Source organism: Arvicanthis niloticus, chromosome 1 (genome assembly GCF_011762505.2).
Source record: "Arvicanthis niloticus isolate mArvNil1 chromosome 1, mArvNil1.pat.X, whole genome shotgun sequence".
NCBI lineage: Eukaryota > Metazoa > Chordata > Mammalia > Rodentia > Muridae > Arvicanthis > Arvicanthis niloticus.
The window spans coordinates 120,026,086-120,098,174 of NC_047658.1; the positions used below are offsets into that span (position 1 = coordinate 120,026,086).

The window sequence follows — 72,089 nt, forward strand, 5'->3', positions numbered from 1 at the left end:
TTCTCTGGTGGAAGTTTCAGGGTCTCTTATGTATACTATCATATCATCTACAAATAGTGAAATTTTGACTTCTTCCTTTCCTATTTGTATCCCTTTGCCTTCCTTTTGTTGTCTAATTGCTCTGGCTAGGACTTCCAGTACTATATTGAATAGGTAGGGTGAGAGTAGGCAGCCTTGTCTTGTGCCTGATTTTAGTTGAATTGTTTCAAGTTTCTCTCCATTTAGTTTGATGTTGATACTGGCTTGCTGTATATTGCTTTCATGGAGTCCCACAAGTTTTGGTATGATGTGTCCTCATTTTCATTAAATTCTAAAAAGCTTCTTTAATTTCTTTCTTCATTTTTTCCTTGACCAAGTCATCATTGAGTAGAGTGTTGTTCACTTTCCACATGTATGTGGGCTTTCCATGGTTTCTGACATTATTTAATACCAGCCTTAGACCATGGTGACCTGATAGGGTGCAAGGGATTATTTCAATCTTTTTTGTTATCTGTTGAGTCCTGCTTTGTGACCAATTATATGGTCTATTTTAGAGAAGGTACCCTGAGGTGCTAAGAAAAAAGTTTATTCTTTTGTTTTAGCATGCAATGTTCTATAGATATCAGTTAAATCCTTTGGCTTATAACTTCTGTGCAACACGCTACCTCGCCGATAAGGAGCACGTCACATTCAAGATTCTTCTGACAGCGTCTTTTATTGTTACAGCTCTTTTAGTTAGAAGGATGCAAGATGGAGAACAAAGGAAGGACCCCAAGCCCCAGAATGTACTGACTTATATACTATCAAAGAGACATGATCTGTCCTCATTGGCTTACAGACCGGGGTCTCATTTACATACCCACTGATAGTACTATCAGAGGGAAAATTCGTACCTACGCTTGCGCACAGCTGCAGACACCAAGGCCAAGAAGAACCAGGAACAGGAAGCCAGCGCCATCTTCTAATGGCGAGCGTATAGCTACTTCAGCAAACGCAGCATGGCTCCTAACACTTCTGTTAGTTTGTTTGTGTCTCGGTTTAGTTTCTGTTTCCATGATCTGTCCATTGCTGAGAGTGGGATATTGAAATTCCCCACTATTATTGTGTGAGATGCAATGTATGCTTTGAGCTTTAGTAAAGTTTCTTTAATGTATGTGGGTGCCCTTGCATTTGGGGCATAGATGTTCAGAATTGAGAATTCATTTTGGTAGATTTTTTTTTGACTAGTTATGAAGTGTCCTTCCTTATCTTTTTTGATTACTTTTGGCTGAAAGTCAATTTTATTTGATATTAGAATTGCTACTCCAGCTTGTTTCTTCGGACCATTTGCTTGGAAGATTGTTTTCCATCCTTGTACTCTGAGGTGGTGTCTGTCTTTTTTGCAGAGGTGGGTTTCCTGTATGCATCAAAATTCTGGGTCCTGTTTATGTATCCAGTCTGATAGTCTACATGTTTTTATTGGAGAATTGAGTTTATTGATACTAAGAGATATTAAGGAAAAATGATTGCTGCTTCCTGTTATTTTTGTTGTTATTAGAGGTGGAATTATGTTTGTGTAACTATCTTCTTTTGGGGATTGTTGGAAGATTACATCCTTGCTTTTTCTAGTTTGTAGTTTCTCTCCTTGTGTGGGAGTTTTCCACAAATTATCCTTTGAAGTGCTGGATTAGTAGGAAGGTATTGTGTAAATTTGGTTTTGTCATGGAATATCTTGGTTTCTCCATCAAGTGTGATTGAGAGTTTTGCTGGGTATAGTAGTCTGGGCTGGCAAATTTGTTCTGTATGATGTCAGTCCAGGATCTTCTGGCTTTTATGGTCTCTGGTGAGAAGTCTGGTGTAATTCTTATAGGTCTGTCTTTATATGTTACTTTACCTTTTCCCCTTACTGCTTTTTAATATTTTTCTTTGTTTTGTACATTTGGTGTTTTGATTATTATGTGATGGGAAGTATTTCTTTTCTGGTCTTGTCTATTTGGAGTTCTGTAGGCTTCCTGTATATTCATGGATATCACTTTCTTTAGGTTAGGGAAGTTTTCCTCTATAATTTTGTTGAAGATATTTACTGGCCCTTTAAGTTGGAAATCTTCACCCTCATCTATATCTATATTATCCTTAGGTTTGGTCTTCTCATTGTGTCCTGGATTTCCTGGATGTTTCAGGTTAGGAGCTTTTTGCATCTTGCATTTTCTTTGACAGTTTTGTCGATGTGTTCCATGGTATCTTCTGCACATGAGATTCTCTCTTGTATCTCTTGTATTCTGTTGGTGATGCTTGTGTCTGTGACTCCTGATCTCTTTCCTAAGTTTTCTATCTCCAGGGTAGTCTCCCTTTGAGATTTCTTTTTTGTTTCTATTTCCATTTTTAGATTCTGAATGGTTTTGTTTAATTCTTTCACCTGTTTGTTTGTGTTTTCTAGCAATTCTTTAAGAGAATTTTATGTTTCCTCTTTAAGGGCTTCTACCTGTTTACCTGAGTTCTCCTGTACTTCTTTAAGGGAGCTATTTATGTCCTCCTCCTTACCCTCCCATTCTCCTACACTGGCGCAATGAGCCTTTACAAGACCAAGAGCCTCTTGTCCTATTGAGGATGCTCAACAAGGCCATCCTCTGCTACATACACAGCTGGAGCCATGAGTCCCTCCATGTGTACTCCTTGGTTGGTAGTTTAGTCCCTGGGACCTATAGGAGGTCTGGTTGGTTGATATTATTGTTTTTCCTATGGGATTCCAAACCCCTTCAGCTCCTTCAGTCCTTTCTCTAACTCCTCCATTGGGGATCCATCCCATTGGGGACTCCAGCTAAGTACAATGGTTGGCTGGAAGCATCTGCCTCTGTCTGTAAGGTTCTGGCAGACCTCTAAGGAGGCTCCTGTGAGCATGCATTTCTTGGCATCCATAAGAGTGTCTGTGTATGGTGACTGAATATGGGATTGATCCCCAAGTGGGGCAGTCTTTGGATGCCCTTTTCTTTAGTCACTGCTCCACACTTTGTCTCCGTATTTGCTCCCATGAGTATTTGTTCCCCTTTGTAAGAAGAACCAAAGCACGCAAACTTCTTGAGCTTCATGTATGTGAATTGTATCTTGGGTATTTCGAGCTTTTGGGCTAATATCTACTTATCACTGAGTGTATACCATGTGTGTTCTTTTGAGATTTGGTTACCTCACTAAGGATGATATTTTCTAGTTCCATCCATTTGCCTAAGAATTTCTCAAAATCAGGCTGGATGGATGGCTCAGCAGTTAAGAGCATTGACTGCTCTTCCAGAGGTCCTGAGTTCAAGTCCCAGAAACCACATGGTGGATCACAAACATCTGTAATGAAATTCAATGCCCTCTTCTGGTGTGTCTGAAGACAGCAACAGTGTACTCATGTACATAAAATAAATTTTTAAAAGTATTTCTAAATTCATTGTTTTTAATAGCTGAGTAGTAATCCATTGTGTACATATACCACATTTTCTGTATCCATTCCTCTGTTGAAGGACATCTGGATTCTTTCCAGCTTCTGGCTATTATAAATAAGACTGCTGTGAACATAGTAGAGCATGTGTCTTTGTTATATGTTGGAGCACCTCCTGGGTATATACCCAGGCGTGGTATAACTGGGTCCTCAGGTAATACTATGTCCAATTTTTTGAGGACCCACCAAACTGATTTCCAGAGTGGTTATACCAGCTTCCAATGCAGAGGCATGTTTCTTAAGTGGTATAGCCATTGCTAAGTTTCCCATGGTTTAGTAAATGACTACACCCACATTCCTACAGGTAATATTAACTAAATTTAATACCATACATACATACACACACACACACACACACACACACACACACACACACACAGTGAACATAGGAAGTCAAATTCAATGGGAATAAGGAGTTTGAAGAGAGTGGAGGAATGAAAGAGGGTAATGTGACTGGATATGATCAAAATTGACTATAGGCGTGTATAAAATCATTAAAGAACAACATTTTTAAATGTTTTCAGGGTCTGAGGAGACAGCTTAGTGGTTAAAAGCATTTTTTGCTCTTTCAATGTTCAGCACACACATGGTAGCTCACAATATAACTCCAGTTGCAGTGCCTCCAGAACTTGGTGAAGCATGTACATGGGATGCAGATGTTTGTGCAAACAAAACACCCATACACATTAAATAAATGTTAAGTAGTACATCAGCAACTCACTTGTCTAAATCTTTCCCTGAATACCTTTTTTCTATATTTAATAAACTTCAACCTTGCATCAAAGAGAGGGGGGAGGAAGAACTATTTTACACTTAATGTATTTCTTTATCCTCACAATTGATTCAGAGTTTAAATATTTGGAGAGTTTTCACTCCAGAGATGACTAACCTGAGTCTAAGGAAAGAAAACTGGCCTTTAAATCAAAATTAACAGTACAAAACATCTTTAAAACAATAGCAAATTGAAGACATATCAAGCCCCACTTTCTCATATTGCATATATTCAATTCATGATTTCTGCCCAAGATATTATAGAAAATTATTTAGTGTGTTTCTTTTGTTTGGATCAAAACAAATTTCATTATCACTCTCCTCAAAGCATCCTTGAGTTCTCGGTTCCTCATGCTGTAGATCAAAGGATTCAGCATAGGAGTGATGAAGGTATAAACCACAGATACTACCTGGCCCCGCTCAGGAGAGTAGCTGGAGCTGGGACACAAGTAGATGAGACTTGTGCATCCATACTGCAGGAGGACAACCGTTAGGTGAGAAGAACAGGTAGAGAAGGCTTTGTGCCTCCCCTCAGCTGAGCGGATCTTCAGGATGGCATCCACAATGAAGACATAGGAGAGGGTGATGAGGAGGAAAGGGATGGTGAGGATGATGACACTGACCACAAACATAGAGGCCTCATGGACATGGGTGTCTGCACATGCCAGTCTCATGACAGGGAGGACATCACAATAGAACAAACTGATTTCCTTACTGCTACAGAAAGGCAGTCGAAAGATGAGCACAGTCAACTGCATGGCCAAGATGAAACCCAGCAACAGGGACCCCAGGGCCAACTGGACACACAAGCGCCAGCTCATGATGAAGGTGTAGCGCAGAGGGTGACAGATGGCCACAAACCGGTCATAGGCCATGACAGCCAGCAGAATACAGTCAGCACTGCCCAGGAAGATGAAGAAGAACATCTGGGCACCACAGCCTGCCAGGGAGACCACAGTCCTCTCTGTGGACAGGGTACTGGCCAGAGTCAGGGGGGCTATGGTAGAAGAATAGAAGATCTCCAGGCTAGCCAGGTTGGCCAGGAAGAAGTACATAGGGGTGTGGAGACACCGATTGATCCAGATGATGAGGACGATGGACATGTTTCCTCCGATGCTGACCAGGTACATCATGAGGAAAAGCACAAAGATTAGCATCTGCACCTCAGGGAGTTTGGAGAAGGGTCGGAAGTGGAAGAGGACCATCCGAGTCTGATTTCCTTCCTCCATGTACTTAATTCTTTGGGTCTGCCACTGGCTCAGGCGATGCCCCTGAGGATAGACAGCTGTTAGGACGTGATACTACTGCTGAATGATGTGCTGGACTCCTACCCTCAACCACCCTTGTCAGATCAAATACAACTGTTTTTACACCCAGACTACATTCAGAAGCCCAATTCTGTGACTCTTCTAGTCAAAGAATAACAGTTAACTACTGATTTTGTTGGAATGAAACATTAACTACACTCTCATTTTATAACTGTACTTCTATCCATCATGTCATTTTCCCAAAAGTCTAGCTAATTATACAATAACTCTCCATTATCCTCTACAGAGTCCTAGTAACTCTTGATTTTCATTTTGTCTCTGTGAATTTGCCTGTTCATGTACCTCAAAGCACATGAAATTATTCTGTTTATTAAACATAGTCCTTCAAGGGATATCCACATCAAAATACATTTTTTAAAAAGTTTGAACTAAAGTACCTTTTGGGGGTGGTGCTCCCTGAAGTCACAGGCTTTTAAATGAAAATCCCGGTACCAGGGGAAGGATATCTCCCTATGAGTTGTTGGTTCAGGAGGATTCAGTGGTTCTCAAAACAGTACAGGTTCTTTGTTGCCTACCAGAAAGAGATAGTGGTGAGACCCTATTGCTGAAAACACACCACATTCTTTGCTTGCAAGACACAGAGAAATTAAGCTGGAACTTTATTGGAAGCTTCTTCCCTTCTGGATAGATTTCACAATTCCAGAAAGGCAAAAACCTGCAATTGAGATACCCAAAGACTCTTTAGGCAGGGTGTGGGGGCAGGGGGATGATTTACTACTGCTGTTTCAATAAATGGGCATGTAGTAAACCTGTCTTATCAATATTTATAGTTCTATCCGTAGACAAGTTCTATTCTCAGACTTGCTCAAAGAAACATCTTTTGCAGTGGACAGTAGCTATACAGAGACTCATAGCTAGTCATGGCACTAAGACTAAATGACTGTTGAGTGCTGAGCCAACATCTATATGACTACTTTCAAGGTCCAAAGGACATTGCAGAAAAGTAGGTGTAAAGATCTGAAAAGCTAGAGAACAGGAAGGAGTGCTAGGAAATGTCTTCTGGATGTAACATAGCAGATGTACCAAAGCCTTACAGCAGCTCTGGCTGCCTACACAAGATAAAGCCATTTACCAATCCATCATAAATGAGGAGGAGCTTGTGGTGCACACCCCTCCTTTAGAAGCTATAGGCAAGTTGCCAGGGGAGCTGGAGTCATTTTCTTCAGTGGTATGCCCACCAGTAATTTTCCCATGCTACTGTAAATAGTCCTCAGCCATCATGTTCATAAATGTAACCCTAGAGCTGGGCATGATTGTGGATGCCTTTAATCCCAGCACTCAGAAAGCAGAGGCAGGCTGTCTTTGAGATAAGGTGAGTTTGGTCTACAGAGCAAGTTCAGGATAGCCAAGACTATACAAAGAAATCTTGTATAAAAACAAAAGAAGCAAACAAAGAAACCTAATTAAACTCATTGCATAAAAATAAAAAGATAAAGAAATGAAAGTAGGAGCTATATATTACATTGTTTTTTTTTTTTTATCCACTCATCAGTTCATCAGGAATGCATAATTTCTCCCTTTCTCGGCCATTGAAAGTTATGTTGGAAAGTTCAGCAGACCAGTGCCTTTTCAAGTCAGCACTGAAATCTTAAGCCAGAGAATACCAGAAGTCTGTCTACATCTTTAATCCTTTTTCTCGTAGTCAAAAGGATAGTCTCTGAAGTTGGATTGTATAGGTTATGGTGTTAGGATACACAAACCAACAATGTGACCTTAGGCATCTTATGGATGCCTTCTGCTTTATTTTCTTCATCCAGGAAAAGAACAGTAGGACTCTACTCTTAGAAACATTAAGAGGATAAATCTGTCTGTGACCTAATAAAATCTCCATGAACATTAATAATAATCATTGAAAACTGTTGTTCTTCTTGGGGCTGGAACCATGGTTCACCTGTCAAGAATACTGATTGCTCTTCCAGAGAACCTGTGGTGGGAAGCAATGTGGTAGCTAATAAGTCTCTGTAACTCCAGTCCAGGAGATCAACATCCTTTGCTGGTCTCAGTGGGCACAGTACAAATGTTGTACACACACACACACACACACACACACACACACACATATATATATATATATATATATATATATATGTATATATTAACAAAAAATGAACCTAAAAATATTTTTTCTATCTCTGGTTTGCTTCTATCTCTTCAAGACTGCCTTGATACCTCCAGCTTCCCCCAAAGCCTCCTTTGGGTTCCCTCCTGATCCCATCCAATCAAGACATCAGACACATCTCTTCTTAGTCTTCTGCCAATCCACACCCATTCTAAGCTCCTAGGATGCTTCTGTAACCTTGCTACCTTTTGTGATGTCCACCATCTCTAATACAGACTAGACATGACAAGATCGCAACACTCTATGACTGGGGACACCAGAGGTTGAGTGGTATTATCAATTCCAACAATTCCTGGTCTACTGAGTCAACTCCCTTATTTTGTCAGAGAGGCAACGAGTCAGAGAAAACAGACAGACAGACACACACACACATACACATATGGGGTGGGGGAGAGAACTAATTGAAAATGGTGAAAACTTTTGAGATCTAAAACCTACGCCCCATGACACACCTCCTCCAACAAAGCCATACCCGATGCTGCCCAAACAGATCTACCAAATGGGGTCAAGTATTCAAACATTTGAGCATATGGGTCTGTTCTCATTCAAGCCACCATAACTGATGATCCCGCCTCCAATGTCATAAAAAGTGTCCTGGAGGACACTTAACATCATTCACATCAACTTTAGACATAACATTCTCTGCTTACCTTTGAGGACATCACACCGTATTATATGTCTCAGTATATGGATTCTTTACAGCCAAACTAGTTTCTCAGACCTTCCTGCTTCCTCTGAGTTTTTTCTCCTTGAAGTATATGCTCAATCCAGTATCTACACCATTGGTCCCCATTCTAAAGCATCTTTATCTCCTGTAATATAAAGCAGTTGCCATCAGTGTTCTCCTTTAAGATGTTTTGCCAGATATGGTAGAACTGTTTATAATCTCACTACTCAGAAAGCAGAGGAAGGAAGAGTAGGAATTCAAGGTCATTCCTAGTTACATAGTAGGCCTGAGGTCAACCTGGGCTATATCAGATCATGAGATCATGTCTACAAAGTGAAAGAAGAAAGGAAGGAGGAAAGACAAGAAGAGGTGGTGCTCTTCTTTGTCTCTTTTCTATACCAGCCATTATCTACCTATTCTTTATTACAAGCAGATGATGTGTGGTTATATTTAATCCCTCTACTTCTTGAGACCATGTTAATGAAGGTAAACAATTCAATTCCTGAATCAAATAGGTGGTTTTGAATTCATCTATGTTGCATCTACATCCATTGGCTACTCCCCTTTCCTGTAAATTTCTGATTTCTTGTCTCAGTGATACCAGTCTATCTTCCCATTTCTCTGGACACTCCCTTTTCAGTACATGGAAAGACTGCATTTCCTTACAAGAGCTCACCCAAGAAAGGTTTTACTGGATATTCAGATGGTTGCCCCCAGATCTACTTTCCATCCTTTCATGTCCTGTAGAAGGCTGGTCTCTAAGAACTGCATTAGCTGGGCCCATCACCATCTGGATTCCAACTAGGTATGACCAAAGGTGGGTGTAGGTAGGGTGCCTGGGATGCTGAAGGTTCCTCCAGGTTAGATGTGGCGGCTGCAGCTACCGTGGCGCATTAAAGGCCTTCTCCACGGTTCCTCATGGTCTGGCCCCAATGACACGAGAAAGTCCATGGGTTTTTACAGGCTTTAATGCCATGGCAGATGATGGTTGGATCTGGATGTGCACACCCAGGAAACTCAGGGCAGACCTGAGTTAAATAGGGAGGGAGAGAGGGAAAAGGGTCTGGGAAAGAATGCTTAATTGGCTCCACCCTCTGGCCTTCAGGTATCTCATTAGTATGTAAATCTCTCCAGGGCCTGAGGCCTGTTCCTCATGACTGATGGCCATAGACCTCTCTGTGGGAGGGGTTGTGGAGGGCTGAAGCTAAGTGAAATGAACCAGGACCCAGGAACAGAGCCAAACTCCTGCTGTCCAGGGTTCCAGGCTTATGCTTGACCAAGCACCCAGCTGCTTCTCACAGCCTACCACCCCACAGGTGGGAGCTAGCTGAATGAAGAACTATACAATAAGAGCTGGGGTGTTCATCTTCCACAGACTATCATCTCTCCCCAACCCTGTGGTTCAGTGACCACAGCTCTGAGTGTCTGCCCTAAACTCCATAGTGGGAGGTACAACTGAGTTCTAATGGCTCTGTTCCCTTACCATGTTACTGCAGTCCCACAGATAGAAACAGCTTCCCACCATTGCTGCTTCTCAGAGCTCCACTACCCCTTATGGGCTACTTGAAGTTTTCCCTTGCCTTTGTAAATAATCCCAACACTAGATGCCTGGCCATAGTAAACTACATAATGCAGGTTATAATGAATAAATAATGGCTGCTTAAAGAGACATCTCTTGTTTTAATTTAAAGTCTCAATGCTGAGTATTCCTCACACTACTTATAATTAATAAAAGCAGACTTCATTGCAAGTTTCCATGCTATCTACAACAACAAATTAGGCGAATAGAATTAGACAACTATAAATACACAGAAGCATATATGCAATTGTGCCCTTCCCCCAGGCCTTAGAAGGCCTGCAAGTCATTTACCACAATAGATCAAGCAATAGTAGGACGTGAGATGCATTGCATTGCCAGCCTTGGTGCCTTGGAGTCTGCTACCTGAGCTAAGAAGAATGGATTGCCTGCTGAGCTAGCCTTGACACCTTCCTGACTTCTATCTCCTTGCCCAGCCCCTGAGCTGAACCGAGAAGAGACTCTGGAGGGTGGGGCTCCCCCTTTATATGTGAAAGCAAATTATTAAACTTCAGGCCTTGATCAGAATACTTTGTCTTCTCTTGCCCTCCATTCCCATTCATTCCCAGGTTTCCTCTCAGGAGAACCCGGTTTCCCATAGCTGCAGGCAGCTACAGAATGGAGCCCACCCATGGACCTGAGAAGAGAAGACAAGCAGAGGAAACACTGTCTTGGTGGAGCTCCACGGAAAATGGAAGAAAAAGTAGAGTATCCGGAGCACTTGGTAAACAGGGAACAGCATTGATGCTAGCTAAGTTATGGCTGGCTGTGTTTACAGGAAGTGTGAGTAAGGTGGATATGGGTCTAGAATTGAGTGAGCATTGACCCAATGCTAAACTCAGCTAGGGAGGTGACAGTGAGTTGGGGAAAGGAGAGTATTTGGCAAGCCCAAGAGAAGCAGCCTTAGACTAGAGGAACTGGGTTTTAAACAATTTGAAAAACAAAAAAGGGCAGAGCACTGAGTAGTATCCATAATTCTGCCTTCTTTGTTTGTCCCTTGGAGTGCCAATGTCCACGTGTCTCATTGTGGTTTTTGTCCACATGTCTCATTGTGAACGGTTGGTGGTCTTTTTGTGGTGTTCTATGTTTAATGTTCAAAAGATTGTTAAAATTGCTTGATCCAACCCTTGGTCTAGTTTAACTTGGTTTTCAAAGGCAGTTTTAATATGAAGAAAAGCAGCTGATAAGTTTGTTTAACACCTGTAGCTAAGAGTCCAGCTGAGCTGGAAAAGCTTTTGTAACAGTTGATTGTCTTTATAAACTACTTTTAAAAGGACCAGCAGGTTTTTTTGGATTCAATAAGGAAGCTAAGTAGAAAAATCTTTGTGACAAGGTGCTTTTATCTTGAAATTACAGCTAGAAAAAGCGAGAAATTTTGTTTGGTTTAAATATATAAGATGTGTTGTCACTTCATTTTGTTTCTAATTGGTTTTAAGGTATAATTATGTTCTACATGTCTTGGTTATAGATTATTGGCCTAAAGTTATTGGGTATGGTTAAAAATTTACAACCTTGGTAACAAAGGTTGGCTTAAGATTGGTAACTCAGGGTTAGAGTCATTCAGAAACCAGATGTATAAAGATAAGATTTAAAAACAAGGTCTCTTTAGTAAGATATTAAAAGCTGCAATATCATGTATTCATATATAAAAATTGGCAGCAGGACTTTGTAACATAAAGGTAATCTACTTGGTGTTGATTTTAGAGAAAATAGATTGCTTACATCATTAAAAATTGGTTTTGTTTCTCAAAATTATGGTTATACTCTAGTGTTGCAAAGAGGCATAAAAATATAGTTAAACTGCCAACATTCCATTGGCTACAGTTGGCAGTTCAATCAAGAGTTTGAGATTTTTTTTGAAACTCTCAAACTTATTTAAAAAAAAAACAAACAAACACAACACGTATCTTTTAAAGTTTAAAGTTTAAATTTAAAGTTTAAAAAAAAATTTACAGTAGTACCTGGCCTCAGAGAACAAGCCAGAGATTAAGAGCATTTACATTTGAATTAAGACAATGCAGACTGAGCTCTGCAGCTCAGGTGCCAAGCATTCCTTTTGTCCTGGGTCTTGACCAGCAAGGTGTTTCTTGCTGGGGAGGAGGGGTAATTCTAAAACCCAAAGACTTTACAACAGTCTGTGGGCCAAGAGTTATAATTATGCTGGAGACATTAAAATTATGCCTACTTCCTTCCGGGAGTTATAACTGTACCTGCTGACAAAAAAAAATTGTTCAATTTGTTTTTGTTCCTTTACATCCACTTCCTTCCAAAGTTGTTAAAAATGAGACACTTTTGATTCCTCTAATATATGTAACAATTATTAGAGGATAGGGTTGGCTTTTATCTGATATTCTCACTCAGCCAAAAAAGATTGGTTATTAAATTAATCCAAAAGAAAGTTCAAACTTAAGATTTATGAAACTAATGGAGCATTACAGCCTAACTTGCCTACTCCAGCTGCCATTCCAGTAAATGCTTATAGAATTATTATAGAAGATTGTTTTATACCATTCCTTTACATTTCTGGTAAAGATGGGAGGTTTACATTCAGTAAATTTATTTGTAATTTTTAAGAGCTCATGAAGTGATATCGTTAGAAAAGTTTGCCTCAAAGAATGGTTAATTGCTTTAATATATATATATATACATATATACATATATATGTATATATACATGTATGTATGTATATATATACACACACATATATAAATATTGTTGTTGTTGCTTTAATACAGAAAATTAAGAGTTTAAATCTTTTAGTGTATATTATTCATTGTGTGATACTTTATTAGCAGATTTCTCTAAAGGAGTTTTTCTGCAAGCCTTTGCTCCAATATAACGAGCTTTAAAATTTTTTTGGAGTACTTGTTGCTCCAGAAAGGATTAAAAGGCAGTATCTTTTCAATATTTGAGACCTCGGTCATATCCTAAACAGATTGTGGCACAGAAAATTCTAATAAAAATACATAGTTGGGGCTAGAGAGATGGCTCAGCCGTTAAAGGCTAGACTTATAGTTAAAAGTATAAAAATTGAATTCCCAGCAACCACATGGTGGCTCACAACCATTTGTGGTGGGGATCTAGCACCCTCTTCTGGTTTGTAAGTCTACATGCAAAAAAAGGTTTACTTTTAATCTTAATTTGCCTTTAATAATTTTCAAAAGTTGTTAAGAGATATTAATTGGCTAAAACCTCGTCTTAAGCTTACTATGGGAAGTTTTAAATCTCTGTTTGATATTTTCAAAGGGATACAAGTCCTAATTCCCCTTGATAATTAACTAATAAAGGAGAGATAGCTTTACTGAAAATAGATTAAGCTGTTAGTTATCAACAGATAAATTATATAGATAGCTTTGCTGAAAATAGAGTGAGCTGTTGGTTGTCAACAGATAAATTATATAGACTATAAAAAATTGTTGTCTGTTTGTGTTATTACTACTCATATGCCCACAGCAGCCCTTTGGAAAAAGAAACCATTAATGTGAATTTATCTTTCTTCATCTACAAGTAAAGTTTAAACATCCTATTATAAAATTATAATTGTGTTAATACAAGATTATATGGTAAAATCCTAAAAGCATTTTGGATAAAAGGTTTATTTCTTATTCCAAATAGCAATTAAATTGGTTATTGAAAAGTAATGATATTTGGCCTATAACATGACAAACTTTTTAGACAAATTTGATAATCATTTGTTACAGTTTTTCTCTATGCATGCTTTTATATTTCCTAGAATTTACTATGCATGCAGCCCATAAAAAAGATGTTTGCTGTATTTACTATATTTACAGATGACTCATCTATTGATAAGACAGTATATGTAATTAAATCACATGTTTATTTTCTTGAGTTTCCCTTGCTTCAACACAAATAATTAAATTATGTGTTGTAGCCACTGTTTGGAATGCTAAAAAAATCAAGCTTTCAACTTATATACTCATAGCCAGTATATGGCTCATGATTTATAATTGCTTAAAATTGTTCCTTTTTTTAGATATAGCTAATTCTCAAATTTTATTTATAAAAATACAGCTTAATTTACAAAACATGTACTGTTTCTTAACTTTATAAGACATTCAAAAGCTCTTTGGATTGCCTGAACACCAGGGCAATGCCAAAGCAGATTTATATACTAGAGATATTCTAGGCCTTTCAAAAATAATTGGCCATACAATCTTATTCTTTACAACATTAGAAGAGTAATAGCTTTAAGACAACAATTTGTCATTTCTAGAAAGTGTGCAAGTTAAATTACAAAAACTTGTCCTCAATGTTTTCAATTTTTTCATAATGGTGTTAAGCCTTGAGGGCTTATACATAATCAATTTTGACAAATAGATGTTACTCATTTTTTATTTAAAAAAATTAAAATATGTACATGTGACTTGAAGCCTTTTAGACTTTCTAGTTAAAACTACTTTAAGAAGAGAAGCAACTAAAAATATAATTAAGTATTGCCTATATTATTTTTTTGTGCTTGGTGTTCCATATCAGACTATGATAGGTAATGGAACTGGCTATTGCAGTTATTTGGCTAGAGTCAAACATTTGAGATGTTTTGTTGACAATTTAATATTGCTGATATTTCCTTATCCTCAAGGACAAGAAATTGTAAAAGAGAGATTATGAAACTTTAAAATAATATCTTCATAACTCTCTGAGTGTGGAAAAAGCAACTAATGGTGCTTTTTCCCTGGTTTTACAAGTAATTCTAAAAAATTGGCTTTTTTAAACTAGAAAGGGGGAATTATACCCCAAGGTCACCAAAAGAACTCCTTGCTTTTGTCTTGTTTTAAATTTTCTGCAAACTGATGCTAAAGGCCAGTCTGCAGTGGATTGCCACTGGCATCCAGTTACTTCAAGCTCATTTGCCAGGGTTTTATGGAGAGACCCCTTAACTATACTTGGTGTGGTCCTGATCCTGTTTTAATTTAGGGTCATGGGTCAGTCTACATTTTTCAGAAAAAGAGATTGGAGCCTGATGGCTGCCTGAAAGACTGGTCCTCAAGTGGACACAGATCTTGAACCTAATAATTATGATTCTAATGATAAAGCTGGCTCAAAATCTTTATCAACCAGCTGATTTAACTTGGCATATAATCTCCACTCTTACTGGAGAGTGTTTTTTATCATTACTTAAAGCCACCTACTATATACGTGGTGGCCAGACTTTGTGTCTGATCCCTGCTAATTAGCAGTTGGATTAGATAATGAAATACTTCCACTTCCAACCTTATTTTCTACATTGCTTGGGTAATCATGTTGCTTTTAACCTTTGAATCTTGTATTTTAAGCAGATTGGTTGCCCTCACACAGGATCACTCTCAACAAGCTCAGCTATTCATCATGGCAGTTACAAGCTTTTCAGCCATAAAGGAGAATGAAGTTCTGTTATTTACAAGAAAATAGATGCAACTAAAGACAATTACACTAAATGAATCAACCTCGGGAAGACAAATGCCCTGCTTTCTCTTGGGATTATTAGACTTCATAGAGATACATAAAATCATGGAGTTCACAGGGTATGAAAGCAGAAGTAAAACTGCCTAGGGAGAAACAGACATAGGTTAGAGGCACAGAGGTGAGAAAGGGGAAGGTAAAAAGTAGGGAAGATGTATGTTCAACATACAATATATACTTGTATGAATACTTAAATTTGTTTTTAGAAAAAAATATAGAAGAACACATGGATGGGTAGGTTTTGTCTGGGGGTGGGGGGCAGGGTTCCAATGTTGAAATTCCTCAGTGGTTTAAAGCTCTTGTTCTGCAAACTTGAGGACCGGGATTTGAATGTGAGCAGAAAACACTTTCCACCCTCTCTCTGTATGCAGGGCACTGAGGATAACTAGCAGACCTTCCACCCCTGGCATCTGCTCTCAGTGAGTAAACACAAAGGCAACAGTCAATGCCCATAAAGAGAACTGTTGTATCTAACAAGAGTCTCTCTTCCCATTTCATGCCATGTTTACTTCACTGTTTGTTTACAGTCACGCCTCTGTGGCTCCAAGCTCCCTAACAGCATTAATGACTTTGCTTGACAGTCACTGATGCTTAAAGCATAAATCAGTGCCTAGCACTCTTAAATCATGCAGCGACCACTACAATACTGAAGACTTACTGAGGGAGATTTATTGACAAGGCCTGGGGAGATGGCTCAGTGGTTTAAAGCACTTGTTCTGCCAGCTTGAGGACCTGGATTTGGATCGCAGACACCACACAAGAAGTCATGTGTAGCTATAACCATAGCCCTGGGAAACAGAGATGGACAGACACTGAGAGCTTCTTGGCCAGTCAGTCTAGCCAGCACATCAGGCTTCCAGTTATGGGAAAGATCCTATCTCAAGGGAATCAGGCAGGCAATGATGAAGGAAAATGTGCTGCTCTGGCCTCAGCCTATCCCATAGAGACACCTACACTACAGACTGAAACACACACATACAGAGAGAGAGACAGAGACAGAGACAGAGACAGAGACAGAGACAGAGACAGAGAGAAGCAGAGAAGGAGACAAAAACAGAGAGAACATAGACTTCTTTTATTTTTAGGGCCAGTGAAAAAGTCAGTCTTCACTTTAACACAGGACTTTCATTCTAGCATAACAAGTCAGCAGTTTTATAGAAGCCTTTAGACTTGGATGTGCTCTGAATCAGCACTCCACACAAAGTAGGCAGGCCTGGTGAGATGACTTCATAGCCTCCAGTATTGGAATCTAAATATTATTGCCAGGATCCACATGTTAGGAGATAACTAAAGCCCCTAAGTTCTCCTCTGTGTCCACATTTCCACACTCATGACACAGCACCTGAACACAAACAAACATGCACACACATGTGCACACTATTTTAAAACTTAATTAAATCAGGGTGCTATGAAATGCAGACTTCTGGAATTGACTTGCCTACTGAACATGTGAACTCACAGTAGCTACAGCTATCTGCATAAGACCTGAATAAGATAATCTAAGCAATCTTCTAGCACAGATGTAGAAGGTGCCCTCCTATCCTATATCTCCACAACCTATCTCTTATTGAGGAACTATTGACAAGTGATAGCCTCTGGGAGAGATTTTTTAAATGTATAACCACTAATAGATATCTCATGCTCCAGTGGATGGCTCCACACCCATAAATATATGAGCTCCACTAACTGGACTGATGGGTAAAAGAAGGATATGAAGATTAGGGGTTCATGTTGAAGAGGATTTCAAGCTTAACTATGATTGTGTTTGACTGTGTGCATGTCTGAAATTTTCAAAAATAAGGAAAAACTAATATTTTTAAAAGGTCAACAAAGCTTAAGTCAACACTCAAGCCTTCTGAAATCCCGGGAAGACTTCCAATTTTTGATTCAGTGTATAGCCAAGTTCTCCCCACTGGCATCTGCAACTTCAAGGAACCTGTGCCCCAAAGCTAAGTCTGCTCTCTCAACCTCAGCACCAGGAAGCTCCATCCCTCAGTCAGGCTCCTCTGTACATGTTTCAAGTAAGTTCAAAACTCAGAAGATGAAAGAGGGAAAGGATCGTGATGTAGACTATGCCTAGGACTCAAACCCTGGATGCATTTCATGTCTGTAGACAAATGCCATCTACTAAGAGGATGAGTGTCAAGCCTCTCCTTCGCACACCACACAGTGTTCCTCTTCCTTGCTTTATTGCTTCTTCTTAGGTGTTCTTTGTTTTCTCTTGTGTTTAATTTTTGGTTGGTTTTGTTTTGTTTGTTTTTGTTTTTGATTTTGAATCAGGCTCTTACTCTGTAATATGTAGCCCAGACAGGCTGAAACTATGTAGCCCAGGATGGCCTCAATCTCATGGAGAACTTGTTGCCTCAGCCTCCAAGTGGTGGCATTGAAAGGCATGAACCACCACACAGCATACTTTTGCTTTTTACACACAAATTGACTTTAAAGCCAAGGTAACAAGTTTATAGAACACTCTGGAGTCACACACACATTTCTTTCTTTTTTTTTTAAGATTTATTTATTTTATTTATATGAGTAAATTGTAGCTGTCTTCAGACACACCAGAGAAAGTATCAGATCCTGTTATAGATGGTTGTAAGCCACCATGTGGTTGCTGGGAATTGAATCAGGACCTTTGGAAGAGCAGTCAGTGGTCTTAACTGCTGAGCCATCTCTCCAGTGCCACACACATTTCTTTTGAGTAGATATGCATACATATGCAATCCAACTTGACAATCAATACCATGTTTTCCTTTTGTGGTAACTGTTAGAAAACCCAAACCAAGCTTGATAGCCAATTGTTAAACATACTTTGGCCCAAATTTAAATTAAATTGATATTTCTATTTCCAGGTTTTTACCTCTTTTCCTATGAATTTTATTTAGAGATTGGGGTTTTCTTGTGTGTTATTTTATTTTTAAGGGCATCCAAAGTATAATAAACATAGAAATAAAAACTTACCCTTGGCTGTCTGGCTTGGTCCAAGGCATTGATAAATACCTGAGAAAGCTCTCCCATGCTCCACTGCTTGACTCATTCCTCCTCTGAGGACTTTGCAAGACAGTAAGAGTGAAAGACTGTGAACTTCTGCTGCAGGTGGCAGCCATCCTCTTTGTGTTCCCAGGCTGGCTCAGTGACTCCACAATTCTCTACCTCTTGAAGGTTGGGTTGGTGAGCTATGGGCGTCTTCTCACATTACCTTAACAATAAGTCATCCTCTGATGTATCACTATTCAGTACCAATATGTTCCCAAAAGCATCATCTACAAATCTCTCCTTTTCCCAGAATTCAATTTTGATTGCATAACCTAGAAGCTGTGTAAATTAAAGCAGTATGTTTTCTGTCTGTTGCAACACAGCATTCATTCCTCAAGGGAGGATATATTTCTGATTATCTTCTGAACTTAAGAACTGACCACAGTTCTAAAGAAATGGATCTCTCCTCTGGTCGCTTGCAGGGAGGATGTTTGCTTTAAAGACTGGTTTGTGATGGTTACTATTTGTACCCAAAATAGGTGACTCCTCATTAGCTAGCTATAAGAGATTAAACTATTATCCAATGTATCTGTGATTCAACACCAGAAAGCCCCTCTCAGGATATGCCAAACTCAAGAGCATTCATTGGCCCATTCTCATGGTCTAGATAACACAGCAGCTCAGACAATTCTCCCCTATCTCCTTCCTTTCTACCATCCACAGGAAGGACATGGGACTACATACTCAGCACAAGACTAACTGAAGCTCAAGCTGTGGTCCTCCTAATGGCTTGGCAACCATGAAGATGAACCTCTGAGTACATGCCTTCCTCTGAGGACAATATACATTTCCATGTGCCAGCTGTTGCCCACTACCTCTTAACTAGGGAAGAACAAGGGGCTTGGAGATTTGTGGAGTTGTAACTCTGGGTTTTCTCTGTTCTCACTCTTCATCTCTTTTCTGCAGAATTCCCTACCCACTTTGATTCCACCAAGTCCCAGGAGGCTGACTTGGCTTTCGACTGGACCAGCCCCAATAGGTCTCTGAGCACAAATAGGAATTGTTTGGGGATATGATCTTCTAAACTAGTTTAATTGCTACTAGATTTAGCTCTGCTTTAATCATTGGCTCAATTTTTAGTTTTTTACCGTTAAGGAAGTTGGGTAAGATCACCATCATCTGTGAGAGACACAGAATGCATAATTTAGTGACACCTCACCAATTCCAGACACATAATACAAAAATATATTTCAACCCTACTCTTTTATTTTTAGTTTCCTATTTTTCTTATGATATTGTCTCTCCCTCTGTCTCTCCCTCTGTCTCTCTGTCTCTCTCTGTGTATGTTTGTGTGTGTTGTATGAGTACATGTTGCTCTGTTGGTCCATCCACATGTATGTATGTATGTATGTATGTATGTATGTATGTGTATTTTGCTTCTTTTTTCATGTTGCTTATAATTGCTGGATTTCATGTACATTTGGTCTTATAGGGGCTAAAAAAGAGCCTTCTATTTACAGCTTCAGAAAAAAAGTCTACTCACTCTTGACAGAAGTACTATCCTATAGTCAGTCACTTTCTTGTAGGGTGAGAGCTTGGTTTCAGGCAATATCTACAATCCAGTGGTTAAACATGTAACTAGAAGAGCTGAATACAGACTTTACTACCAAATCTTGTTCATCTGATGTGTTGATACATTTTTCCCAAAATATTTTTTTTCTTCAAAGAGATTGAACTTTTGTTAAACCTTACAACCCAGTTAATAATATGCCCTGGAGCCATTTAAAACTATGTATTTGAATTGTTATCCTACTGTTTACTCAGCCTGTTTATGCTCAAAACTTACCTTTTAAACAAAACTCGATGTAACCAACCAACCATACTGTGCCTTTGATTTCTCATGTGCCTTAGTTACTGTTCTATTGCTATAAAGAAACACCATGACTATGGCAACTCTTAGAAAACATTTAGCTGGGGCTGGAGAGATGCTTCAGAGGTTAGGGGCACTGACTGCTCTTCCAGAGGACCTAGGTTCTCATCCCAGCACCCACACGGTAGCTCACAACTGCTTGTAACTCCAAGATCTGACACTCTCACATAGACATACATGCAGGCAAAATGCCAATGTGCATAAAATAAAGGTAAATAAATAAACAAACTTAAAAATAAAATTTGAAAAAAAGCATTTAGCTGGCCAGTGGTGGCACATGCCTTTAATCTCAGCCCTTGGGAGGCAGAGACAAGTGGATCTCTGAGTTCAAGGCCAGCCTGGTCTACAGAATACGTTCCAAGACAGTCAGAAATGCACAGAGAAACCCTGATGGAGGAGGAAACGGCATGTATTTGGTTACTTACTTAGTTTAGAGGGTTTGCCCATGATCATCAAGGTAGGGAATGGACAGGCATAGCTCTGGTGCAGTACCTGAGAGCTTTATGTCCTAGTCTATAGGCAGCAAGCAGAGAATGACACTGGGCTGACATGGGCTTTTGAAACTTCAAAGCCAACCCCCAGCAACACACCTCCTCCAACAAAGCTATACCTCTGTATCTTTCTCAAACAGTTCCACTATCTGAAGACCAAACATTCAAATGTATGAGCCTATGGAAACCATTCTTTTTCAAGCCACCACATCATCTAATTAACTTTTATAACCTAAGGTAAGTTCATAGCTTTAATCTTTACCTATGTATTCTTCCATGTGCCCCTGACCTAGAATAAAGTACATGTATATGTGTATTGGGGTAACTATTTGCTGAGTACTAGGATTAAAGGCATGTGCCATCACGCCTGGCTTAACAAGATATTTTGGCACTAACTTTAGAGCAAAAACAAAATTATCTTTGCCTGATCTATAGCTATAATAGAAATGACTATATGATCTGCCTTAACTTTAATTTTAATTAAAATAAAATTGTTTTAAGATAACATTTTATTTTTATTATATTATATTACTTGTTTATTTTATTTTGAGATTAATATAAATATTTTTCTCTTCCCCTTAATCTCTCCAAATCTTACCATATTCTCTTCCTTGCTCTTTCAAATTCATGGCCTCATTTTTTATTCATTGTTATTGCATGCATGTATGTATGTACTCCTAAATAGAGTCTGTTCAATATGTAACCTTACTTGTGTTTTTAGAGATGACATTGTGGTGTTGAATAACCAATGGTCTTCTTCCTCGCAGCAAACTTTTTCTCCCACTCTCAGTATTTCTTAGTTGCCTATAGTTCTTTGTGGAGGGCTGAGGCCTCGTGGGCTTTACAGGACTCCACCCCCACCCCACCTCCATCTAGTTTGGCTTGTCTATTGGTATCATCTTTGTTGACATTTTAAGCATTAAAAACTATAAAAAGCTCACTTAACTTCAAATGAAATACAGAAGCCCAGTTCACTTATCATGGTATTCTGTGAGAAGATGGTTATTGTAGAATGCAAAGTTCTTCAGTCTTTCTATGAGATAGAGATCTCAACTTGTTGATTTGTGGATATTTGTTCTTCTAGGACACGCAGAAATTGAAATGTTATCAGTAAATGAGGGTAGGAATAATTTGAGTACTTGTATTTCATTTATTCATAAACCGGCAACATAAATTTTACCTTTACAAACAAACCAACATAGAATCCTGTCATGTGGAGGATCTTTATTTCTTCCCCTGCGAACCTGTCTGTTTGGGTCCTGCTGGAGAGACAGGCATTAATCCTACCTCACACATTGATGCTGAGGGCCTGGACTGGGAGAGCTTGAGGCAGTGTCTTAAAGGTGTGGCTTGGCTTTAAAACAAATAAAGCAAGCCACAAATTTGACAGGAAGGAAGATCTTTTATGTTCTCAGTCAATTCCAGCCCTACACACACACACACACACACACACACACACACACACACACACGGTTTGAAGCAAAAGCACTTGTGTATTTTATACTGTTTCTCTGACTAAGGCTCCAGATCTAGCTCAGTTGGCTGACTCAGTCTCAAGGTCTCCTCAAATTTTAATGAGGAAGGACTTGCTTTCAAGGTCACACGTAGTTCTTGTCAGGATTTAATTTCTCTAGGGCTATTGAGCTGAAGACAGCAGTTCCTTGCTGGTCACAACTGGAGGTATCCCTCTTCTGTTCTTGCCTTGTTTACTTTTTCATAGGGAAGCTTACAACAAAGCAGCTGACTTCTAGAACACATAGGGGTGAGGAAGAAAGGACAAGAGAGAAAGGGAAAGAGTAAGGAAGAGAGGGAGCACTCGAAAGGAAGAAAAACAGATGCAACAAGGACAATAATGTGGGTTTTTAACCACAATCTCATATGTGACAAATGGTCATGTCGGCTGTGTTCTATATCATTAGAACTAAATAACAAAGCTTGACACACATTCAAGGCAAGGGAATGCTGCAGGGGCATGAAGACCAGAAGCCAACCCAGTGGCTCCCAAGCACATCATTCAAATCCCAAGTTAATGTAAATTCATCTTCTTACACCTCTTCTCCACATACAACCTAGACAACAACCCTTTCTCCTGAATCTATAACAACCAAGAAGCACTTTAAAAATGTTCAACATACTTAGTCATCAGAGAAATGCAAATCAAAATGACTCTGAGGCTTTCTCTTACACCCATCAGAATGGCTAAGATCAAAAATACGAGTAACAGTACATGATGGCAAGGATGTAGAGCAAGAACACTCCTCTGTTGCTGGAGAGATTGAAAACTGGTGGAACCACTCTGGAAAACAATCAGACAGTTCTTCCAAAGATTAGAAATAGTTCTACATGAAGACCCAGCTACACCATTCTTGGGCATATACCCAAAAGATACCCTACGATACCACAAGAACACCTGCTCCACCATGTTCATAGCAGCTTTATTTGTAATAGACAGAAGCTGGAAACAACCCAGATGGCCCTCAATAGAAGAATGGATACAGAAAATGTGGTTCATTTACATAATGGAATACTATTTAGCTATTAAAAACAAAGACATCATGAAATTTTCAGAAAAAAAAAAAAAAAACGAATGAAACTAGAAAATATCATCATGAGTGAAGTCATTCAGACCCAAAAGGACATACATGGTGTGTACTCACTTATAATTGAAAATTAGCCATAAAGTACAGGATAAACATGCTATACTCCACAGACCCAAAGAAACAAAGTATAAGGATGATCCAAGGGAGAATGTGTGAATCTCACTCAGAAGGGGAAATAAAATAGGCATGGAGACATAGCTAATCTGCTGCTGTGAAGACACCAAATCCTGAGAAATCCTAGAGGAGCCACTGCACTCAGAGCAGCTGGAGCTCAGGATCACAGTATCACAGAGACAGCTGGACCCTAAGGAGTTCTGATACAAGCAAGGTAACTGGAAAGACAGGCTCCAGTCAGAGACAGTGAGTGCAGGTAGCGCTGGAGTTAACCAGATGCCAAAGGCAAGCACAAGAATGTCAGCAACAGAAACCAAAGCTACTTTGCATCATCAGAACCCAGTTTTCCCACCATAGCAAGCCCTGAACACCCCATCACATGGGAAAAGCAGGATTCAGAGTTAAAATCACTTCTAATGATGATGATAGAGGACTTTAAGAAGGACATAAATAACTCTCTTAAAGAAGTACAGGAGAACAGAGGTAAACAAGTAGAAGCCCTTAAGGAGGAAACACAAAAATCCCTTAAAGAATTTCACGAAACACAACCAAACAGGTGAAGGAATTAAACAAAACTATTCAGGATCTAAAAATGGAAAGAGAAACAATAAAGAAATCTCAAAGGGAGACTACCCTGGAGATAGAAAACCTAGGAAAGAGATCAGGAGTCACAGACACAAGCAACACCAACAGAATACAAGAGATAGAAGAGAGAATCTCATGTGCAGAAGATACCATGGAACACATCGACAAAACAGTCAAAGAAAATGAAAATTCAAAAAGCTCCTAACCTGAAACATCCAGGAAATCCAGGACACAATGAGAAGGCCAAACCTAAGGATAATATAGGTATAGATGAGGGTTAAGACTCCCAACTTAGGGCATAGGTGGGAGACAAGGTCATTGGTACCTTGAAGGCTGAGCACTGACGGGGGGGGGGGGGGGGAACCTGAGGGTGGGGAGGGGGGCTGGGGGTAGGTGGGTAAACACCCTCATAGAAGCAGGAGGAGGGGGGATGGGATAAGGGGTTCCTGGGTGGTGGGGGAAATGCGGTAAGGGGATAAAATTTGAAATGTAAATATTATATCCAATAAAAGAGGGGAAAAAAAGAAAAGCGGTTAGAACCAACATTCTTAATAAAATGTCAGCCCTCTTAAAAAAAAACTATCTTGATACTAAAATTTGTTTTGAGAATTGTATATTGCAGAATGATCAGCCTTGGTGTATCTACTCAACAAGCAAGCTGGGCAGACCTGCTCAAACCTCTGAGGTCCGGGAATTCCATCTGGAGGCAGTGAAGACACAGCATCAGAGGATTGTCAATTTGCTCTTCCCCCCACTCCTCTTCTAATATCTCAACGCCCATAATCAGCTTGAAGAAGCTAATGCAGAGTCAGCGCCCCTATTCCCTGGGCTTGGGGACTAAGGTGGTAAATGTTGGACTGTCTTTCTAGGGAAAAGTAGTGGTTTTGTGGGAATAGAGAGGATTAGCTAGGGGTTAATTGCATAGCCATACCTATTAGTAGAAATCTGTATAATTAGTATCAAGATGAAGATATAAATTCTTAAATGGCACCAATTTACTTTGATTACAAATTTTAAGGTTTTCATTGGCATGAGCTTCTTAGTGATATAAGAGTGAGATGAATATTGTTACTCTCATAGGCATTGTACCAGCATAACACATTTAGGAATACAAAGCTTAGACCCAGTCCTTCTTTAACTTTTTTTAACTGATTTGAGATGGTCAGCCTGTGAGTTAAGGGACTATAGCAAATTCATGGCTTGGAGTTTATTATAAGGGTGTACTCTATGTTTCATTTAGAAATAGCTGAGTGGAGTTAACAGGCAACAGTCCAGATTACCTTACATGGATAGTTGGTTTTCAAAACATCAGAAATCCTTAGAATTGACATGACAAACATTTCTGTATTAATGTTCATTTTCATTAGAGACCTGTCTGTTCCGGACAGCTTCCTATATTGAATTCTAAGAAAAAATTGAGCATCCTTGGAGTTACTCCAGTTGTGGTGAGACAGCCACTAGGCAAGAATTGCCTCTTTCCATCCACAGACAAATTACTGTCCAGAAAAGGACACACTTGCAGAATAGTCGACTGATTATATCTGCCTAGACAGAGTAATCAGCCCTTAATAATTCTGCAGCACTAAGGTCTGTCAGATGATCCTGGGCCAGAAGGCAGAAGAACAGATGCTCCAACTTTTTGAAGTAGATTGAGAGTCCAGGTTTCAGAGGTCTCTATAAATTGGCTAAGTTTTAGAAGCTATGCTTTGTGCTTCCCACAATTATAGTTAACTCAGTCATTCTGGATTTCTGATGGGGTTGAAAACTTATAGCTATTTACCTTGAGAGAAAAGATTTGAGTGGATGGTCGGCAGCTGACATTCATCCTAAAGCCAGGTTCGGAACTAAATGCTTTAGTTAGGATAGATGACAGAGGTGCTGGTTAGTCAACAAAAGGATAGACTGCGTATTAGGACTATCTTGTACCTCACTGGTACAAATTGGCATAATTATGCTCTAATGGTATTTTGAGAGAAAAGTTTCATTTTAACAGGAAGGGTGATGTGTAGGAGGAGCTAAGGTGGGAGGAGTACTGAGAGGAAGAAAAGGAGTACGAAGAGGAGAAGAAGAAGGACAGGAGAAGCTAGGTGATGAAAGAGAGAAAGAAGGGGGAGACAGGGAGGCAGATGTTCATGTATCTCCACCAGTCAAAGATAGTTGCTATATCTAGGTTGGGTAGTGGGTTACACCTCTGATTGAACAATACCAAACTTATAAACCCTATGATTAACATTTTTTTAAAAAATGTATAAATGCAAAAAGAAAGGGGGCAGGGGATAGGGGTTTTCTAAGCGGGGGGGGGGGGGGAATGGGGAAAGGGGATGGCATCTGAAGTGTAAATGAAATGTCAAATAAATAAATAAATAAATAAGACTTCCAACTTAAAGGGCTAGTAAAATTATAGAGGAAAACTTGCCTAACCTAAAGAAAGTGATATCCATGAACATACAGGAAGCCTACAGAACTCCAAATAGACAAGACCAGAAAAGAAATACCTCCCCCCACATAATAATCAAAACATCAAATGTACAAAACAAAGAAAAAATACTAAAAGCAGTAAGGGAAAAAGGTAAAGTAACATATAAAGGCATACCTATAAGAATTACACCAGACTTCTCACCAGAGACTATAAAAGCCAGAATATCCTGGACTGATATTATACAAATCCTAAGAGAACACAAATGCCAGCCCAGACTACTATACCCAGCAAAACTCTCAATCACACTTGATGGAGAAACCAAGATATTCCATGACAAAACCAAATTTACACAATACCTTCCCACAAATCCAGCACTTCAAAAGATAACTGATAGAAAACTCCAACACAAGAAGAGAAACTAAAACCTAGAAAAAGCAATGAAGTAATCTTCCAACAATCCCCAAAAGAAGATAGTTACACAAACATAATTCCACCTCTAACAAAAAAAAAAAAAATAACAGGAAGCAGCAATCATTTTTCCTTAATATCTCTTAGTATCAATAAACTTAATTCTCCAATAAAAACATGTAGACTATCAGACTGGATACATAAACAGGACCCAGAATTTTGATGCATACAGGAAACCCACCTCTGCAAAAAAGACAGACACTACCTTGGAGCAAAAGGATGGAAAACAATCTTCCAAGCAAATGGTCCGAAGAAACAAGCTGGAGTAGCAATTCTAATATCAAATAAAATTGACTTTCAGCCAAAAGTAATCAAAAAAGATAAGGAAGGACACTAAATACTAGTCAAAGAAAAAAAATCTACCAATATGAACTCTCAATTCTGAACATCTATGCCTCAAATGCAAGGGCACCCACATACATAAAAGAACTTTACTAAAGCTCAAAGCATACATTGCACCTCATACAATAATAGTGAGTGATTTCAATACCCCACTCTCAGCAATAAACAGGTCATGTAAACAGAAACTAAACGGAGACACAAAGAAAATAACAAAAGTTATAAACCAAATGGATTTAACTGGTATCTATAGAACATTTCATCCTAAAACAAAAGAATATACCCTTTTCTGAGCACCTCGTGGTACCTTCTCCAAAATAGACCATATAATTGGTCACAAAGCAGGACTCAACAGATACAAAAAGATTGAAATAATCCCTTGCACCCTATCAGATCACCACGGACTAAGGCTGGTTTTTAAAAATGACAAAAATATTGGAAAGCCCAAATACATGTGGAAACTGAACAATGTTCTACTCAACAATGAAGGAAGGTCAAGGAAGAAATAAAGAAAAAAATTAAAAACTTTTTAGAATTTAATGAAAATGAGGACACATCATACCAAAACTTGTGGGACTCCATGAAAGCAGTACTAAGAGGAAAACTCATAGCTCTAAGTGCCTACAAAAAGACACTGGAAAGAGCATACACTAACAACTTGACAGCACACCTGAAAGCTTTAGAACAAAAAGAAGCAAATATACCCAACAGGAGTATACAGCAGGAAATAATCAAACTCAGGGCTGAAATCAACCAATTAGAAACAGAAAGAACTATACAAAATATCAACAAAACCAGGAGCTGGTTCTTTGAGAAAATCAACAAGATAGATAAACCCTTAGCCAAACTAACCAAAGGGCACAGAGACAGTATCCAAATTAATAAAATCAGAACTGAAAAGGGAGCCATAACAACAGAAACTGAGAAAATTTTTAAAAATTGTCATATCCTACTTCAAAGGCCTATACTCAACAAAACTGGAGAATTTGGATGAAATAGACAATTTTCTAGACAGATATCAAGTACCAAAATTAAATCAGGAGCAGATAAACCATAAACAGTCCCATAACCCCTAAAGAAATAGAAACAGTCATTAAAAGTCTCCCCACCAAAAAAGTCTGGGACCAGATGGTTTTAGTGCAGAATTCTATCAGACCTTCCAGGAAGACCTAATACCAATTCTCTTCAAACTATTCCACAAAATAGAAACAGAAGGAACACTACCCAATTCATTCTATGAGGCCACAATTATTCTCATACCTAAACCTTACAAAGACCCAACAAAGAAAGAGAACTTCAGACCAATCTCTCTTATGAATAATGATGCAAAAATACTCAATAAAATTCTCGCAAACTGAATCCAAGAACACATCAAAACAATCATCCAACAGGATCAAGTAGGCTTTATCTCAGGAATGCAGGGATGGTTTAATATTCAGAAATCCATCAATGTAATCCATATATAAAAAAACTCAAAGAACAAAACCAGATGATCATCTCACTAGATGCTGAGAAAGCATTTGAAAAAATTCAACATCCCTTGATGTGTAAAGTCTTGGAAAAATTAGGAATTCAAGGCCCATACCTAAACATAGTAAAAGCAATATACAGCGAGCCAACATCTAACTAAATAGAGAGAAACTTGAAGCAATCCCACTAGGATCAGGAACTAGAACAAGGGTGCCCACTCTCACTTTACCTATTCAATATAGTACTGGAAGTCCTAGCCAGAGCAATTAGACAACAAAAGGAAGGCAAAGGGATACAAATAGGAAAGGAAGAAGTCAAAATATCACTATTTGTAGATGATATGATAGTATACTTAAGTGACCCTGAAACTTCCACCAGAGAACTCCTAAACCTGATAAATAACTTCAGCAAAGTGGCTGGATATAAAGCCAACTCAAACAAATCAGTAGCCTTCCTCTACTCACGGGATAAACAGGCTGAGAAAGAAATTAGTGAAGTGACACCATTCACAATAGTCACAAATAATATAAAATATCTTGGAGTGAATCTAATCAAGCAAGTGAAAGATCTATATGACAAAAACTTCAAGTCTCTGAAGAAAGACAGAAGATCTCAGAAGATGGAAAGATCTCCCATGTTTGTGGATTGGCAGGATTGATATAGTAAAAATGGCCATCTTGTTAAAAGCAATCTACAGATTCAATGTAATCCCCATCAAAATTTCAAATCAGTTCTTCATAGAGATAGAAAGAGCAATTTGCAAATTCATTTGGAATAACAAAAAATACAGGATAGCAAAAACTATTCTCAACAATAAAAGAACTTCTGGGGGAATCACCATCCCTAACCTCAAACTCTAGTACAGAGCAATAGTGATGAAAAAAATAATTGCATGGTATTGGTACAGAGACAGGCAAGAAGATCAATGAAATAGAATTGAAGATCTAGAAATGAACCCACACACCTATGGTCACTTGATCTTTGACAAAGGAGCTAAAACCATCCAGTGGAAAAAGGACAGCATTTTCAACAAATGGTGCTGGTTCAACTGGAGGTCAGCAAGTAGAAGAATGCAAACCAATCCATTCTTATCCCCTTGTACAAAGCTCAAGTCCAACTGGATAAAGGACCTTCACATAAAAACAGATACACTGAAACTAATAGAAGAGAAGGTAGGGAAGACCCTCGAATATTTAGGTACAGGAGAAAAGTTCCTGAAGAGAAAACCAATGGCTTATGCTCTAAGATCAAGAATTGACAAATGGGACCTCATAAAACTGCAAAGCTTCTGTAAGGCAAAGGACACTGTCAATAGGACAAAAAGGCAACCAACAGATTGGGAAAAGATCATTACGAATCCTACATCAGATAGAGGGCTAATATCGAATATATACAAAGAACTCAAGAAATTAGACTCCAGACAACCAAATAACCCTATTACAAAATGGGGTACAGAGCTAAACAAAGAATTCTCAACTGAGGACACTGGAATGGCTGAGAAGCACCTTAAGAAATGCTCAACATCCTTAGTCATCAGGGAAATGCAAATCAAAACAACCCTGAGATACCACCTCACAACAGTCAGAATGGCTAAGATAAAAAATTCAGGTGATAGTAGATGCTGGAGAGGATGTGGAGAAAGAGGAACACTCCTCCATTGTTGGTGGGATTGCAAGATGGTGCAACTACTCTGGAAATAAGTCTGGTGGTTCCTCAGAAAATTGGACATAGCATTACCTGAGGACCCAGCTATACCACTCCTGGGCATATAACCAGAAGATGCTCCAACATATAACAAGCACATATGCTCCACTATGTTCATAGAAGCCTTATTTATAATAGCCAGAAGCTGGAAAGAACCCAGATGTCCTTCAACAGAAAAATGGGTACAAAAAATGTGGTACATTTACACAATGGAGTATTACTCAGCTATTAAAAACAATGAATTCGAGAAATTCTTAGGTAAATGGATGGAACTAGAAAATATCAACCTGAGTGAGGTAACCCAATCACAAAAGAACACACATGGTAGTCACTCACTGATAATTGGTTATTAGCCCAAAACCTTGAAATAGCCAAGATTCAACACACAGAACACATGAAGCTCATGAAGAAGGAAGACCAAGTTTGGATGCTTCAGTCCTACTTAGAAGGAGTAACAAAATGCTCAAGGGAGCAAATATGGAGACAAAGCTTGGAACAGATACTGAAGGAGAGGCCATCTGGAGACCATTCTACCTAGGTATCCATTCCATGTGCAGTCACCAAAGATAGATGCTGATTTGGATGTCAGGAAGAGCATGCTGATAGGAGCCTGATATAGCTGTCTCCTTATAGGTCTACCAGATTCTGACATATTCAGATGAAGATGCTTACAGCTAACCATTGATCTGATCAAGGGGTTCCCAATGGAGAAATTAGAGAGAAGACTAAAGGAGCTGAAAGAGTTTGTGGCCCCATGAGGAAAGCAACAATACCAACCAACCAGAGCTCCCCAGAGTCTAAACCACCAGCCTGGGAGCACATAGGGAGGGACCCATGACTCCATCTATATATTTAGGGGAGGATGGTCTTGTCTGGCATAGGTGGCAGAGGAGATCCTTGGTCCCATGAAGGCTGAACATCAAGTGGGGGTGGGATTTGAGGGTGGGGAGGTGGAAGTGGGGGGATAGGTGTGAGCACATCCTCATAGAAGCAGGAAAAGGGGGATGGGATAGGAGACCCTGGGTGATGGAGGGAATAGGGTAGGGGATAAAATCTGAAATGTAAATGTAATATCCAATTTTAAAAAAGAAAAAATAGGCATGCGAGATGGAGGGAGGGAACTATGTGGGAGAGGGGGTGAGGAGGGGAATGGGAATGGGGATCAAGTATTGGGAGGGGGTTGGAGAGGGCTTGGAGTGAGAACAGAAATTGGTTGCGGGCACTTCTAGGACTAGTGAGAGACTTGGGATGATGTAGGTTCCCAAGAGTCTATGGGAGTGACCCTAGCTGAGACTCCTGGTATCTGGGGATATGAGACAGAAATGGCCATTTCCTGGAGCCAAATAGATCTTCCATTGGAGAGAGGGTATACTGGCTGCTTTTGTATATCAACTTGACACAAGCTGGAGTTATCACAGAGAAAAGAGCTTCAGTTTTGAGGAAATGCCTCCAGAAGATCCAGCTATAAGGCATTTTCTCAATTAATGATCAAGAGGGGAAGGCTCATTGTGGGTGGTGCCATCCCTGGGCTGGTAGCCTTGGGTTCTATAAGAAAGCAAGCTGAGCAAGTCAGGGGAAGCAAGCCAGTAAGTAACATCCCTCCATGGCCTCTGCATCAGCTCCTGCTTCCTGACCTGTTTAATTGTATTCCAGATTTCTTTTGGTGATAAACAGCAATGTGGAAGTGTAAGCTGAATAAACCCTTTCCTCCACAACTTGCTTCTTGGTCATGATGTTTGTGCAGGAATTGAAACCCTGACTAAGACAAAGGGGGACATCAAGCCACCCACAAAACTTTCAACCCAAAATTTGTCCTTTCTACAAGATGTGTGCAGAGATAAAGATGGTGAAGGGAATGAGGGGATGACCAACCAGTGACTGGCTCAAATTGAGACCATAGGAGACAGCCAACACCTGACACTATTAATGATGCTCTCCTATACTTGCAGACAAGATCCTAGCATATCCTGAGAGGCCTCATTCAGTAGCAAATGGAAACAGATGCAGACACCACAACCAAACATCAAGAGAAGCTTGGAAGTCTTGTGGAAAAATGAGGAATAGAATTGAGTGAGCCAGAGGGGTCAAGGACACCATACAAACACCACAAAGTCAATGAACCTGGGTCCATGGGACCCTCAGAGACTGAACCACAAACAAAGAGGATGCTGTGCTGGATCTAGGTCACACACACACACACACACACACACACACACACACACGTTTGGAACAGATGTGCAGCTGGATGAAGTGCAAGTTTCTGAATATGTCAGATGATTCAGACTCATGTGGTGCTACCTTTGCAATATGTTGTTGGTCTTGAGTCTTCATCTTCACTGAGCTTTAAATTGTTGAGAGTGGCATGGCAGAGAACCTTTGGCACTTCTGCTGGGCCTGGTCACTGCCATTGACTTGTGCCAATTCAACCGTGGAGGACTAGCAATTTCTGCTAGATTGTGCCTCTGCTGCTGATTCATGTTTGCTATCCTGACACTACTGAACTGGACTGCTGGTATCCTGACAAACGGAGATTGGACTCTCCCCAAGGAAATACTTCTAAATAGGTCCACAAGCCTTTGTTCTATTTCCCGAAGAACTTTAATGGTGGGCTAGAAGGGGGGGAGGTGTCGAAGTGTTTGAGAACCCTTATTAAATGTAGGTTTTTTTAAAAATGTAAACATAGAGCTGGGTCTTAATATGGGTCCCTTAATAAGCAAGGGAGGGGGCTTTCTCTGCCTCTGTTGCCTACCATTGGATGCCTTTCCATGGTCAGGCCTCAGTGGAAGAAGTTATGCTTAGTCCTGATGTAACTTGATGCCCCACGGAGGGCTGGTACCTAATGGGGGCTTAGCCCTCTCTCAGGAGCTGGGTAGGGGTAACCAACAGAGAGATTTTTTGAGGGCAAGATTTGGAGGAGAGGAGGGAAGGGGTGTACTACTGAAATATAAAGTGAATAAATAAATTAATTAATGAAAAATATGGTAGTCTTGTCCTTCATGTTAAAACTCATCAATGACTCTTGTTACAAAAGACAGCCTCTTAGAATAGCAGTCCAGGTCCTGCATTGCTGGACTACCCATCTTTGTACTCTATCACCCTGTGGCACACAGCTCCACTCACTATCAGCAAAACATCTACATCATCTCTGAACCTAACTCACCTTTTCATGTCTTTTGCCCTCTGCTTCATATGTCCTCTCTATGTCATGTCTGTCAAATTCCCACTCCTCCTTCAACAGGGATATTTTCTGAAGCACATCCCAGTGGTCTCCTGCTTGGCCCACCAACTTCTTCAGGTCAGATCACTTTTTATCACTTATTCTTAGTCTTATACCTGACTACTTGCACAACTGTCTCCCTGACTAGACCATGAACAGCATCAGCATATAAACTGGCTGTTGTTCATTCTCCATGGCTATTATAAAGTAGCTCTGTTATCAATACCTAAAGAATGACTAGCTAGATTCTAATATAAACATTGAATAAAGATTCTTCCCTGTCTTACTAAGGTAGAAAGATAGTCCTTCCTGAATCCAGGCTTTTAAATTAAATGCAATTGCAAGACCATATGTATTTAATGGTTAACTTCATATAACTAAATTGCTATATTTAAAATAGTATGTCTTATTACAAGGTTTGGTACTACAGGGTTCAGTGTTTTCTTTCCTTATGCCAGTCTTCATGTACTGTAGATCTATGCCTATGAATTTTAGGATAAATTTTTAATATCACAATGTGATTTAGGTTTTGTTTTTGTTTTTCAAGACAGGGTATCTCTGTGTAAGCCTGGCTGTCCTGGAACTCACTCTGTAGACCAGAAAGGTCTCAAACTCGAAGAGATCCACGTGCCTCTGCCTCTAAGTTTGGGGATTAAAGGCATATGCCACCACCACTTAGCTAAGCACCAAGCTCTTGAAAAGGGATAAACTATCCACCTAGTCATATATCCAGAAGACCAGTGTCTTACAGACAGCACCAACTGCATTCCAGAATAGATGTGACCAGCAAGTGTCTCTGAGGGATCCAAAGATTGCTTTTGTTTCTTGTCTTTCCAAAAGAAAAGACAAATCTCAGCTAAATAGAAGATGAATTCTGGTCAGGACTTTCATCTTTCTGGCCTGTGTAACTCTTTCAAAGAATAAGGTAAAATAATTGCACCAATCTTTGTATAGTTTTAAGACTCAAAATACAGAGACTCAGCAGGGAGCCTTTCTAGGTTCTATGTCCTTACACTTCCCTCCTTTAGAAATACCCCTCTCCATGCAGTAGTTGCCCACACCTTTAATCCCAGCACTCAGGAGAGAGAGGCAGGCAGATTTCTGTGAGTTTGGGTCTTCCGGGTCTACGGAAATCTCTTTCCTGTTCAAACACTAACTTCACACCCATCTTGGTCATTTATACCTGCCCTGGCCATTACACGGCCTCCAATCCTTTAATACTTCTACTCTGAAACTTCATAACACTGGTATCTGCTGGCCCTTGGTGTAATTATGGTTTGGGTTGTTAAATCTCATTGGGTTTTCCTTTCAAGGCAGGAACTACTTCCTACATGCTCTTTCCCACTTTCTTTTTCCTTGAAACAAAGAGATACATAGTACACAGTGGATAGAGACCAATAAATAGTTGTTTGCTGCTATTTTTATGTCATTGAGTAAGTATATCAGTAAATAACTAGAGAATAATAAATCTAATGTGTGCCCCAACCCTTATAAAAATAGTAAGTCATTATGTTCTGGAGTGGTTCTGATGCTTTGATCAGGAATCTGCATGTGAATGTTGAAGTTCCTGTTCCCCTATTGGTTCTTGATCAATCAATAAAGATGCTATCAACCAATGGCTGGGTAGAAGAGGCAGGACTTCCGGGTTCCCACAGACATACTAGGGGATGAAGAAGGGGAAAAAAGATTCACCATGCTTCATATGGAAAGAGAGTCACCAGCAATGTGGGATCTCTGGTGGAGTGGCCCTGGCCACTTCCCTGACTGGGCCTGCAGTAGCAGGCAGGAGATTAGAAACACAACCAAATTGAGGGCAGATTTAGAGGTGTTTAGCTAGGACTAAAGGTAACTGAGCAACTGAATTGAGGCCAGATTTAGAGGATTAAGCTGGAAATGAAGATATGGGTACATTAGCCACAGGAGGCTTAGAAATACCTGACCATTGAACTAATCCTGCAGGGATCTCCTTAAGCAAAAAAGTAAACAACTCAAAATACCTTAGGAAGTTCCTGGAACTGACCAGAATCACAAGGCCTTTCCCTCCCAAAATAAGTGATAAGACTTCCAAGAGTCTTGTTGCCCTATTAATTAAGATCAAAGTGTACCATTGACTGGATAGCCTTCTGAGCTTGGTGAGCAATGGAGGACTCCCTTCACTGGCAGGACTTCCCCTTTTCTGTCCTTGTCTACAAAGTTCAAAAACAGAGAACTCACACAGACTTTGGTGGCATCTGTATTTTGGCCTGTGTGGATTCCCTATTTGAGGTGAGTGGACAGACATGTATAGTATCTCCTCTGGTAAAGTTTTGTCACACAACACCCACCAAAAATCTTAATAATGAGCCTTTTCCCTTAAAGTGTTCTTCATAAATTAACCTGTTTTATGTGGCTCCAAATTTAAATCAGTATATCCTCTTTCCAACTCCAGAGAAGCTCAAGTAACTAAAGAAGGTTTTCCATATTGTGTCCATATTGTGTAGACATAAATAAAAAGGTTTTCTGTCAAAAAAAAAAAAAAAAAAAAAAAAAAACAGGCCAGATTAAAATACAGCCAGTTTATTAGATGCTACTCCCAGGTGGGTCCCAAAGAATGGGGCAAGGGAGGTCTCACACCTCAGCTAAACCAAGGGGTTTCATAGGCCTTACCCAAGGACATGTCAGTCAGGAGCTTAGATTTTGCCTATATATGGTCAAAAGCTGATCCAATGGGTGGGCACTCTTGGGTGGATTGCCAGAAATGCAGAGGTGATGGGTAATAATGTGTTAGCTCAGACATGCCAGCGGGGTTGAGGGAAGGAGATCAGCTGGGTTTTTCCCAGCTTGTGTGAGGCTGAGCAGGGGTTCCAAGCAAAGAACACCTAGTGATGAACATGAAAAGGAAATGAATAAGAAGAGGAGGAAGAGGAGGCAGGGTTTGAGGGGGAGGGGTAAGGGAAGAGAGAGATAGAAAGAGAGAAAGAGGGAGACTGACTTAAAGGACATTATTCACAATTTTAGAGACAAATTTAGATGAATATATGTAGTCTCCAAATAAACTGAATAGAAGAGAAATTGAACTCCAGAGTGTTCCCTAGAGTTTCTTCCATGAAAAGAAATTAGGAGGAAATAATAATAATTTTAAAAATTCAAGCCGGGCAGTGGTGGTGCATGCCTTTAATCCCAGCACTTGGGAGGCAGAGGGAGGCGGATTTCTGAGTTTGAGGCCAACCTGGTCTACCAAGTGAGTTCCAGGACAGCCAAGGCTAAACAGAGAAACCCTGTCTCGAAAAACCAAAAATAAATAAATAAATAAAAATTAAAAAAAAATAAAAATTCAAAATTTACATCATAGGAGTCAATACAGAGATTATAATGTTGGCATAATGTTATTGTGCATTGTGTAAAGATTATTCTTGTGTTATTCAAATGCTGATTTCTCTGCCCCTATGTCTGGTTGCAATTGTAATGATTATTGTTAAGAAACTGTCACAATGTTGTATAAACATTACTCCCTCTTATCTCTGATCGGTTAATGAAAAGCTGGTCAACCAATGACTAGGCAGAGGAGTTAATAGGACACAGGACTTATGATTGCAGCCAAGGAATGGATAGTGAGAGGGAAGAAGAAAGGATTTGCCACAAGCTGAGGAAACAGACACTACCATGAGAACACACATGAAGCAGAGAGAGCCAGATCAATACTAAAATGCAGGTATCTCAGGGGTTTTGAATGGAAAGTAGCTAGATTATTTTAGAGGATTAGAGTGGATTGTTATCTGCTCAGTTATCGTGCCTTAAAGCTTGTTAAATAACTCTAATAAACTCTGTCTCAATTATTTGGAAGATAGCTGGGTAAGAGAAAAAACTGCCATTATTAAATTTGCACTAACACTGGAACGTTCTCAGTTTTGGTCTTCTTTTGCTGTGGCTTCAACACTTTTCAGAAGCACAATGGAAGATGGCTAACAATCTGGAAACTATATCTAGTGAAAAGTCCAGAGTAAGACACGGAGGTAACATGGGATATCTTGGTAAATAGCAATAACACTGCTATATCTCTACTTAGTGCCAAGGCTCAGGGTACATCCTAGAAGAAAGGGGCAGAAAGAACATAAAAAACAACAGGATAGGAGGGAAGGGGGTGAAACATGTGTCTTCTTGGTATGTCATGACATGGCTATGGCTCTCATGAACTCAGAGAGCTGTGGTTACCTGCACAAGATCTGCACAAGATCAAGCCTGTCACAGTCCAAAATGTAAAATTCCCAGTCCTACCTGCAAAGCTATTGTCAGCAGATGGCTGCTAGGACAGACAGAGACATGTTTCTTAAGTGATATGGCCACTGCTAAGTTCCCATGGTCCAGTAAATAACTATACTCACATCCCTACAGGCAACATTAACTAAAATTAATACCAACACACACACACACACACACACACACACACACACACACACACACACACACACACACACACACAGTGAACATAGGAAATAGAATTCAATGGGAATAAGGAGTTTGAAGTGAGTGGAGGAATGAAAGAGGGTAATGTGACTGAATATGATCAAAAAAGACTATAGGGATGTATAAAATCATTAAAGAACATTCTTAAATGTTTTCAGGTTCTGAAGAGATGGCTTAGTGGTTAAAAGCATTTTTTGCTCTTTCAGTTTTCAGCACTCACATGGTTGCTCACAATATAACTCCAGTTGCAGTGCCTCCAGAACTTGGTGAAGCATGTACATGGGATGCAGATGTTTGTGCAAACAAAACACCCATACACATTAAATAAATGTTAAGTAGTACATTGGCAACTCACTTGTCTAAATCTTTCCCTGAATACCTTTTTTCTATATTTAATAAACTTCAACCTTGCATCAAAGAGAGGGGGGGAAGGAGAACTATTTTACACTCAATGTATTTCTTTATCCTCACAATTGATTCAGAGTTTAAATATTTGGAGAGTTTTCATTCCCAAGATGACTAACCTGAGGCCAAGGAAACAAAACTGGCCTTTAAAACAAAATTAACAGTATAAAATATCTTTAAAACAATAGCAAATTGAAGACATATTAAGGCCCCCTTCCTCATACTGCATATATTCAATTCATGATTTCTGATCAAGATATTGTAGAGAATTATTTAGAGTGTTTCTTGTGTTTGGATCAAAACAAATTTCATTATCACTCTCCTCAAAGCATCCTTGAGTTCTCTGTTCCTCATGCTGTAGATCAAAGGATTCAGCATAGGAGTGATGAAGGTATAAACCACAGATACTACCTGGCCCCGCTCAGGAGAGTAGCTGGAGCTGGGACACAAGTAGATGAGACTTGTGCATCCATACTGCAGGAGAACAACCGTCAGGTGGGAAGAACAGGTAGAGAAGGCTTTGTGCCTCCCCTCAGCTGAGCGGATCTTCAGGATGGCATCCACAATGAAGACATAGGAGAGGGTGATGAGAAGGAAAGGGATGGTGAGGACGATGACGCTGACCACAAACAGAGTGGCCTCATGGACATGGGTGTCTGCACATGCCAGTCTCATGACAGGGAGGACATCACAATAGAACAAACTGATTTCCTTACTGCTACAGAAAGGCAGTCGAAAGATAAGCACAGTCAACTGCATGGCCAAGATGAAACCCAGCAGCAGAGACCCCAGGGCCAACTGGGAACACAAGCGCCAGCTCATGATGAGGGTGTAGCGCAGAGGGTGACAGATGGCCACAAACCGGTCATAGGCCATGACAGCCAGCAGAATACAGTCAGCACTGCCCAGGAAGATGAAGAAGAACATCTGGGCACCACAGCCTGCCAGAGAGACCACAGTCCTCTCTGTGGACATGGTACTGGCCAGAGTCAGGGGAGCTATGGTAGAAGAATAGAAGATCTCCAGGCTAGCCAGGTTGGCCAGGAAGAAGTACATAGGGGTGTGGAGACACCGATTGATCCAGATGATGAGGACGATGGACATGTTTCCTCCGATGCTGACCAGGTACATCATGAGGAAAAGCACAAAGATCAGCATCTGCACCTCAGGGAGTTTGGAGAAGGGTCGGAAGTGGAAGAGGACCATCCCAGTCTGATTTCCTTCCTCCATGTACTTAATTATTTGGGTCTGCCACTGGCACAGTCGATGCCCCTGAGGATAGACAGAAGCCACCTAGAGGACACTTGTCATTATTTACTCTGTCATTATTCATTGTTATAGGCTCTGGACATAAGATTTCCCCCTGACCCTTAAGGCTGTTATATTTTCCCATATGCCTAGATTTTACCCTTTTTGCACAGATAATGCTGTCAGCCCCTCTTGTTTTGTCTGGGATCCTGTTTTATAATTTGCTCAGCTTCCCATATCTAGTGCTGTTTTCCGTTCTGAGCAAATACACTTCCTATAATATAAATCAATCGCATCAATATTATGTCATCCTCCAAAGCCTTCTGCTGTGTATTGTGGTGTAGGTCTGTAATCCCAGCATTTAGGAAGCAAAAACAAGAGTATCAGGAAGCTCCTCTTCAGTTACAGAGGGAGTTTAAGGGCAGCTTGAACTAACTGAAACACTGTCTTAGAAATAATTAACAAAATCTCGGTGTACTCTTTCCATACCAAAGGAGAGTTTCCTCTCCTTTATGTCAAGTAATTGTGAATTTCTCTACTGTTCAGACTGTCTTCCTGAAGGTCACCAAGGATTTCTGAATCAAACAGATAGTTGTCACACCTATGTTGCATTCAAAACTGTTGGAAATTCCTCACTTCTGGTTTCAGTGACACTGGCCCATCCTCATGCCACTCTCTACGTGACTCAGGCAAGGCTTTCTGGTCACTTACCGACTGTCTTTGGATCCATGCTCAAGCTTCCCATCCCCTTTAGAAGTCTCTAAAGACTGCATCAGATGACTCTCTCACACTCTGGCTTATCATCATACTTGACCAAATTGAGAAACAGGCTGGAGAATGAAAAAGAACACAAAGAGACAGAATGTTCATCCTTCACGTGGTGATGTATCGCATTCTCTCTGAGCTGCAGAACAAAAATCTTATCTGAAGCAAGAGTGCGCCTCACCTGTTCTGGATTTCTGATCTCTTGAACAGAAGCTGTCCTCTCTGTTTATTGAACAGCATAGAATAATATTAAAGCTATTCGGTTATCTTAGCTTGTACAAGTTAATTACACTGGGAGCCCAAAGCACAGTAAGATTGATTACATGGTTGTTTTCTTTCAAGGTCAGTTCATTCTAAACAGGTCCAATACATAGTGTGTAAACTGAATGAGTGCATAGTTCTCAAAGCATATTGTTAACTTGATTCTTGTTTGAGTGAAGTATGATTTGTAAAGGCATGCTATGAGGGGCCTTTCTCAGTAAAGTCACTCAAACATTTGTCCCTCTTTCTTTCCCTTGGCTCTGTGACCACAGCTCTGAGTGAGTAAGCTGCCTGCCATAGCTGAATATGCCTAGGTTTCACTGGCACATTTTTCTTCCTTTTCACTTGAGGTTCAAGGGTAAGACAGCTTTTCATAATCATGGGCCCTGAATGCCTTCACCTTCTCTTACTGGTCCCTTGCCTCTGAAAATGAACCCAATACTAACTCCTGTCCTTGGGGAATTACACACAACAGACTGTAATGCATGCCTAAAGAATTATGAAAAAGAGGAAAATTCCTGTATTTTGTTTTAAACTTTCTTATTTATTGAATTTTTTCCAGTGACTGTAACCAGTAGAAATGAAGTTCATTGTAAATTTGCATAGCATCTGCATTAATAAGTTAGACCTTCACAAATGCACACAAACATACGCACTGAATTAAGCATGAATATAATCCCACAACATTACTAATCTGCTTCCTGCAGAAGTGAAAATGGACATTGTTCTTTCTCTAATAAATCAACCTTTGTCTAAGTGTGGAGCATTATTTAAAAATATACATTGACTGAAATGCTTAGACCATATATTTCTATTTCTCACAATTCTCAAGGCCAGGAATTCCAAGTTCAAGGTAGCCATGGGTTGAGCCACAGTGTGTGCCCTTGTTCTGCATACCAAATCACTGCCTTCTGTATTTTCACATAGCAGAGAGTAAATATTAATCTTGCCACAGGGCTTTGACACCCACATCCTCATCCAAACCTTCCTCCTCAGGCCCCACTAATAGCATCACATTGCAGAGTTTAGCACCAGCATTTGGACAGGACTGGATGCAGACACTCAGTTCAAAGCATCCCATATTCCATGGCAGACAGAATACAATTGTGCACTTCACTCCCTGAGTTATCAATGCAGCCCTGCAAGGTGTCAGGAGCATCTCCAGAAGAATGCGTCTCTGCCCATACCTGTGGTGCTCCTATCTGAAGACATGCTATGACCTTTGTACATGTGACAGTCATAAAAAGATGTTGTTCCTTTCCATTGTAGAAAAAGTGGGCAAACAGTATTTGTACTGACTTCAGCTTTCCCTTTAAGTATTTATTATATTTCCATGTCCAACAAGCCAGTCCTCTTATAAGATGACCCCATGCATTCACTAAAAGTAATGTCCCCCTTCTAAAGAGTTTCACCCTGTGCTGTCAATTGATAATCACTTACCTCTGGACAGGGTTACAAAATAATAGGCATAGTGGCAGACCAGTTTTCCTCAGCACTTTCCAACAACATGCTATTTTGTGAGTAACAAAATGTCCTTTCTGTGGGCAGTAGTGGGAACACACACTCCCAACTCGCTCTGTGCAACAGATATAATGATAACACACTACTTAGATCAGGCATCTGATCTTAATGGTTAAATACAAAGGGGACAGTCAGAGACTATAAGAGACCCAGAGTCTCATCTCTCCCTTAATGATGTATTCACTTCTGTGTTCATTTATTTGTAGCCATTTCTCCAGGACTCTAAGATCTCTAAGGGAAACAACTGACTATGAGTTTTACTCATGCACACAACTGAAACCAGTGTCTGGTTCTCTATAAACATGTACCCATTCATATACTGAAGACTTACTGGGTAGCAGCTAATGAGAGAGCTCTGTAGGCAAAGGCGCTTGCCATCAGGACTAATGACCTGACTTTATTCTCCAGGTTCCACGTGGTGGAAGGAGAAAATCAACTCCCACGAGTTGCATGCATATATATGCACACATCCATGTATGTGCACAAATACAAAAAATAAATAAAAGTAAACAAAAACATTTATTGAGAGGGATTTATATGAAAATGATCACCTTTCATTTCAACACCCAGATTCTACTGGGAACACCCCTTTCGTGGGAAGAAAAATTATCTATTCTCCACGGTGTTTTAAAGTGTTAAATGCATTGAACAAAAATTCTATACTAAAGAAGATATCCCAATGAAGTAGTCTAGAGCATGAAGCCATGTGCATACATATGCAGTAACACATACACACATCCATAAATACATGCATCCATACATACGTGCATATGTACATCCTGGGACATCAGAAGTCCCAGGTTCAATTTCCAGCACCTACATGGCATTTCACAACTATCTCTAACTCCAGTTCAGCCCTCTTCTGACCTCAATAGTCTCTGATTGCACATGTCAGACAGACATACAAGCAAGCAAAATAACCATACATATAAAATAATAAATAAAATAACTTTAAAATTCCCATTTAAGATGTCTAAGACTGAAATCTTCAGTGAGTTCATCTGTCACAAAAGGGGCGCTTGCCTTTGTTCCCAATGTGCACATGTCTCTACTAACACACACATTTCTTTCTTTTTTATTACAGTGGTTTAGTTTGCTTTTGTTATAGTTTTCAAGTTGAGTTTTTGTTTGCTTGCTTGCTTCCTTGTTTGGGAAGTTGTTTTCTTTTATTTTATTTTAGACAGGAACTAAAGCACAAGCTAGCTAGTAATTCAATACGTAACCCCTAACAGTTTTGTGGAGATCAACTTTCAAAGTGCTGGTAATACCTGGACAAAAAAAGTACTACATACAGCTCATTTTTGTTTTAAGACACATATTGGCTCCAGGGTATGGTAGTGTATATCTTTAAACACAGCACTTGGGAAGCAGAGGCAAGAGGATCTCTGTGAATTCTGAGGCTGGTCTTGAACTCAAGAGTCTTATATTGGGTGCTGAAATTACATGTATGTACCACACTCCTGGAGTTACAGTATATTCCTATGAATGAATATACTTATGACATTCTCCTTAATCATAATTGTTATATAATTTGGATTTTCTCTTTTGTGTTAGCTAATAGGACACTCAAAATCAGCTTTATACTCAATAATAAAATAGTCCTTAGCTCAATGGTTTTCAACTTCTGGGTCTTGACCCCTTAGGAAGTCAAGGGACCCTTTCACAGAGGTCATCTAAGACCATCAGAATGATTCACAATAGTAGAAAATTACAGTTATGAAGTAGCAATGAATAATAATTTTATGGTTGGGGATCACCACAACATGATGAACTGTTTTTAAGGGTTGCAGCATTAGGAAGGTTGAGAACCACTGCCTTAGCCAAAAGTTATAATTAAATAGATATTTCTATTGTCTTTACTTTCATCATTACAGTTGATTTTTATTATTATTCTTAATGTTTTATTTCAAATATTCTAATTTTAAAACATTTGAGCTACAATAAGTTAAGAAATATATCTAACTATTTCCAGCTCTAGGCATCTGGGGAATGTTATTTCTCTTTAATACTTTATGCTTACCCTTATAATGACTGATACCCAACAAAGCCCAGAAACATAGCTGGTCATAATTCCTGCCTGAATTCTACAAATACAAAAAATTACTAAAATTAAAAGATAACTTACTGTTGTGGATTTTGTCTTCATCTAAGGCATTGATGAGTGAACAAAAGAATCTCCCCAGATTCACAGTGACAAGACTAAAGACACCTCATTAGCTATAGGAGGTTAAACTATACTCCAACTTATCTGTGGCTCAACACCAGAAAGACCTCGAGAGGTGTCAAGGTCAAGAACACTCATTGGGCCATTCCCAGGCCCACACAGCAGTTCACACCGGTCTCCTTCCATTCTACTACTCAGAGACTTGGCATTACATACTCAACCCAAAGCTGACTGAAGCTCAAGCTGTGGTCCTCCTAATGGCTTGGCAACCATGGAGACGAACCTCTGAGAACATGCCTTCCTCTGAGGACAGCAACACATTTCCATGTGCCAGCTCTTCCCCACTGCCCGTTCACCAGGGAAGAGCACAGGGCTTAGGGATTTGTGGTGTTGGAACTCTGGGTTGTTTCTCTGTTCTCACTCTTCAACTCATTTCTGGAGAATTTCCTGCCCACTTGATTCCACCAAGTCCCAGGAGGCTGACTTGGCTTTCGACTGGACCAGCCCCAGTAGGTCTCTGAGCATAAATAGGAATTGTTCGGGGATATGATCTTCTAAACTGGCTTAATTGCTACTAGATTTGGCTATATCTTAGTCATTGCCTTGTTTTTATTCTCTGCATGTAACACAAATGGGCAGGGCAGTCAGTCACATCATCTCTGAATGACACAGAAGATAGGATTTGGTAATCCTCCAGCAAATCCCTCTAGTTCTCTAGCATTTTTCCTACATCCCTATCATTTGATGTTAAATTCTTAGATTGTATATACTAAGAAAATACCCATCTTAAAGGCTTGAGGGAGGAAATCCATTCATTTCTTGGCAGGTAATACCATCCTTCAGTCATCTTCTGTCATATCGTCCAGAGTCAGACTCCAAGGAATTCAGAAATGGCAATGGCCATTGCATTATCCTCACCAAGAGTACTCTCTTCAAATTCTCCACTTGTTCACTGTTGTTGTTCTGTATCACCCACCATGGTAACTTCTTTTCCCAAAATCAACTTCAAACCACAGTGAACACGGTACACAAGAAGGTCCTATGTGTGTATGACTTGATATAAGCGACAGCCTATATTTCTGTCCATCCTTAAGATTTTGATCAAAACCCAGGCTTCAGTTCTTTAGGAAGGATAATTCAAGATGCTCTAGTAGTGCCTGCTATGTGGTCCAAAGGTCAGTTTCATTCCTAAGAGCAGAGACAGAGTCTAGTGAGCACTACTGAAGGCTCATAGGATGGTTCAGTGGGTAAAAACCAATAAACAGACTTTAATTCCTGAAACCTTCAGAAAGATAAATACAGTTGCTTGTATATACAATCCCAGCCTTCCTACAAGAAGTTGGGAAGTAGAGACAGGAGAATCACTTAAAAGTATCCTGGAGTATGCAGAGCAACAAAAGCAAAGGGGGACTTGCCTTGAAAAGGTGCAAAAAGAAAGTGGACTTCTGAGTGCAGAGGCAAGGGGGAGGAGGAACGGGATGAGGAACTGTGAGAGGTGGTACTGAAAGGAACAACAACTAGAATGTAAATAAGTAAAATAATTTAAATTAAAAAAAGAAAATTGACTTCCGTTCGTTGACCTCTGACTTCCACATACATGTCATGGCATTCATACCTACCTGCTTTAATGTGCACTGATTTTACACACACACACAAAATGATGATGAGAATAATAATTGATAATAAATTATTTTAAAATACTAGATAAACTATTTTAAAAGAATACTAAATTTCACAACAAAATAATCCTTTTATTTCTGGATTTTTGTTATTTTGTTTTATTGTTGTTGTTGTTCTTGTTATAGTTGTTGTTCAGTATGTGTGTGATGTTTGTACGTGTGTGTGTGTGTATGAGTGCAAACATGGATACCATGGTGCACATGTGGAGGTAAGAGGACAACTTTTTTGAGCCATTTCTCTCCTTCCACTCTAGGTTTCAGGGATCTAAGATTATCAGACGGACTCAGCAAGTGCCTTACTGGCAGAGCCAACTCATTGATACATATTATTCTCTTTGGAACTTTTTAGTTCCCAGAGGAAACTTGAGAACCAATCAAACCAATCTACTGCCATTTCCCAAGTCTTATTTGCTTATTATCATACAACCTTTTCTCTGAGTATCCAAGAAAAATGTTTTCTTTGTGTTAAGATAACAGATGCTAAAGAAAGTTTTCTTATAACCAAATATTTTAGGAAATTCCCCTCTAGAACTTCTAAGGTATGTGTTGTAAGTCCTTAAATACAAAGTGGATTATTCATTTTCCCACCTTCACCACAGAGTTTATTTTCTTCCACGTCATATAAAAAAAGTTGGTCTTTTCTAGGATTTTAAGAAATTCTAATTTATACTATAGTAGGGGAATAGTGCAGTTCCTCATGGTATTTTAGCAATATTTAAGAATTCTGAGCTCTTAGTGCCACCGTAACATAGTAGAATGACCATTTTAACTTTCTTTAATCTATCCTTAGAAATGTAAATAAAGACGTGAGGATACAGCTCCATTAGTAGAGTGCTTGTCTAGTGTGCCCTAAACCCTGGGTTCAATCCCAAGCACCACATAAACTGGATCCCCAGGACTCTACTGGGGAGATGGACATAGGAAGGGACAAAGTTCGAGGTCATCCTCTGCTACCTAGAGAGTTAGAGGACAGTATGGAATACATGAGTCCTGTCTAACAAATGTAAATAAATTTTTGGAACATCAAGAACTGGGTCTCATTTCTAGGGGAAAACAGAATCACATGAGACCTGATTGCTTGAGATCATATACTGCAGTAACATAGAACTTCCTGTCTATGACATCACTTGATTGTTCTTTCTGCTGACCTCACAGACAGATCACTTTAAAAGTTTTTTTTACCTGTAAAGGAAAAAAAGAAACACATAGTAACAAAGAATAGCAACAATTCCTGAAACTTAGAAGTCTTTCTTCTAAGATTCTTAGATTCTTCTTAGATTCTTGCCTTCTGTACAGTGGGTATAACTCAATTGACTTCATACAGAAAGATTCATTGTATTCTGAGCAACAAGAATCTTGTAATTCGGGCTAGAGAGGAGACTCCTCAGTCAAGAGCATTTACTGCATTTGCAGAAAACCAGGTCTAGCAGCCAGCACCCACATGGTGGTTCATAATGATCTGCAGCTCCAGTTCCAAGGGAACCATCACCTACTTCTGACCTCCACAAGCACAAATTACAAATGAAGTGCACATACACAGATTCAGGCAAAATGCCCAAACACATAAAATAGAAGTAAATAAAAAAACCAAAAGGATTTTGCAATTTCTTTCTTTTCCAAGAGCATCCTTAGGCTCTTTATTTCCCAGTCTATAAGGGATTCAACAGAGGGGTGATAAATGTGTAACCCACAGAAATCACCTGGCCCTTCCCTGGAAAGTTGCTGGTGTCAAGACTCGATACCAGGAGGTTGGTGCATCTGTACTGGAGAACTCTATTCTTCTGGGTGGATGGTGGAAGAGTGTGCCTCCCATTGCACAGTATGTATTAGGGTGACAAAAAAAGATAATGACACAGATAACATGAAGAGACAAGGATAGTGAGGGTAATAGCACTGTACTTATAATTTACTTGATAATTTCATGTTTATAAACTTCCTTTTTTATTTCATTTTAGTTTACACAACGTTGTTGGTTAAATTTATACACACATACAACAAACATTCATATTTCAACATTTGGACAGAAATTGTATCCTGGAGTTTTCTCTTCTCTTTTGCTATGGTCACAAATATGTCAGCAGAACTATTTGTGGAGCACTTCCCGAGAGAGATGCTGTCACATTCAACTTTAATAGTTTAGCCTTATTTTCCTAAAATCTATTTAGAAAACTTTTCATTGATTGTGAACCATAGCTGGACTGATCGTAATTAGCCTTAGCCTGAGTTAAAAATTAATCCCAGAAAATTCATTTTCTCTTAAAGCCATTGGCTCTGGGATAAGATGGTGTTGACTTACTAGATATGACATGTTTGAAGAATTATTTAACCTCTCCACACCATGGATATTTATGTGTAACATGAGAGCGAGTTTGTGATAACCAAATGAGCTAGCACTTACTTAGATAGCTAAGATATTGTCACATACATAAATAAATGCTCAATGGATATCAGCTAATGTTATGAATGTTGGTGTCTTGTTACATATTGAAATCTGTGGGAAATGATCCTTTCAAATCTAAGTGCTACCCAAGAAAAAAACTTTATGTCTCCATATAATTGTTTACTGTTAGGTGAATGCTAGTATCTTTAAATTCAATCATAGTTTATTATTTCCATTGGCTGCTAGGAAACCTAAAGACATGTAGGCAGGCACTCTCAAAACTGCAGAAACATACTTCTAGACAATGTTACTATTGAGTTCTTTAAAAATCCTGCTTGAATTTTCACTTTAACTTTTGTAGAAGTGTTTTTAAGCTACTTCAAATCTTGTCTGAAAAGCTATTAAGAATATAGTACCCTAAAATAGAATTCATTAATTTCAACAAATAACATGGCTAGCGATAAACTACTCATTGGATGTCCTCTTCATTAGAGTTAATGAAAATAATTGTGTGAAGCCCTGTGCTTCGTGATGTTTTCACCTGGCCATGAACCTAGGAATTCTTGCAATTGGGTTTTCATATTGTTCTTCTCTGTTCCCCTCCTGACTTAATGTGTTGCACATCAGAGAAGAGATAGAAGGTCTGTTAGCATCTATGGCAATGTTTTTACAACATCAAGAAAAGAGTGGAGTGATGGCAGGAGAGATGGCTCAGAGATTAAGGACACTTGCTGCTCTTGCGGAAGATCCAGGTTCAGATCCCAGCATTAATGTCAGGAACTCATAACGGCCTGTAAGTACAGCTCCAGGAGCTTCAGTACCCTCTTCTGGTCTCTGGGAGCTCATGTACTCATGGAGCATAAACATACATACACATAAATTTAAAATAAAGTCAAATAAAAAGAGTGGTTCCTTTACTGTTTTGTGTATTATGGTGTATATGCACATATATGTGCAGGCATGAAGACCCATCCATACAGACTGAGGCCAAAAGATGGCATCGACTGTCCTGTTCTACAAACTTTCCACTTTATACCCTTGAGACCAGGCCTTTCTCTGAACCTGAAGCTGGGCTGGCAGCAAAGCCCCAGTGAGCCACCTGACTACTCCCCACCCACTACAAGCATAGAACTGCAGGCACTCACAGCCATGCCTGGCTTTTTATGTAGGTACTTGGGTCTCAAATCCACATTCCCATAGTTTCACAGCAAGCACTTTTACCCATTGATCCATCTCTTCTCCCACCCCATTCTCTTTTTAAAAAGATACCCTGAAAGTATCTTTCTGTGTTCCCAACCCTCCATCTAACCCTCTCCATTAGTCTCCTAAGCTTGACATATTCTTGCTTCAGATTGGACTAAGGGCAATGGGAACTTTGTCTGGCTCCAAAGATTAGGTAGACAGAAAGACAGACAAACAGACAGACATTATTACTATCTACTTTTAATGTGAAGGAAATATTAAGGGTTGGAGAGAAGACTCAGCAAAGGGCACTTGTTGCTCTTGAAGAGGATCCAGCTCCCACTCCCAGCAGCCACATGGAGGCTCACAATCATCTGTAACTCCAGTTTCAGGAGATCTGACATCTTCTTCTGACCTCCTTGAGCACCAGGCACACACATGGTGTACATATATGCATGCGTACAAAACACTCATACCTGTGCCAGAACTAAGGACAAAGGGACAAAGAGCAAACTAGTAAAGTAAATAAACAGAGGGAAGATTAGGACTCAACTTTGTTTGCTGGATCCTTGGGCCCTTACTATCCTTTGCAATGTGCAAGAAAAAAAGTGCAAAGAATAATTCATTTCTTCTGTCTCAAAGGAACCCTGTGAGCTTCATTACAAGGTTAATACCATGACATATTAAACTCAATTTTATAGAAAGAAAAATGATTTAGTTTTTAAAAAATGGTCACTCTCAGATAGTGCCATTCAGCAAGATGGTGTGAGGAAGTGAGGTTTCAGGAGACATTTAATACCAACAAGGAAAGTCAAAGAAGCATTTCTGCATGGAGGTGGACTGGTGTCTACAAGGCTTTAAAATGTAACAGAATGACCACCGTCTATCACCTGCTGTCACCGATCTTATTCATTTGTTTCCTCTTTTCCTCTCTGAGTTTCTTCTCCCAGCCCTTATTCTAAGTCTTGTGGTAGAAAAGAAGGCTGGCTGCTTAAGGCAGCATGAGTCAATCCAGGACTCAGTCATTAAAAATCTAACAGAAATAGGGGTGACGATGAGCACTTCATAGACCCAGGTAGCCACGAGTGCAACTACTGCTCCATTCTCACGGCCTATTCATTATGAGTTTCCTTTCCATCAGACTGTATTCCCCCTTGTTCGGTGAATAGTTTCCCCAGGAAGGAATCTTTCTGGCTTTCTGAACCAGAACATTCTTGCCAAAAGTCTTTTTATCGCCTCGGTCACCTCTTGGTTTCTTAAACTGTAGATTAAGGGATTCAGCAATGGGGAGAAGAAGGTATAGACAACAGATACTGCCCGGCCTTCTTCCGGGGAATAGCTGGAACTAGGGCGAAGGTAGATGAGGGTGCAACATCCATACTGCAGGACAACCACGAGGAGATGTGAGGAGCAGGTAGAAAAAGCCCGACGTTTCCCCTCTGCTGACGTCATCCTTAGGATGGTAGCCACAATGCAACCATAGGAGAGACATATAAGGAGAAAAGGAATGGCCACTGCAGCCACACTGATGGCAAAGAGAGCTGCCTGGTGTGTATGGGTATCTGTACAGGCCAGGCGCATGACTGCAGGCATGTCACAGAAGAAGTGGTAGATTTCATTGTGGCCACAGAACGGGAGGTGGCAGATCAGAATGGTCAGAGGCAGTGACAAAAGAAATCCCAGCCCCAGAGAACCTAAAGCCATCTGCCCACACAGCTGCCAACTCATAATGAGGCTGTAATGCAATGGATGACAAATGGCCACATACCTGTCATAAGCCATGATGGCCAGCAGGACACAGTCAGATCCTCCAAGAAGGATGAAGAAAAACATCTGGGCCCCACAGCTGGGTAGAGATATAAGCATCTTCCCCATGGAGAGGATGCTAGCCAGAGTCAGTGGAGCAATGTTGGTGGAATAGCCAAGCTCTAATGTGGCCAAAACAAAAAGGAAGAAATACATTGGGGTATGAAGGGAGTGATCCTGCCAGACTGTGAGCCCAATGGTGAGGTTTCCAATAAGGCTTCCTAGATACAGCAGCAAGAAGCCCACAAACACTAGAGAAGCCACTGTGGAGTTGGTTGAAAAGGGGCGGAAGTAGAAATATACCACTCCTGTCTGATTTTCCTCCTCCATCATCAGACCTAGTACAAGGAAAAGAATCAAGGGTAAAGTTACTGTCCCATGTCACTAAGCTATATTAAAACCACAGTCTGCAGTTATTCAAGTGCTTATTCTCCGGGCCTCCAACCCCAACTATCTCTGTGAATTAGAGATATATAGACTCCATCATTTTCACTGTAAAACTCAGAAATATATGACACCCACTTTAGAGTGCTGGTGAAAATTGAACAAGATTCTATGACTACAAGCACAGAGACCAATGCCAGGCGTGCGTGAAGTTCTCAATATGTGTTTCCTTGTCATGTTCATGCTGTTCCTGACAATCATCCCTCTTCTTTTGGAGCGAAGCTTTCTCACAGCCTCATGCCTTTTTGTTTCTATGACTATATTCATCTCTAAAGATGCATGTGATTCCCACACCAAGCTCAGAAGGCAAGCTACACAAGCCTGCCCTTTATGCATTCTGCAAATGTGAGTATTCAGAGCCCAGATCAACAAAATAGGATACATTTTTACCTATGTAACCCTTTAACATTTGGAATTCTGATTTTTTTTAAATCTTGAACAATTCAATTTCACAGTTGCATTGTGCCAAATGTCAACCTTACAGTTGCTTCATCTTCTTTCACCTCTTTATCATTGTTCCAATGACATCTGCCTTACAAAGGATCTCCAAACTCCTTGTACAGGGCCCACTCCCTCACCTACCTTGATATCATAGGCCCAATGTACCCTCTTTTAAATGCTTTCTAAACTGTGTTGGTCAATTCTGGGAGTCTTAAAAAATAGCTTCTTATTCTTGCATTATCAATCCAAATATTAAATCTTGACTCACAAAACAGTTTTATACGTGAAAATGGAGTTCTTTGATGAGGTACAACTTCAAGAAGTAACATTTAAAAATTCCCATTGCCCTGGTCACCAGCTGTGCCTCTCCTGGCACTTCAGTGTTTCTGAATGTGACTTAGCTGCAGTATAGACTCACAGACCTGTGCACACATTTCCCTGTGATTGTGGTTAACCTTTTCAGTTGGATGAAACTGGTTAAATTAGCACTAGAATGGTCTTTCCCTTGATGTTTGCAGAGGATACTCAGAAAGACCAAGGTAAGAACACTATTCTGCTAAAAGAGAAGGATGAGATCAAAGAGCAAAGTTTGTGCTAGTTTGATAACCAACGTAGCCTAAGCTTCAATATGGTGTTTGGCTTTCCTTTGTTTTCATGATGATCACACTGCTGGAGGAGAAGTCATTTCCTTTGGGAGTGTGACCACCAATAAACTAGGTTGCTTCTGCTCATGTAGCCAATGCTAACTGAAAAGAGGACATAAAGGCGAGAAGAATGCGGGGTACATGGGGGAGTCCTGGGTGGAAAGTGAGGGGGAACTGGGGATGTATATGATCAAGATACATTATGTGCATGTGTATGTATGAAATTCTCAAAGAATAAGCAACAATATTAATAAATAAATGTGATTCTTCGTGTTGGAAACTCTGTGGAGAAATTAATACTTAAAAGCTAGTTGCTAGAGAAGCAGAGGGCTTGAAGCTTTCGAAAAAAGTTGGTTTTATTTTTTATCAACTCATAGAGAAATAGGTTTCATTGTAACAATTTTTAAATAAACTTTGTTTTCATTATCTCTAATAATATCTTGAAATGCTCTATTTTATCAAAATATTGAGAAATTTACAAGCTATGCAATGCTCATATAAGTGTTCTTTATACCACCTTTTACTGAGTATAAGTTAAAAATATCCCAAACCAAAAATTACCATTTTTAATCAAATTTATTCTAAATGAATCTAAAACAATGACATCATTTTAATAGAAAATAATGAAAACAAATTAATATCAAATACTAGATTAAGCCCATGCAATATAATTGAAACTATATTTATAAAGATGATGCATTAACATCAAAACATTTGTTATATAAAGCAAATAAGAAGCAGTACAAGAGACTGATTTCCACAGTGCCACTAGAATCCAGAGTTTAAGTAGTGAACAGCAATACTCAATTTAACTGATTATAGACATAGTGTAACTAAAAACCAAAACAAGATCTAGACAGCTGTTGCACACTGTGTGCTTGATCAACACACCTCCTCACTTCACCTCATTCCCTTTTGAGTCATCCCTTTTGTGTACCTGTTGGTCTCCCTGGCTCACGATAGACAGATAGATGATAGATAGATGATTGAGAGAGAGAGAGAGAGAGAGAGAGAGAGAGAGAGAGAGAGATGAAATTCTAGCTTCCTTGACGACAGCTTTTCTTTGTACTTATACATACTCACAGACTGTTTGCATATAATAAATAAAATGCAACTTTCTCTTAAGAGCTATGCCAGCTCAACAAGAGCTAACAAGAAAAGGTGAAGAATAATAGCTAACATGAGCTGAGTGTCTGGTGATGTTTCGTGTATTGAGAAGAGTTGTGACAAGTGTTTGTTGGATGTTTGGCACTAGTCTATGTACTTTCTATTAATTAAGTCATTTCTTTTTCATAGTAAACTGACAAGGAAGGTACTGTTACCCTCACTTTACAGATAAACACAAAACCCACATCCTGACTCTAGCCAAGAGGTTGTGTACGCTTACCCATTGCTCCACGTTGACTTGCCACAGCCATGTCCTCATATCTGTCAGATTTTTGGCTTTCTGTTTTACATACATGGACTTGGAGGAAAATAATAATTTGCCACATATTATCTATAGGAGAAAACCATGTCACCTACCAGTTGAGAGCAAGAAATCTTTTTTTTTTTCTGTTTTTGTTTTGTTTGTTTGAGACAGGTTTCTCTCTGGTTGTCCTGAAATTCTCTGTGTAGACCAGGCTGGTCTCAAACTCACAGAGATCTGCCTGTCTCTGTCTACCAAGTGCTGGGACTAAAGGCAGGTGCCACCACCACCCAGCTGAAATCCTTTTTTCTTAAGTGCACCTAGCATAAAACCATAGATCATTTTAATATGTGATAAGAAACATAAGAACTCTGATTGTTGTCATCTTTATTGCCCAATTGAGACAGAGGGAAGGTGAGACAGAATCTATTATCACATAAACTCTTTTCTAAACAAAAGGTAAAGCTTACCTCAAGCTGATGAAAAATCACAAGAACATTAAGTTATCAGGTGGCTTTTTGTGCATTTCCTCCCCCAAGAGCCTTGGACATCTATCATCTCAGGGACCAGGGAAACGGACCAATGAACTCATTGAGACTCCAGAGATGTCTCTCTGGGGTATGGTGAAGAATGATGTTACCCACATTGAGTCTCTTCGTGGGAATCCCCAATGAGTTCATTTATTTAGCAGTTACCTACTGAGCACCTACCACCTTTATGGTTTTTGTACTGTTCTCTGGACTAGAGATATAGAAGTAAGAAAACAAAATATTTCTTGATTTGATGAAGGTTATATCCAAACGAGAGAGAGAGCAGATGATAAGAGAAATACAAGGAAACAATATAATCATAGGTGATGTGTGACTGTGAAAAATAAAGCAGGACAATAACATGGAGAGTGATGGGTGTGGGAAGTGGGCAAATGTAACCTGAGTTGAGGCGACTCTGTCTAGGAATATGACCTTTAAACAGAGACCTAAAATGATATAAAAGATCCAAGAGGGTGCATCCTGAGAAAGAAAACAACTTGTGTAGTGGTCTAAGGCAGGGATTGTTGGTGGTCTAATGAGTCCCAGGAAGTGAAAAAAGAGATATAGAAGTGCAAGCAATCTCAAGAGATGAAAGGGAGGAGGGTCCCAAGATGGCTCAGAAGGTAAAAGCATTTGCGTCCAAGTCTGATGACCTGAGTCTCCCGCAATCCACAGTTCCTCAGAATGCCAAGTGGCACACACATCATGCAGAGCCTGATGTTTGTTCTCTCCTATCCTATGGGTTCTGGGAATCAAACTCAGGTTGAAAAGCTTGACAACAAGTGTCTTTACTTACTCAGTCATCTCACCTGCTATGTGTAGATCTGTCTTTTTTCTTTGTTTTCCTTTGTGGTTAAGTAATTTTCTCTAATAGTGTGCTTTTTGATTGATTTTGGTTTTCATTTTGGCTTGGTTGGCTGGTTGGTTGCTTGTTTGCTTGCTTGCTTGCTTATTCTAATGTGTATAGGTGTTTTATCTGCATGTATGTATGTGTGCCATATGCATGTTTGGTACCTGGAATGCCAGAAGACAGTGCCAGGTCCCCTGAAATGAGAGTTACAGATAGTTGTAGGTCACTAAGTGGGTGCTGGCAGTTGAAACCTGGGTTTTCGGCAAAAAGCAACCAGTATTCTTAACCTCTGAGCCAGCGCTTTAATTCCTTTCTTTTTGGTTATTTTATATATTGCAGGTGTCTATTCTCATCTCATAGTCAGAACAGGTTAATTTCAACTCTGATCACAAAGAGATTATACTTTTTCTCTACTCCTCCTTCAGCATTTTGAGTTTTTACTGTCACTGTTTACATCTTTTAATATTACACATCATTTAACAACTTGTGTTATTTTTTTAAATTTTTGTTTCATTGCCTTAATATTAATTATATAATTTAGGCATGCCTTGCATAGCACAAGATTGTTCTACATTTGACCATTTGCCTTCCACACAGTTTTACATGTTTAGATGTATTTGTGTTGTCAGTGTCCTTTTCTTTCGGCTTGATGACCTACCTGGGGTACTTCTCATGACAAAGGTTGAGTAGTGGTGCGTTCCTAAGCGCTTGTTGGTCAACAAAAGTCTTCGTCTCTCCTTCATTTCTGAAGAACACTTTTCTGGATACAATGTTTTTACATGACACAGCTTCTTGTAATCTTTAACATTTTGAAAATGTTACCTCATTTTTATCATGACCTAGAAGTTCTATGCTAAGAAGCCTACCGCCACACATGTTAAAACTCCTTCATGAATTATTTCATTCCTGTCTTGTGTGTTTTCTTTGAAAGTTTGACTGAATCTTATTGAAGATTTTTCAGCACTTAGATATTTATATAAACTCCTGGATTTGAATTTTTAGCTATTACATGTGTAAACATTTTCCTGTGTCTTTGGTCCCTCTTTAACAGCAGTAACTTCAATTTTTATCTTTTAATTCTGTCCAATAAATCTGGAATCTTTGCCATCACACTTCATTCATTTTTTTTCTTATTTCTCTATTGATGGATATTTTCAAATAATGTATTTTCCAGCTCACAGATTCTATCTTCTACTTGATCATTTGTAATTGATGTTTCTTATTGAACTTTTTATTTTGTTCATCACATTTTTCATCTGTAGAATTTCTATTTTGTTTTTGTTTTGTTTTGTTTTGTTTTTCGAGACAGGGTTTCTCTGTGTAGCCCTGGCTGTCCTGGAACTCACTCTGTAGACCAGGCTAGCCTCGAACTCAGAAATCCGCCTGCCTCTGCTTCCAAAGTGCTGGGATTAAAGCCATGCGCCACCACCGCCTGGCTAGAATTTCTATTTTATTTCTAATTATTTCAATCTTTGTTAAATTTCTTTAATAATTTTTAAATTACTTATTGTATTTCCCCAAAATCTGCTGAAACACCATAAAGTAGCCATTTTGAATTCTTTATCAAGCTCTTCATTAATCTCTGTTACCTTAAAGTCAATCAGTAGAACTTTATTTGATCAATTTCAAGAAAAGTAGAGTTAGAGGACTGGTGGAACAAAAAGGGACATTAGGGAGCAAAAAGAGTGAAGGGTGACACAGCATAGAGGAGTCTGCTCGAAGTATATTATATAGTTAATAAAAAGGCATGATGGAACCCAAAATTTAAAAAAAAATTCTAAAAGACTCTCCAATGAAATACATATTTTTAGCAATTCCAAGATAAATTCTTTATTCTCAGGTTAGCACATTCTGATGGATTTCTCTGACTTTCTTTCACTATCCTTGCCATCCTTGCTGTCATTCAGTCAAGACTTTTTTCAGTCCTACAGTCCATGGCAGGGAGTTTAGCCTTAGTCACAACTTTTGGGATTTTCTGAGCAATTTTCTTGCCTCTGTGTTGTTAAAGTTAGATTTCCATTAGGAAAAGTAAATCTGGTGAACAACTAGCATCTTCCTAACCATTAACTATCTATCTCTGTCTCTATCTCTATATCTCATTTACAGTTTTTTATTGGATATTTTATTTACATTTCAGATGTTATCCCCTTACCCCATTTCTCCCCCCGCCAGCCCAGGAACCCCCTATCCCATCCCCCTCCTCCTGCTTCTATGAGTATGTGCCCCCACCTACCCCCTACTCCCACCTCCCCACCCTCGAATTCCCCCACACTCAGTGTCCAGCCTTCATGAGACCAAGGATCTCCTCTCCCACCTATGCCTGCAAGGCCATATGGTCTAAGAGCAAGAATTGACAAATGGGACCTCATAAAATTGCAAAGCTTCTGTAAGGCAAAGGACACTGTCAATAGGACAAAAAGGCGACCAACAGATTGGGAAAAGATTTTTACCAATCCTACATCCGATAGAGAGCTAATATCCAATATATACAAAGAACTCAAGAAATTAGACTCCAGACAACCAAATAACCCTATTAAAAATGGGGTAGAGAGCTAAACAAAAAATTCTCAACTGAGGAAACTCGAATGGCCAAGAAGTACCTTAAGAAATGTTCAACATCCTTAACCATCAGGGAAATGCAAATCAAAACAACCCTGAGATTCCACCTCCCACCAGTGAGAATGGCTAAGATCAAAAACTCAGGTGATAGTAGATGCTGGAGAGGATGTGGAGAAAGAGGAACACTCCTTCATTGTTGGAGGGTCTACCACGCATACCCTCTAACACGCATCCCCCGAGACTTTACCATCCGTGGAATATAAAACACGAGTCGGGTGTATCTGCAGAACGAGGACTTTTACTCTTTATCACACACGTGGGAAAACGCGGAAGGGGTGAGCTGAGGAAGGGGCTTGGCTTAAATACAGTCTAGAGTGACATATTCACTTCTGATTGGCTGTTCGCTCACCACCCAACATTCAGTGACTATGGCACGCCTCTCTGCCTAGCAACTGCGCAGATCAATGTAGCGCCAACTTGGGGTGGCAGATTATATTGCGGCTCCTAACAGGAGGGATTGCAAGATGGTGCAACCACTCTGGAAATCAGTCTGGTGGTTCCTCAGAAAATTGAACATAGCATTACCTGAGGACCCAGCTATACCACTCCTGGGCATATACCCAGAAGATGCTCCAACATATAACAAGAACATATGCTCCACTATGTTCATAGCAGCCTTATTTATAATAGCCAGAAGCTGGAAAGAACCCAGATGTCCTTCAACAGAGGAATGGATACAAAAATTGTGGTACATTTACACAATGGAATATTACTCAGCTATTAAAAACAATGAATTTGAGAAATTCTTAGGTAAATGGATGGAACTAGAAAATATCATCTGAGTGAGGTAACCCAATCACAAAAGAACACACATGGTATTTACTCACTGATAAGCGGATATTAGCCCAAAAGCTTGGAATAGCCAAGACTCAACACACAGACCACATGAAGCTCATGAAGGAAGCCCAAGTGTGGGTGCTTCGGTCCTTCTTAGAAGGAGTAACAAAGTACTCAAGGGAGCAAATATGGAGACAAAGTGTGGGACAGAAACTGAAGGAGGGGCCTTCAGTTTCTATCCCATGTGCAGACACCAAAAGTAGACGCTGATGTGGATGTCAGGACATGCTGACAAGAGCCTGATATAGCTGTCTCCTTAGAGGTCTGCAAGAGTCTGACATATTCTGAGGCAGATGCTCACAGCTAACCATTGATCTGATCAAGGGGTTCCCAATGAAGAAATTAGAGAGAAAACTGAAGAAGCTGAAGGGGTTTGTGGTCCCATGAGGAGAGCAACAATACAACCAACCAGAGCTCCCAGAGTCTAAACCGCCAGCCTGGGAGCACATAGGGAGGGACCCATGGCTCTAGCATGTACAAATTTATATAAGGAATTCATAAAAAGGAAAATGTGAGTGGTTCAGATGCATTGAAAAAGCTAGAATGCTTAATGAATAGAAAAAAATATTTCATCCACTGTGTGCAACCATCAAGTAGCGATTCCCTAACCTAAAAGATGCCTGTGCCCTGAAGTTTATGTAGTTCGATCTTATCTACCAAGACTTGTTGCTTCCAGATTATATCACAGTGATAATGAAATCAAAGTGAAGCATTCTGAAGTTAGACAGCTTGTAATAGGTATTTGATGGATACAGAAGTAGAGTAGCAAGGAACAGTAAAGAGCTGAAACGTAGAACAAGGAGAAGATTAAAAGGGGTTGATATTTTAATAGCATACACAGATGTCCAGCTTACAGTGATGTTATCCTAATAAACCTAACACAAGTTGAAAATACCATGTCACAATGAATGTAATACATCTAGCTCCCTTAAACACATTCAGAATATGTACTTTACCCTACAGTTTGACAAAAATCATTTATTGTAAAAACTATTCTGTAGTGAAGCTTTGACTGTCCATACAATATATTGAATACAGTATTTTAAAGAATACAGAATCAGCTGCTTTTCTTTGGAATCTTGGAATGATATCAAGCTGTTGGAAGTCATGGGTTCCAGTGTGGTAGTTATTGTTATAGACCTCTTATCCCTCATGCCTTTGTGTGATACTCAGAGAAGTTGAATTTATATGTCAGATCTCATGAATGTTTTTCCTCAAGGTTTGGACCTGTATCTGACAACTATTCTCTAGAACTATTTTCTTTGAAGTCTTTATTCCCTGTCCTCCTATTTCATTTCCCATTGTGGACAATCTGAGTTACTTAATTTCTGTCAAAAATAGTATGAATTAATTGCCATATTTGCAAATGGGGTTAGATTACATCAGCAATTTTCAATGCTCTCTGTACCATAGGAATTTTACAGTGTTCTCTCTGAACAGCATAGTAATTGTGATAGAGCTAATCTTCTGCTATTTCTTGTGATAAGCATTGTCCATGCATTATCTCAGTCTATTTCCACAACTGGCACATAAGGGGAGGGAATAGTATTCCTCCCAATTTGCAGATTAGGAAAATGAGGATTAAAAAAAAAAGTAGTTTACTCAAAAGCATATAACTGATGGGTAACTGAGCCAAAATTTTAATTAAAAAATGTCTGAATACAGATCTGTTGGGGAGTGTGTGTGTGTGTGTGTGTGTGTGTGTGTGTGTGTGTGTGTGTTGACCAGAGGTTGACATCAGGTGTCTTCCTCTATCACTGTCTGCCTTTAATTTTTTGAGAAAAATTCTCTCTCTAAACCTGAAGGTTTTCAATTTATCTAGACTGGCTAGCCAGCAAGCAACAGAGATTCTCCTGTTTCCACTTCAGCACGGGAATTACAAGTGTTTTTTCTCAATTTTTTTACATGGCTGCTGGGGTTCTAAACACTTTGCCAGCTGAGCCATCTCCCCAGCATCAGATCTGCCTGATTTGTTAACCATTCTTGTGCATTGCTTCCAAACCCCACCCCCATTTTGAATTTTATTCTACCCAATTTTAATCCTTAAAAACAATGAGCAAATGATTTTTCAGGTAATTTGTTTTGACCCCAACTGACTTCATCACTGAAAACATGAACAAGTGACTAAAATACAGTCCCTAGGGAAAACGTACCAGTGGAATAGCCCTGATGCAATTTAACTCTTGGGTACAGTGTTTCTCATCTTGCTGATTTAGGTTTCCCAAGCTGACCTCAGTCATCTCAGGGGACCAACAGTGATTTGTTAGCCAAGTTAGTTTGGATTGTTGTTTTAAAATAATTTCAAGTCTGAATACTACTGTGACTTCAAGGGTAAGTTCTAAGCTACTAAGATGTTGTAAGCAAAAGTTCCTTGTCATCTTGAACAAAGAAAAGGGTAGGATGGAATACAGGCTTAGAAGAGCTAATTGAATAGGAATGATGTCTGGTTTTAAAATGCCTTACCATCATGCTGTCAATTAGCAACATACATGATCTGGAAGTGCCTACCATGCCAGCCTGGAGATTTGACAACACAAAAGCCTTGAGACACAGCCATTGAGGGCTCAGTGTTTTGCCAAGGATTCTTGTAAATTCATAATGTATTGAAGTCCAAAGGAGTCCATCGAAAGGTAAGAATCTCATCCCTTAACTCAGATTTGATATTAGAAAAATCCTGTGCCTGTCATCAGTCCAAGGCTTGGGTATTCATTGGCCAGAGAACAGAGACTGAGTGGAGTTTTGCAAAGAAGCCATTGCCTAGTTCCTATTCCAAAGCAGCATTTGATACCAGGAAGCTTTCCAGGAACTCAAGAACTGTGAAAGTCATGCTTGTCAAACTGATGCCAGGTAGAGAGAAACAACTCTTCCCAAAGAGTAAGAGGTCACACATCCAAAATTAGATAAAATACACTCAAATTAAATCAGCCCTAAAATGCACATGAATATGTTCAGGGAGTCCTCTACTTTAAAAAAAAAAAAAAAAGCCACAATTTTAACTTCACAACAGTAGAAAATAGAAAATATCTACTTGTATTATTAAAAAAAAAAAATGAGAAGTTTCTTTCACGTGAATCCTTCTTATGCATTAAGAAACAACTGCAATGGCGCATATTTTTGTTTAAAAGCATTGCTGCAAACAGAGAGAAATGCCTGGCAACTGCAGCATGTTGTCCCTTTAGAGAGTCCCTTGGCTGGATTAGCCAGTGTGGTGCATATTATTCTGTTTCTCATCCAATGTTAAACTTGGTTTTCCCCTCTTTCCCCAGAAACTAGAGTTAGGACTTATATAAGATAAGACTCAATACTATTTGTCAAAATAAAGCCAGATGTTGCAGTGCACACCTTTAATCCCAGCACTCAGGAGGCAGAATCAGGCTGAGCTCTGTAAATTTGAGGCCAGCCTGGTCTACATAATGAGTTTCAGGTCAACCAGAAATATAGTGAGACCCTACTCCACAACCTCTCTCCCTCTCCCTCTCCCTCTCTCTCCTCCCCGTGTGTGTGTGTGTGTGTGTGTGTGTGTGTGTGTATGAATTCCCCTGAAAACATCACCCCTCCCCATAACGTATAAAATATATGTGTATATACACAGAGAAAGATTTACCAAAATGATTTATGAAAATATTAAATAAATAAGGGATGAAAAAAGAGGGGAAATAAAATAGATTCAAAATCAGCATGATTTTTAAATTTTATTTAGTTTTATAACTTTGGTGTGTTTATTTTGCCTGCATGAATATATGTGTACCATGTGCATACCTGGTGCCTATAGAGGACAGTTGACAGCACCAGATTCCCTGGGACTAGAGAATGGTTGTGAGCTGTCATCTGTGAGCTGTCCTATGGGTATGACAAGTACTCTTAACTGTCAAGCCAGTTCTTCAGCCTGAAAATCAATGTACTTCTATGATGGGGTACTAGTACACTTCTTTCAAGTGGCATAGTTTATTAGTGAAAAAAATCACAAGATAGAATTAAAGGACTTTCCCTGTGTAAGAGAGCTGTGACTAGCTCGGCACCTAGTACATTGTAAAATAAGCTGTCATTTATTTACTTGGATTAACTTAGACCCAGGTTGATCTAATCTAAGCATTGACTCCTGCCCTGTCATTTACCAACTAGACAACTTAGTTAAACTTTTAAACCTCGGTTTCTTCATTCAAAAAATATGAGGGGCTGAAGAGATGAGCTCTGGCTACTCTCCCAGAGGACCCATCTCTAACTCCAGTGCCAGGAATCTGACTTCCTGTGCCCTCAGTGGCACCAGGTATTTACATGGTCCACATGCTTTCATGCAGGCAAAACACAATACACACAAATAATAATGAAAATAGTGATAGTAAGAATTTTAAAATTAAATATGTATGCACAATGAAGTCATATGTTACATAAAACTAGAAGGCCAATTTAAATGAAACAATGTCTTAACAAATCTTAAAAGGTACCCAATAAATGATTCTCATTTGTGAAATAAGAGAATAACGTTTTTTTGAGTGCCTGAATGTTTCATGTGATACCTTTGTGGTTCATTTGGTTTTGGTTTGGTTTTTTGTTTGTTTGTTTTGTTTTGTTTTTCGAGACAGGGTTTCTCTGTATAGCCCTGGCTATTCTGGGACTCACTCTGTAGACCAGGCTGGCCTTGAATTTAGAAATACACCTGCCTCTGCCTCCCAAGTGCTGGAATTAAAGGCATGCACCACCACTGCCCAACTTTGTGGTTCACTTGTAGACATATCATGTCAACCACATTAAGATGTCCAAATACTGCCATTGTTGGCCCTTAGGAGTATGCTGTCAGTAAAAGTGTCCAGTTTTGATTCTCACATACACACACAGGGAGAGAGACAGAGACAGAGAGAGACAGAAGGAGGCAGAGAGACAGAGACAGAGAGAGACAGAGAGACAGAGACAGACCCAGGAGTTTCTGGAGAAAACTCAGCAAAGCATACATAACTGTTATTCAAGAATGTCATAGCTAGTCCTGATGGTCCACATCTGTAATCCTAACACTCAGGAGGCAGAGATAGAAGGATCTCCTCAAATTCAAGCCTAGCCCAACCTACTCCACAAGCTTCAGGCCAGTAAAAGCTTCATAGCTAGACTTTGTTTCAAAAACTAATTTCTTATAAGGGTGCAATAGTTTTTGTTTGACTACATCTGACATTGAAACCTGTAGTAGTGCTCCTGCTGCTGCTCCTGCTGCTGCTCCTGCTGCTGCTGTTTGGGAAGATTCAATGTTTTTTCTTTATAAAAACTGAGGCCACAGAAATAAAGGGATTTTCACTAATACAAAAAATATTTTTACAACAAGATCATTATAAAACAGAAGCCTAATTGAACAGGCTAATGAATAGCAGAGGGGTCTGATTTTATTTTATGTCCTTTTCCCCAGCTTCCTGTCCTCCCTTGTTATTAACTAGATATCAGCAGCTCTTCCCTAAAAGCTGCAGCCATTGTGTCTCCAGAAGCTAGCATATGCTGTATTGCAGGCAGAGCTTTTGCCTTGGGGTGTGATGGTTATGATATTGTTCCTCTATCGCTGCTCATCTCACAACAAAAAGCCCCAAACTAATATTTTACTCTCCTCTTTGGGTAAGTCCAGATTTATGCTAATATCTAAACATAGGTCAGTCCAGCCATGCAGATGTGCCTAGAGCCAAAACATTTTAAGCTGGGGCTAGGGAAGTGGCTCTGAAAGCATGAGGATCTGAGTTGGAATCCCTACCATCCACATGAAAAGCTGGGTGTGACCACACTGGGATGTGGCAAAAACGAGGATCACTGGGAATTACAGACTGTTAGCCTAACCCAAATGGTAAGCTCCAGGTTCAGTAAGAGACTGTGTGTCTTGGAATGAGGCAGAGTGCATATATGTGCCCACACAATACCACACCACACACAAACACAGACACAGACACACACACACACACACACACACACACACACACACACACACACAATTTTATATAAGCTAGTATCTTTTTAGCAGTACAAGTTGATGCAGGAAACCAGAAATGGAACAAAGCAAGCCACAGAATCTTTTCCAAAAAATATGAGTTAGGTTGCCATATATTCTGTGCACTCAGAAATTATTTTCATGGCCAAAAAATGAAGGACTCAATAAATGTATCCACGTACTGAACAGTTAATAGATGCTAGGCATTCTAGATTATTTTTCTCATAGATGTAGTTTAATTTGCACCTAACAATAACCTTATTGTGAAGTAGTCTGAGGAGATGAGGTAAAATGACTTGCAGGATTACAAAACTAGTTAGGTGATAAAGACAGAATTCTAACACACCCCAGGTGACTCCATTTATAGCATACTTTCTTCCATCTTTCCTGGAAACATCAGTCTCAAATTTAGATAACATATACGGTCATACTTATGTATCTCACATACATACAACCGGAATTACATTGTATCAGTGGTTCTCAACCTGTGGTCTGTGACCCCTTTAGGGGTGATACACCAGATATCCTGCATATCCAATATTTACATTGCAATTCATAACAGAAACAAAATTACAGTAGAAGTAGCGGCAAAAACAATTCTATGGTTGGGTCACCACAACATGAGGGACTGGATTAAAGGGTCACAGCATTAGGAATGTTGAGAACCACTGCATTTTATAATCAAGAAGACAGTTTTATTGAGCTAAAGATACTGAAATTTTCTTTGAAATTTTTAGTAAAATAAGTTTCTTTTATTATACCTCTTTTCCCCTGTGATTAAATGTTGACTGCAAATCAAATTGACAAAAACTGACAAGGTGGATGTGTCAAAGATATTGAAAACAAAACCAGAGTAAGAAAAGCTTGGTTAGTAGAGTTGTCCCATTGATCCCTCAGAGGAGACAGCAGCTCTGTCATCTTTGAGTCCCCTTTGGCATCTTTTGTATTTAAGTGAATAATTTTTAAACTGATCTATTTTGCAATCCTGAACAAATCAAACACTCTCTTCCTCCACAAGGTAGACTAAGTAACCTGCCAGATTCTTACTCTACAGATATCTGTGATTTCTAAGTCAGATGGTACAAGGGTGAAAAGATGGAACAAGAACTTGTAAGCTGTTGTTCTTGGTTCATGGTGGTATATAATCTCAAGAGATGATAATAAACTCTTTTGTTTAAAAAAAAAAAAAAGAAGAAGAAGAAGAGGCCTCCTGGGAGTCTAAGTTGTATCTGTCTCAGAAGAAATTGCTTGCTACTTCAGCTCTTTTCTTGAAAAATAATAGGAGAGGAACTGTTTCAAGTAAAGATCCCAGACTTGAAAACTTCAGGGAATTGTGTCTTGTGTTAGGTGGCAGTCAGTCCATACTCTAAATCAACACACCTAAAACCTTAGCATTCAAATGCCCCAGTCAGCAACAAGACAATTTATTTACACTCCTAAGAATTTAGTGATCAGCCACAAAGGGGAAAGATACAAACAAAACAGTTATTTGAAATGTTATGGGTTTTTATCTTCTCAAATTCAGTTTTCTCCTATCATGTTCCTTTTATTCAGATTCACAAATATTCATAACCAATACTTGTTTTGATATAAAAATTATTGCCCCCAATTTTTCACACTAAAAATAATCTCTAAAAGGTCCCACAACCTCGCTTTTTCAGGAACACAGCTTGGTACAACTTTAGATCCTAGAGTATAACACATTCCAACTCAAGAAGGATGCATAGATTCAGTGTCAACCCAAGGTGTATGTGAAGAATGATGTCAACACTGTTTAGGGCTGTGTGTTTTCACAACGACCAGTGTTTGGCTCAGTATTTTGCCACCACATGGTTAGAAATCTGTGTATAAACATTCTGGATGTTTCAAAGGCTGTATGTAGTTGGCCTCTTTGTTGCAATGGCAAGAGCTTTCCATATATGCTAAATTAATTCTGCTTCCATTTATGACCTAACTTACAGCTTTGCATCATCATCATCATGTAGGAGAGGAAATGATGACTGTGAATCGTTTCATAAAGAAATGAAGATGGGTGACATACCAGCATTTCAATGCTTCGGATGTTGTTGTGGTTAGTGAAGTGCCTTGGATTGTGCAGTATTTAAATGATTGTCTTCTCTTTTTCTTTAGACTTTGCAAGAAAACTATATAGTCATTGAAATACAACTATTTTGAAATGTATGTACATTTATGCCTAACTTGAGCCTAAGGAGGTTAAGAGAGCATGACAGAAGGCACCACTGAGACCTCTCATCTCCAGAGTTCCAATGAACTGAGTAGTTCATTGTGTATGGTTGGCATTAATTTCCAGAAACTGTTCTGGTCTTTGAACTAGAGTCACAGTGACCAGGAGGCAGGTGTTTCAAACCCTACGCCTAATGAAAATTCTTGAGACATTGCACAAGCCTAGCTCACAGAGGACTCTTTCCTTCGTTTCCATCTGTGTCTTAGGAGGGATAAATTAAACCACTATTCTTCTACCTGGAAACGACATAGCCTTTAGTCAAATACTTTCTCCCCACTCATTAGAAGACAAAAGAACAGAGATTCTTTCTGCTGCGTTGGAAAGGCAGCACTAACTAGATAAGCCAGTGTCTAGGTTATGACAGTACCCTGAGTCTAAAAACACTGTAACCTAACATTTTTGTCCTTAGCTCTATCTTAGTTGTATATTCGTCACAATGACCACTTCTAGTTCTTCCTAGGGCTAAGTAAGAGTTAATCACTCAGCAAAACAACTTAACAAATGAAGAATGATTCAGTATAACATAACCTAAGGCTAAACAGAAATGCTGTGTAACCGAATTGATCAAATCATGGCTTTCCTATTTTATAGTTCTGTAATTTCAGAGACTTACTTTTCTTTCTTTCTTTATTCCTTATTTATTTATTTATTTATGCATTTTTTCTTTCTTTTGGAAGTAAATATAAAGAGTTTATTGAGAAAGGGAAAGTGTTCTTAAGAATGGAAGTGGGCTAATGAACTTTGGAAAAAGCACTAGCTCTGAAAGTGCAGGGGCCTGCCTCATCATTTACATGTCATTTACATCGTGTCTGCCTCTCCCATCTTTGTAAGCCCCAGGTTTTTCTTTTTATTTTATTGGATATTTTATTTACATTTCAGATGCCATCCCCTTTCTCCAATTGCCCTCCCTAGAAAACCCCTATCCTATGCCCCCTTTTCGTTTTTGCTTTTATACAATTTTTTTAAAATGTTAATCAAAGGCTTTATAAGTTTGGTAATGCTCAATCAGAAGTGTAACCCAATACCCAACCTAGATATATCAACTATCTTTGACTGGTGGAGACACGTGAACATCTGCCTCCATGTCCGCCCCTCTCTTTCTCTCTCTCATCACCTCCCGGGTTTTTCTTGAGTTTCCACTAGAATTATTCATTGTATGAAGTGCAGGTGGGGAAGGGCTTCTTTTTCTGTCAACTGGCTTTTTTTCTTTTTTTTTTTTAATTATTTATTTATTTTATATATCTGAGTATGCTGTAGCAGTTTTCAGACACACCAGAAGAGGGCATCAGATTCCATTACAGATGGTTGTGAGCCACCATGTGGATGCTGGGAATTGAACTCAGGGCCTCTGGCAGAGCAGAGGCTTAATCTTAATCGCTGAGCTATCTCTCCAGCCCCAACTGGCTTTTTTTTTTTTTTCATATTATTCTTGGTTGTTTTTATTTTCCTACTACTTTCCTGCCACAATATCTAAAAAAAAAAAAAAAAAAAAAAAAAAAAAAAAAAAAGATAATAAACATGTTCTTCTTTTTCCAAGGAATACTCAGTAAGTTCCTAGAGTGTGGTTACTTGTTCTTTCCTCTGGGAGCAAGTTTCTGTGGGGGAATCCCTTCAGGGTTACCATATGTTACTAAGGAACTTGTAGTCATCTCTCAGTATTCTTAGTCTTGTTAATAAAAGAATTTAAGAACAGAATCAGAAGGAAGCTCAAGAACAATTTCATTATAATTTATAAGAAAAATCCCAGGGCCAGCAAGTTTTAAATTTCCATAACTACCAGGAGGAGGAAGGTGGAGAAGAGGAAGAAAGAAAGCATGCTGTTTAGAGTTAAGTTCAGTAAAGGATGAAGATCAGCCACAAGGCAGATAAGCACCAGGATTGAGAGACCGAGGAAAAGAATAAGAAAACCCAAAGTGTCAGAAAAAGCATGTGTAGGAAAGAGACAGAAAGAAGGAAGGGAAAGTCAAGTTTTTCTGCCTCACTGACTTCCGTAATTTTCTAAAGCCTATGTGTGTCTTCATCTGTTAGATGGGCTTGGGGATTACACATGCTTACCAAAGTAAAGCTATGAATTAAATGAGCAAATGCTTAATAAAGCATGTTTTATTATGCCTTGCGCTCAGCAAAAAGAAATGAAAATTTGTCATAAGAAAGAGCTCCTGACCTCAGAACCCCAGCCCCAATTGGGAAAACCAAAAACTATAATTGGTACAGGACATAATGATATAAGAAAAGGCAGTGTGGTGCCACTTAAATCATAGTGTCATGAACCATTTCAGAAGGGGAATTTTGAACTAGAGTACCCTCTGATGAATCCACAGAAGAGCAGAGCCTAGAATTTGGAAAGTAGATGGGCTTTAGACTAAGCAGAAGAGGAGATTAAGAAGAGACTAGAAGTGTATGAAGTTGGAAGCAAGACCCGGATGAGAGTAAACCACACAGTACAAATATGACTATGTCAGTGTCAAGGCAGAATTGGAGTAGAGCAGCAAGGTTCAAGAAAGACTGGAATAATTGGCAGATGTATATGAAGATTGGTGTTTAAGCATTAGAAAAGCAGTCACTTTTGCAGGGAAATTAATGGAACTGGAGATCATTGTGTTAAGAAAACCAAGGCAGACTCTGCGATAGGAATTCTACTTTTTTTGTAGAGTTCTTGTCTAGCAGGTCCGAAACCCCATCACCCCATAAAACTCAGCATGGTGGTCCACACCAGTAATCTCAACAGTCAATAGGCAGGAGGGAGAAGAACAGAAGTTCAAGATCAGGGTCAGTTCTATAGTGAGTTTGAGGCTAGCCTGGGCTACAGGAGACCCTTTCTCAACAACAGCAAAAACAAAATGAATCAATAAAGACTCTAGGTTTTGGAAAACACAAGAGCTTATGATGATATCATAAGATACCAATGCCATAAATCTTTCTAAATTATGACACATATCTGCTTATACAGTTCAAACATTTTTTTATTTCAAGTTTCACAGAATGAATCACTATCCTGTTTCTTCATTTTGCAGCTTTGAGCTTTAAGTTGGTCTTATTCATTGATTTGTTCAGCACATACTTTGGGAGCTCTTCTCCATCTGGAACTGTGGTGTGTTCTGCATTCATGCGTCATCAAAGCTCCCACCACTGACGAACTCTCAGTCTTTGGTACTTGGAGAGAAAGAAAAGAGAGACAAGGAGATGACAAATGTCTAGGTTATATGTTCTATGGCCTTCTTTAAAATAAACTATGCATTCCGTTGCTGAGGTACCTTGGAAGGTGCACTAACAGTGAATGGTGGAGTTAGAAAGACATCATATTTAAAGACAGATCCCTTGAGCCTGCTATCATTTTTCTTTGCAGTAGGTCTTGTATATTCCCCATGGAAACAATAAATAAAACTGCCAAGATAAATTTCTTCTTTCGTCCATTCTCACCTGACCCTGGGGTGCAGACGGTGATTTTTGTGACCTTCTTAGTGATGTACCTGACCAGCCTCAGTGGAAATGCCACAATCGCTGTAATTGTCCATATTAACCACTCACTGCACACCCCCATGTACTTTTTTCTAGCTAACTTAGCAGTTCTGGAAATCTTCTATACATCATCCATTGCACCACTGGCCTTGGCAAACCTCCTTTCTATGGGGAAAACTCCTGTTTCCATCACTGGTTGTGGTACCCAAATGTTTTTCTTTGTTTTCTTGGGTGGAGCTGACTGTGTCCTGCTTGCAGTCATGGCTTATGACCGGTTTGTTGCAATCTGCTACCCTCTGAGATACACACTCATCATGAGCTGGTCCTTGTGTGTAGAGATGATGGTGGGGTCCCTGGTGCTGGGATTCCTGCTGTCACTGCCCCTAACTATTTTAATCTTCCATCTGCCATTCTGCCACAGCAATGAGATCTACCACTTCTACTGTGACATGCCTGCAGTCATACGCTTGGCTTGTGGAGACACACATGTTCATAGGACTGCTCTGTATATCATCAGCTTCATTGTTCTAAGCATCCCCCTAACTCTGATCTCTATCTCCTATGTCTTCATCATCACAGCCATTTTACGGATCCGATCTGCTGAAGGGCGCCACCGAGCCTTCTCTACCTGCTCCTCTCACATTGTTGTGGTCCTCCTACAGTATGGCTGCACCAGTTTTATATATTTATCCCCCAGTTCCAGCTACTCTCCTGAGATGGGTCGAATGGTGTCTGTGGTCTACACTTTTATCACCCCCATTTTAAACCCTTTGATCTATAGTATGAGGAACAAGGAACTAAAAGATGCTCTGAGGAAGGCTTTGAGAAAGTTCTAGATAAGACAGTCTTGTGATTTATTTAAATCACGGCACTTCTGAAATTGAAATGAGATGTTTATACTACCTATGAAGGTCCCAAGCATACTAATGCAATTCTGTAGTGCTGTACTCAGGAGGCAGAAGCAGAAGGACTACAAGTTAGGTTCTCTAGGGAAATCCTGTCTCAAGATAAACAAAGCAACTAATGATAAGAATAATGGTGGGACAGGGGCTGGAGACCTGGCCCAGCAGTTAAGAGCACTGGCTGCTCTTCCAGAGGATTTAGGTTCTATTCTTGCACCAACACGTCAGCT

The 72,089-nt window shown here is 39.5% G+C and overlaps 4 protein-coding genes and 1 long non-coding RNA gene across 10 annotated transcripts; 2 read left to right on the plus strand and 3 right to left on the minus strand.

Moving 5' to 3' along the window:
- Positions 1-668: 668 nt before the first annotated feature.
- Positions 669-40,596, minus strand: LOC117723399 (olfactory receptor 10V1-like). Of its 3 annotated transcripts, XM_076917587.1 has the most exons (4): positions 18,319-19,273; positions 8,308-8,469; positions 5,916-6,049; positions 669-5,481 (listed from the first exon to the last, which is right to left on the minus strand). In XM_076917587.1, exon 4 carries the CDS (start codon positions 5,437-5,439, stop codon positions 4,483-4,485), a length of 957 nt encoding a protein of 318 aa, XP_076773702.1. In that variant the 5' UTR covers positions 5,440-5,481; positions 5,916-6,049; positions 8,308-8,469; positions 18,319-19,273; the 3' UTR covers positions 669-4,482. The 3 variants fall into 3 exon arrangements, with proteins under 3 accessions (XP_076773702.1, XP_076773704.1, XP_076773708.1); XM_076917589.1 differs by lacking the exon at positions 8,308-8,469; XM_076917593.1 differs by lacking the exons at positions 5,916-6,049; positions 8,308-8,469; positions 18,319-19,273 and adding an exon at positions 40,478-40,596.
- Positions 36,211-40,596, minus strand: LOC117695882 (olfactory receptor 10V1-like). The gene is made up of 2 exons (XM_034486572.2): positions 40,478-40,596; positions 36,211-39,790 (listed from the first exon to the last, which is right to left on the minus strand). The coding sequence occupies exon 2, from the start codon at positions 39,746-39,748 to the stop codon at positions 38,792-38,794; it is 957 nt and encodes a 318-aa protein (XP_034342463.1). The 5' UTR covers positions 39,749-39,790; positions 40,478-40,596; the 3' UTR covers positions 36,211-38,791.
- Positions 40,597-48,073: 7,477 nt separating this feature from the next.
- On the minus strand, positions 48,074-55,008 carry LOC117693772 (olfactory receptor 10V1-like). 4 transcript variants are annotated; one of them, XM_076917625.1, is made up of 3 exons: positions 54,441-54,571; positions 51,487-51,862; positions 48,074-51,171 (listed from the first exon to the last, which is right to left on the minus strand). In XM_076917625.1, exons 1-3 carry the CDS (start codon positions 54,544-54,546, stop codon positions 50,856-50,858), a joined length of 798 nt encoding a protein of 265 aa, XP_076773740.1. In that variant the 5' UTR covers positions 54,547-54,571; the 3' UTR covers positions 48,074-50,855. The 4 variants fall into 4 exon arrangements, with proteins under 4 accessions (XP_076773740.1, XP_076773726.1, XP_076773729.1 ...); XM_076917611.1 differs by lacking the exon at positions 54,441-54,571 and adding an exon at positions 54,932-55,008 and having other exon boundaries at positions 48,074-51,862; XM_076917614.1 differs by lacking the exon at positions 54,441-54,571 and adding an exon at positions 54,578-54,909 and having other exon boundaries at positions 48,074-51,862.
- Positions 55,009-61,787: 6,779 nt separating this feature from the next.
- Positions 61,788-70,651, plus strand: LOC143435393 (uncharacterized). Its single transcript, XR_013105637.1, has 3 exons — positions 61,788-61,927; positions 67,215-67,324; positions 70,513-70,651. It is a non-coding gene; the product is annotated as an uncharacterized LOC143435393 (long non-coding RNA).
- Positions 70,652-70,717: 66 nt separating this feature from the next.
- LOC117694346 (olfactory receptor 10V1) lies at positions 70,718-71,944 on the plus strand. Its single transcript, XM_034485195.2, has one exon. The coding sequence runs from the start codon at positions 70,864-70,866 to the stop codon at positions 71,791-71,793; it is 930 nt and encodes a 309-aa protein (XP_034341086.1). The 5' UTR covers positions 70,718-70,863; the 3' UTR covers positions 71,794-71,944.
- Positions 71,945-72,089: the final 145 nt, after the last annotated feature.

What these genes read in the sequence shown, in the direction of transcription:
- LOC117723399 (XM_076917593.1), bottom strand. Translation starts at nt 5,439, where the DNA reads ATGGAGGAAGGAAATCAGACTCGGATGGTCCTCTTCCACTTCCGACCC.
- LOC117693772 (XM_076917607.1), bottom strand. Translation starts at nt 54,546, where the DNA reads ATGTGGCAAATTATTATTTTCCTCCAAGTCCATGTATGTAAAACAGAA. An exon ending in AAGTCAACGTGGAGCAATGG is followed by an intron (nt 51,863 to 54,440) that starts GTAAGCGTACAC and finishes TCCTTGTACTAG; the next exon opens with GTCTGATGATGGAGGAGGAA.
- LOC117694346 (XM_034485195.2), top strand. Translation starts at nt 70,864, where the DNA reads ATGGAAACAATAAATAAAACTGCCAAGATAAATTTCTTCTTTCGTCCA.
- LOC117695882 (XM_034486572.2), bottom strand. Translation starts at nt 39,748, where the DNA reads ATGGAGGAAGGAAATCAGACTGGGATGGTCCTCTTCCACTTCCGACCC.